The sequence below is a fragment of the Saccostrea cucullata genome, unplaced genomic scaffold (assembly GCF_032062105.1).
Source record: "Saccostrea cucullata isolate Sc308-1 unplaced genomic scaffold, CSIRO_AGI_Scuc_v1 ctg2309, whole genome shotgun sequence".
Classification (NCBI taxonomy): domain Eukaryota; kingdom Metazoa; phylum Mollusca; class Bivalvia; order Ostreida; family Ostreidae; genus Saccostrea; species Saccostrea cuccullata.
In genome coordinates this window covers 54,881-111,615 of record NW_026934064.1, presented here as the reverse complement: position 1 = coordinate 111,615, position 56,735 = coordinate 54,881, and the positions used below count along the sequence as shown (strand labels likewise).

The 56,735-nt window shown below is 32.2% G+C and overlaps 2 protein-coding genes across 2 annotated transcripts; both read right to left on the bottom strand.

Annotated features, from left to right (window-relative positions):
• Positions 1-23,847: 23,847 nt before the first annotated feature.
• On the bottom strand, positions 23,848-27,404 carry LOC134239872 (putative ankyrin repeat protein RF_0381). Its single transcript, XM_062722000.1, has one exon. It carries the CDS (start codon positions 27,244-27,246, stop codon positions 24,739-24,741), a length of 2,508 nt encoding a protein of 835 aa, XP_062577984.1. The 5' UTR covers positions 27,247-27,404; the 3' UTR covers positions 23,848-24,738.
• On the bottom strand, positions 27,381-55,008 carry LOC134239875 (uncharacterized). The gene is made up of 6 exons (XM_062722002.1): positions 54,762-55,008; positions 40,678-41,368; positions 40,520-40,558; positions 40,050-40,073; positions 27,541-28,508; positions 27,381-27,431 (listed from the first exon to the last, which is right to left on the bottom strand). Exons 2-6 carry the CDS (start codon positions 41,303-41,305, stop codon positions 27,381-27,383), a joined length of 1,710 nt encoding a protein of 569 aa, XP_062577986.1. The 5' UTR covers positions 41,306-41,368; positions 54,762-55,008.
• Positions 55,009-56,735: the final 1,727 nt, after the last annotated feature.

The window sequence follows — 56,735 nt, the reverse complement described above, 5'->3', positions numbered from 1 at the left end:
AGTTTCAACAGGTCAACAACAATATTAAAATCATTGTTGACAATACATCGACAGTTCAACATAATCTGCAAATATTAAAATAAAATGTTTACAATATAATCATTTTAGTTTTTAAATTAATGAAATAAACATTTTTATAAATGATAGTATACAAGAAGATGTAACTAAACAAATGACTTTATATTAATCTGATTGAATTATTTGATTTTAATTTTTATTTTTTACGAGTATCTATTGGGTATATTTGATGCAAACATTTCTATTAAATAAACATACTATGTATGTTTTAGATTTTGTGAGGTTTGACTACAGCATGCTCCTCTTTACCTTAAAATAAATAAGCCGCCATTTGGCTTTACGTTCTTTTGTGGATGCTTAGTGTCTTCTTTAATTTTCATTAATGTGAAAAATTGCTATACACAACATACAATTACTTTTAACTTTCACTTTCATAAAATTAGAAATAAGGTAAAAGATTTCCAAATTAATAAGATCGTCATAATGTTAAGTTTTTCAGTGGTTATACAAAGTGGCATAACGGTAAAATGGTCATAATCATATGTTTTTTTTTTTTTTTAGTGTTCAGATAAAATATAGTTAGCTGCTCCAAATAAAAAAAATCAATTGTTGAGAAATGAAATGCAGAAAATTAAAAAAAAAAAAAAAACATTATGACTATTTAGGACATTTATTTAATTATAGGCCTACTTATCATTCTGCGTGCATTGTATTACAAAAATCACGCATTTTCGGGTAGAAGGATTCATGTTGAACAATGCCTACATAGTTACAGATGCTATGTTTATATTTACTGAACACTTTGATGATTTTATATTTTGCTCATACATTGAATATTTTTCATTTAGTCTAAATATCAAAGGTAGTCAGTATATCCCAGAGAGAGAGAGAGAGAGAGAGAGGGCTTGTCCGTTCCCCTCTCTTCGTTGATTATGTGATTAATATATCAGTAAATAATTATAAATTATGTTATAAAAAGAGTGGTAAAAAAGTAAGTCAAACCTTTTATTTAGATTATTTGGAGCATAGATATTTTTGATTGAAAATGTTTTGCCATTTATCACAACATTTAGTAGAATTTTTCTTCCGTCAATTGCCCGTTTAAGATTAATAACATCGATATTTAGGTTTTCCCGAAATAAAAAAAAAGTTACACCTTTACTAAATACAGAATCGCTAAAACAATGATATGCTAAGAATGGTAGAAGTTGAATTAATACATGAACCCTGGTTGAATATATCATTCTGCAATTGAATATCATGCCCCCCCCCCTCCAAAACTTCAGGTTCATGGAGAGGGAGCAACATCAAATATTAAAATTTGTGTTAACAATATAATTATTATATTATCATTTATATAAATATATAATACAGCAATGAAATAAACACTTTGATATTGATATATGCATGTTGATGAACAGATATACTTTATATCAATCTTTTTGAAAAAAATATTTATCAAAACAAAATGTATATTATAGTATGTAACGAATATTCGAATAAAAAATTCATTCATTTATACGTATAAATGATGATTTTGAATATTCGGTGAAAAACTGTTTGCCTTTTTCGTTGACCAAAATAAGATTTTGTTTAAAACAAAATTAAAAGACAAATTGTGTTTTTGTGATATATATTAAAACTTGTGAATAGTGTGTCTATTAAATTTAATAATTCTTCATTACGATCATTTAATAAGAGGTATAACAGTGTATGTGAAGTACTATAAGAATTAATGTTTGTATTGTAAGAAAGTTACACATTTAAAGATATTATTGATGTTTCTATACATCCGTAACATCATTTAAAATTTCATTATCACCTCTTTAAGTTGACAAAAAATGGAATTGCTTTTAATGAGTTTAAAGCATAAAATAAAGGTATTTTTAAAATGTGTGGTAAAATGTTAGATGTTTTTGCATATTACAAATAATTGATAGTGTTTCTTTTTTTGTAAATGTCTTTATACTATGGGCATAAAAAGGTCAAAGCATTGAACTTATATAAAAATTATGCTCTTTTGAATAAAACCAGCGATGTTACGGAGGTTGGGTTTTTCTGCAAAAAGTGAATTTTTCTTTTACATTTCTGATATATTAAATAAGTTTTCTTAAAAAATCATGCAATGTGTGACCATGGTGACAGTTACTTCACAATGATTCAAAAATCACTTCATTATTACAAGAATTTCGTAATAGGTTAAAATTATTTGGGTGCATTTTTTTAAAAAATGTACCTAAAAAATGAAAAAAATTTTATTTCAAAATAATGTTTTCCAATTATTCTTATTTAAATTCACATAAAACGCATATATATTGCTTTTTGTAACAGGTTATAGAAGTTGAAATCTTCACTTTCACATTTGCAGTTAAAAAAGACAGTAACATATATACATATTACCCTTAGAATGCAGAGAGTTTAAGCTGATAGGAAGTCTAAAATTCGCAATATATTCATAATAATGGAAACACACTTTTTGGTAAATTGCTTTATTCGAAAGGCAGTTTATTTTACAATTGTGTTGATAATTTTCAAAGTGTGTTTGACCGTACAAGTATTTTTATTCTTATCATTTTTGTAACCTCATTGTATATTTGTTTATTTTTGAATTTACAAAAAGGTCTTATTAAAGATATATCCTTTCATTTTTCAAATCAAGTGAAAAGTCAGTAATGTATGTTTTGGATTTTGTGATGATTGAAAATAGTGTTTATTTTATTGTCTTTTTTTTTACACATAAAATAAAAAAAGAATTTTTTCTGCCTAATTTAGCTATATCCTTTTGTGGATGCTTTACAGATTTTTTTTAATCCGTTATTTTCATGTAGTTGGATGTGAAGGAAGATTTACGTGTAAAATTTCATTTTATTAACAAAGGATGTTTACTTTATCAATCAAACACAAAATTATATCATTACTCTTAAATTCGTTTTTCAATACTATGGACTTGGTAATTGTATGAATTATACGGGAATGACTAATATGTTAATATCTTTGCAAAAAATTGGGAAATGCGGAAGTATTTATTCAACGAAGTATATTTACTTCTCGAAATTCACAAGTGTTGAAAATGGTTAAAAATTTTGAAAAGCAGAAAGATGGTCTGGGGAAAAACTAAATTTTATTACCCTGTCTTGTGATTGTCATGCAATAAAGGCATTGTATAAAGTATGTAAAATGAATCATTTTATTATTTGATTTTCTTCTAAAAACTTTTAATTATTGGTCGTGAAAGCATTTTGCTAATACATGAAGATGATTACTATGAGAAAAATAATATCTTAACAAACCCGTGCGTCAAATATCACGCGATCTTTAGAGGTCTGAATCTCCCCATTTTTCGTCACAATAGGTTAACATGTATGGACAACTTCTTGATTGGAGAATATGATCAAAATCATACTGAAAGGCGTGTGTTTTTAATTATTTACTATGAAAAAAATTATAATTCAATCGGCAGCTTATACGTTGCTGGTTGGGTTCTCTTTCTAAAAACCATGCTGGACGCATCTTTCTGGCAAAGTGAAAGTGTACATGTAAATGCTTGTACATACCTGTGTGTTAACCGTAACTAAAACAATGCTATCATTTTCAGGTTTTATTCAGTTAAAGGCTTTATACAGGTTGATTAATATATCAAATGCTTAAAGTTTGTGTTAATTATTTATAAAATTATTATTATAAAACATTGATTAATCGTTATTTAATTATTTACGTGTACCACGATTTGCACGCTGAACGGACACGCTGTCATTGTCACTAGTACATGTACATAAGCTTGTTTATACCTGATGTTATAAGTTTAAAGTTATATATCTTTTATTCACAGAATATCGAAGTAACATCTGTTATATATTATACAGAGGCGTAGTCACAAACTTAAAAGTGGGGGGGCTCAAATCCAGAAATTCTTTGACAAGCAAAAAAAAAAAAAAAAAAAAGGTCATCAGACGGCTTTAATGAGGGGGCACCAGCATACAGTACCTAAGTTTTCTGTTGTATTCTACAGTGTATATATTGCCAACCCTCCAACCCCCCAATTCCAAAGTCTTAAGGCCATTTGTGTTAAATGAAGAAATATTGAGATGTACAACATGTAATATCCATGGGCGAATACAGGATATGTATGGCATGAAATAATATTAGTCATATCACACTTTGAATGATGGGGCCTAGGGGGCGAAGCCCCTGGAAGCTCCTGAGTTTTCGTGTAATTTAATAGTACAACCAGAAACAAAAATAGTGGCATTGGTTAGATATGTATCAAAGTATGGCATTAATAATATTAATCATATCATACTTTAAAAATTTTAAGGGTGTGTGTCCCTAACGCCCCCTTAAACCAGCTAGCCAAGGATTTCAAATAGTGTTTTTAAAGTTGATTGACATTCATCACAGGTATACCGAAATCAGAATCTCCATTACTGCAGCTATCTTGTAGAAATTACTTATTTTGATGAGATTTGGATTGACTAGAATTCTTTAGTACATATATGTAAAAATAAAAGAGTGCTAATGAATCAGCAAAATTAAATAACTAAAAACCCGCAGGTTTGACAAAACTTACTTTGTGACTATGTGTGATACAAGAAATGGGATACAGCAAATAAATAATGACTTTCAGATGTTCAACACAAAGGGTAGCTTGTGATCCTCATTTAATTTTGTTAGATAACAGATGCTGAGTGAAACAGAAACATCTAAACTTAAATTTATGACCCGCACTCCCTATCCCAAACTTGCGAACACAAGAGGTCTTGACAGATTTCATACTATATATTACATTACTATATTATACAACAATTACTTCAAGAGAAATAGTTACTCAGTTGTTGAAAATAAAAAAAATGCCATAAAATGAGGTTTAATATTATTTCAACATAGCTTTGATTTTGCTCATCATTAAAAAGTGGGGGGGGCACAGACATACTCTTGCCCCCCTCCCCCCCGATCTGAAAGTGGGGGGGGGGGAAAACTGTAGGCCCCCGCTGCCCCCCTATGACTACGCCTATGTTATAATATACATCTTTAGTGAAATACTCGATTAATAAATATTAATCACTTTATTTATGAGAACTCATTAGTGTTAAAATTCACAACGTCATTATGACGTTCCCGTAAAACGTACGAAAATCATCCATATACATTTGCTATTTTGAAGACCTCTTACAGAAAATATGTAAGAGATATTGAAAAAAGAAAGTTGGTCTGAAAAAATATATAGTCGGTAGATATATCCAGGGGCATACTTGTCCTTTTTTGAAATCCGGCCAATTTGTGAACGTTTTGACTTTTGCTCTTTAAAAGCACTTTGTAATATATTTTTAACCATTTCAGAGAAATTATTTTTGCCTAGGTGGTCCTTTTACATGATTTATATTTTTCAATTGTTAGGTTTATGTCTTTAACAAGAAATTGTACACGACTTACTGCGTCATGAAATTTAAGAAGTCTGCATTTCAATTTCTCTAGCTCTACATGAAAACCCAGACAACAAGTTAGGGCCTTCCATACAAACTCTATCAACTGGTAAGTCACCTACAGTACAAATTCAGAAAAGCAGTAAATTAAAAACCGATAATCTCCCTTCAGTATGAACTTAAATAACCGACTGAGGAACAGAGCAAACACTGACCTCCAAAACTTGAGCAATAAGATCAGGTGCCATAGAGAAGTGAACATTCCATGCCGACCGGTCACACCTGATTTGTGCTCCTTGTCATTATTTGGAAATAACGAAAAAAATCCGTTGTCAATTTAGTGTATAAATAACGGACTAGCAATAAGTATGAATGACGTCAGTCAGCATTTGACTCAATGATAATCTGTATTAAATGACAAGGTCATTATATCGACCTTAGAGCATACGAAATGATTCTTTAAACGAGACTGCTGATATGATATAAACAATGTGCCCTCCCTAACACACTCTTTCAACAATCCATTCATGACTCCATTAGATGTTTTAAAATCGTTGTCTTTAACAATGCCCATTTCTCTCTTTAGATCTGCCAATTTTCGGTTAATAGCTCCTCTCAAATTGTTCAATGTATTTTTATGATAAAGTTCCCCATCTTTTAAGGGCCTTGCCTAACAGTAAAATTTCTCCAGGAGACTATTAAGTAAAATTGGTGATATTGCTTCTAAATCTCCAGGCTCCCCTCTTCTCTCAATGCTCCAGTCTAATATTTAAGACAATATATCCTCAACTAATTATGCATTACATTTTCATAATTTGCTTATTTTAATTTTAAATTTTACATGGAATGTTTCTGTTATACTTCTATTGCATATGAGATTTAATTTGGACAGAAATATTGACATTACATATTACATTTGAATGCTGACATGGTGTATTGGCGCACACTCTCCTTTACAAAAAGGCATGTTTTTTTTAAAATTAGAAATGAAAAGTAATGCCAATTTTACCGTTTATAAAAAAAATAGAAATTGCTTTTTTGTGTAGTGCTTTAAACATTTATAGTTGGCAGTATTTTCATAACCCATCTTACGTGTAACGATATATTTACCTTGTAACATTTTGTATGCAATATACTTTTTTCTCATTGTCATGAATTTGAAATAGTTATACATGTATGTACAGATTTGATTCTTATTCCTTCACTGACACATTATCATCCAGAGGCCCCTCGATTTGGATGGAGTCATGCAGGGTACTTTTATTAAGTTAGTGAAATTTCTGCACAGCATATTCATATATTTACACCCATTAAAGTTTTCTTCCTTTATTTCTTATAAAACCACTGCTTTTGATCTCTACATAAACCAGTCACTATTCCTTACACAGACATTCGGGTCTCAAAGAAATATGCCCGCGTATTAATATACACATTCTTTGGACTACTTTTTAAAAGTAATCCAAATGTAAACATACGTATTTTTACCGTGCTTATTATTGTGTCAGTCGAAATTTTAATAAATTGTGAAAAATAAATCTTCAATTTGTTGCAATTTTTGTTTCATTTCATTTCAAACATAACTGTAAACACAATTGTCTGCAAATGTCATGTATATTTCCATACAATGGATAGTTTTCCTAAGAGCCAGCATCAGTTTGATCACTTTGATTTTGGTGAAAAAGAAATGGAGTTTGATGAATTGTATTTTCAGACAACTAATTTTCAACACTTAAACATGTTATGCAGTAGTCAATTAGACGATATCACAGAAAACCAGTATCTCTGCCTTATCTGACCTCCTCAAGCCTGAGACTCCTGCCACCCCTCTCAACGTGTTCAAAACAGGCAATAGATTTAAAGAAAGTACAGACAACGAAGTGAACAGGTTGTTTGAAGCTCGCCAAACTCCCGGGACCAAGAAAAACACTAACTGGGGATGTGTTCTATACCTCAGTGTGGTAATTAAATTCAATAACTATTTTATTAAACACAAGACTATAATTCATGAAACATTCGAATTTACATTTTGAAAAAAAGAAACATATTTTTACAAATTGAAAGTGTTTATATCAAAATTAGCAATACAAATAAATCAATAATGAAATATAGAATAGCATTTGTTACATAGCATTTTGTTACATTGCATACAGTAGGTTCCTTGTCTTGGTCAGGCTTAAGCTTGCTGGAGGTAACCTCAAGGTACATGTGCTACCCTCATGCGTTGTCAAAAAGATTTGTTAAAGGTTTACATCAAATCACTTCACCGTTTTCAAGCACCGACATTCAGAATAAGGGCATCTAGTGCGCCTAGACATAATTAGTTGTTTGCAAATGAAGAGGTAAAACCTGGTTGCTTATACCCAAGACATACTCGCGCATCTGAAATTTTGAAAGATTGAATAAAAAAGGAAGTATACTCGGCGCACTACTAGATTCAGTTTCAACAGTTCAACATATCTGCAAATATTAAAATCAATGTTGACAATATAATTAATGTAGTTTTTAAAGCAGTGAAATAAACACGTTTATAAATGATAGTATGCATGTGGATGTCTGTGAACAGATAACTTTATATTGATTTTATTGAATTATTTATCATAAATTATTATTTTTGTGTATATTTGGGTATATTTGATACAAATATTTTTATTGAATAAACATACTTTGTATGTTCTGAATTTTGTGAGGTTTGACTACAGCATGCTCCTCTTTCTTTACCTTAAAATAAATAAGCCGCCATTTGGTTATACCTGCTTTTGTGGATGCCATTATTTTCTTCTCTTAATGTGAAAAGTTGCTATATCCAACATATAATTGATCTTGTTTCACTTTCATAAAATTACAAATAAAGTCAAACTATTTTTCTCTAAAAATAAGAAAATATACATACAAAACATTATTTTTCACAAAATTCTATGCGTAAATAAAAAAAAATTACAAAAAAGTTTTGTCATATTAGTCTTCACTTAAGTAATTGCTAAAACATTGCAAAAGCTTTTTACATTTTCAGATTTTCAGTACAATTTTCTTTTGAAAACATACGAAAAGTCACAAATTATAAAAGTTTAGCAATATTTATCAAGATTTGCATTATATATTATGCACACACCCTGCCCGGGTTCGACAAAACAGTGAGCGGACCGTCCAGTTTTCTATGAATAGGAAAATAAGCACAGAAATTTTTGAGGTACTTTTTATTTTAACTTGCTGTTTGAAATTATACAATTCAAAAAATCTTAAAATGGTGGTCTTCCTTCACACTCCAAATAATTCTTTAATATTTAATTATATTATATATGTTTATTTTTGATTTAAAAAAAATATAACTTTTTAAAAAAAGCACACACAAAAATTTTTATTTTTTTTTATAAATTTTACTTTATTCACCGTATTCTTTGACAGCAAATCAATTATACAAGGCCTACACTGTTTTTAAAAAAATATCAAATTCTTTATCAAGAAGAGGAGGTGAAAATTTACTGAAGGAACACATCTATACAAATAAATATCTGATACTATCAATGATTTAACAGTTGTTATTTTTCCTGCGAATACCTTTTCTACATTAAGGAATAACATTTTATGGGTGGCATCACTGGAAACAAAAATGCTTTGGTTTCTCAAATTCATGCATTAACAAATAAAACAAATATCAAATGATACAAATCTCTCTACAAGCATAGTTGCACCCACAATAAGACGTTCGCTGGTCTAAAACAGTCATAGGGGGATCATTACCAATAGAAGTCAGTGCTAAACATTGAAAAAAAATCTGTGCATATCTATTGTGCACAAAACAGTGGTTTGCTTTTGTGGGTTTTTTTTCACCATATATATCAAAATATTAACTAACCTTGATTTTCTTACATATTCCAATTTTTACACCATTCACAACAGAACTGCATGTGCAAGTCATGCATCAACCAAATATTACAGTATACAGGGGGCGGATCCAGCCATTTTTTGAAAGGGGGTTCCAGGGTTGTGCCATGCCCCTCTAAACCCCCCCCAACACACACACACTTAAGGAAAGATTCACACACACGTTTAGAAAGATTTAAAGTTGTGGTAATAATAACTTTGTTTCAAAATAAAATTACTGTTAGCCATGTTTATTTAAAAAAAAAAAATTAAAACTACCGATGCATTAAAATTGAATGGATTTGCAGCATTTCCGAAAAGTACATAGAATTTTCTTTTTAGAATTTGAAAAACTTTTTTGGGATGGGGTATGGGGTTAAACATTACAAGTTAGTTCATCATGTTATATATGATAAAAAACGGTACATATTAGTCAACACAGCCACAGATCGTGAATCTATATCAAATTTAACCTCGCATGTCACATACCCAATATTATATCAGATATATAGAAATAAGTAGAATATTTTCTACCGTTCTCTCATAAAAAAATTGATTAATTAAAAGGTGAATGGACTAACTCAACATTAAATCGTGTCGGTATTTTCAATACATACATGTAAAGTTAGACTACAAATATTTATTCTCGGAGAACGCTGTACCCCCCTTCTCTCTCCATCTCCCTCTCTCCACTTGGCAATAAATTTACAAACTGTAAATCGTGTGACTTCTAGATCTACCATCAGTATATATATTAGAATCAATTTTCGATACTCAATATATCAAAGAGGGGCTATGTTAACAGTTAAATTTTTTGTTGTGGGCGTAGTAAACGTGCTAGGAGAAGTGAACATGGTTAGGAAATTGTTTAGGTGGTAGCATAATTTATATAACGGAGAAATACTAATAAATGGGAAAAAGGCGCTTTTGTGCACAATAAGCTTCCGGATTATCATTTTTTCCACTGTTCCAGCGAGCTACAAATCTGTAGCTAATATAAGATGTTGTTACATAGCATAATCGTATAAAGCAGAGACAGACAATTTGAAACGCAATAATTTTTGCGGGGAAAAAAGGCACAATTTATGTTCATCATGAAAAGATTTTTCGGACAAGTTTTTTTTTTTTTTACATGTGCAAGACAACCATTTGCGGTAATTACCAAGATCAGTTCTTCTGAATGCATATATATCTCGCTAGTAAATTAAACGTTTTTTTAGGAAATAAACAGTGAATTGAAAAGTTTCTGTGAAAATGTACACAATCATATATAATCTAATTCTAAAAAAATTTTCCAACCCAACAAAAGGGTCAGCTCATTTCTACATTAAATTGTATATAAGTATTTCTTATTTCTATTAATATTAAATTTCATTTTCCTGTGTTCATGATTACATTGTACTTTATTTTACGCTACATTTGTTTTTAAAACTGGGCTTATTATATATTTGATACACCATCTATCAACCGCTTTGTAATGTTTATGCATTGTTTTTGAACAATTAAAATCGTTTACTGTACTTTTCTTTACCATAACAAATTAGCCCGAGTTGCCACGGGCAGAAAACCCCTTCTCAATTAAGATTTGGAAAAAAATCTTATTTTATATAAAAGTTCTTGAATACGTAATTTGTAACCGGAACATGTTTATATTCATTATATACACACATGTCGCAAGCCGAAGGTTTCCGATCGCTACTTTACAAGTAGAATCAGCTTTCGGATTGGAAACCCTTTTATAATGGCTACGAAGATGACATGGGCTCAACCCAGGTTAGTCTTTTATGGAAAATTATTGTTTACCAACTGTATTGTTCTTTATATAAGCATTTAAAAAAAGTTCCCCCTTTTTCAGGAAAATATTGTTGGCGAAATTTATTGCAAACAAATAATACAACTGGATAACTTAGGCATACTAACCTGAATTTACAATTATAAAAAATGTATATGTTTAATTGCTCAAAGTTTAAAATTAGTGCTGATTCCATGTGTGTTTTATTATTGTGTTCCCTTTTCTGTCAAGGAAAAGTTTAATGTTTGCAAAGCCTTGGAATGAATCATGACATTCTGGATTATTTTCCCCCCCCCCAAAAAAAATGCAAATACAGAATATATATGGGGAATTATTTTTTTTAGCTTTTCAAATTTGTTACCAACTTTTTCAAAGCCAAATTACTTTCACTTCTAGTGATTCATACTGGTAAAAAGTGGGGGGGGGGGGACCATCCTTTCAATGAACATTTTCTATAGTAGAGGTAATGTTGGCCCCTGACCCCCTCTGTTGCTAGGTCCCTGAAAAAAAGATTTGGTCACAAAATATATTAACATTATAAAAGAATATATAATTCAAATGGATTCAATATATTCATAGATTTTCATCTGTAATATTTTCCCAAATAATGATCCCCGTTCAACGAGGTATGAAGAGATCGTTACTATTTTTAGAAAACTGGACTGGCCGGTTTTTACAGATAACTGTTGTTTTCATGTCGCAGGGCGTAACAGGATGTGTTGATGTTGGCGCTGAAAGAAAACGTGGGAAAGAATTTCAATACTTTTACTTTTATAACTCTTGTTTTTACTTATCGCATGATCCATGATCAATCTTGTACTGTCTGGCGTCTGATAAGCATTGTAATACGTTGTTTTATAAATGTATTTTTCATAAGCAAAAATTCACTTGCTTGTAAAATTGCAACATTTATTTTTTTATGAATTTATTATTTATTATTATAATTTTTAAAGTATTCAAAAAATTGTATTGTATAATATTAGTTTCTGAAACTTAGCGGAAGACAGTACAAGTTTGACTTATATTTTGGGGGGTTTAAACCTACACACTAGAAAGTGTATATGCAATAGCCCATGACCGCGATTGATCACATATATTTGGAATTGTAACTATCGCAGAGTAGAGAAAGATTTTTTTTTGCTCGTTGCGTATATATACAAATAGCTTTAAAATAAATAAGCCGCCATTTGGTTATACCTGCTTTTGTGGATGCCTAGTGTTTTTTTATTTGCTTTAATGTAAAAAATTGCTATACACAACATACAATTACTCCTAACATTCACTTTCACAAAATTAGAAATAAGGTAAAAAAAAACAGTCAATTAATAAGTTGGTCATAATTTTAAGTTTTTCAGTAGTTTTAAAAAAGTAGCATAATGACTAACGGTAAAATTTGGTATTATATCTTTTTTTCAGCCAAAGCTTGTCTTCGTGTAATCCATGTTTTAAACTGACAACTTCTGATTCTTTAAAACCCAAGAAATAAGTAGCAATGATTTATATTTAATTTATCCAAATGTATGATGTTTTTTTTTTTCACTGAATTTACAGAATACTATTTCATCTATATTATTCATATCAAAACCATAATATATCTGCATTTTCTTGATAATGAGTATCATTACATCAGATTGACATTTTCCTTCAAGACAACAGATGTTTTGTTTTTAACTTTGCTGGCTTTTAAATCCCCTTGATTTTATTCGGTAAAGAGAGTTCATATCCGTTTTTAGGGGTCTTAAAATATGATACACGTCCTTTTTTCTAGTGAGACTGATTTAATGATATTGCTTTTGTCGATCTTATCATAGACGTTTTTTTCATACACGGGCTGTCACAAATCTATTCATATAATGATGTGTTGTTATTTATTCATTTTAGGTTCTTCTAGTGGTAGTTCAGGTGGTGTTATCATCAATGTACTGACGTGGATTTGGTTATATCAGTGGCGGATCAGGGTTCAGTTCTGTCGGAGGTGGCGGATCCAGGGGAGGCGGTGGAAGGACACCTTATGGAATCAGTTGCGAACCAACTGTTTACAGCAACGGGCGCGTGGTTGGAATGATCGGCAGTGGAAGTGGTAAGATCTAGGAGGTTTTGACTGGCCTAATCAAATTCAATAAAAACAAGTGGACCCTATATCTACATCATATATATGATAATTAATTAACTTATTACACTGAATGCATAATTATCTTTGATTTCTTTTCACATTGCAGCGTATTGTCCTCTTTGTTTTACTTTGGTTTACATTGCAGCGTATTGTCCTCTTTGTTTTACTTTGTTTTTCATTGCAGCCTATTGTCCTCTTTGTTTTATTTTGTTTTACATTGTAACGTATTGTCCTCTTTGTTTTATTTGTTTTACATTGTAGCGTATTGTCCTTTTTATTTTATTTTGTTTTACATTGTAGCGTATTGTCCTCTTTGTTTTATTTGTTTTACATTGTAGCGCATTGTCGTCTTTGTTTAATTTGTTTCACATTGTAGCTTATTGTCCTCTTTGTTTTATTTTGTTTTACATTGTAACGTATTGTCCTCTTTGTTTTATTTGTTTTACATTGTAGCGTATTGTCCTTTTTATTTTATTTTGTTTTACATTGTAGCGTATTGTCCTCTTTGTTTTATTTGTTTTACATTGTAGCGCATTGTCGTCTTTGTTTAATTTGTTTCACATTGTAGCTTATTGTCCTCTTTGGTTTATTTTGCTTTACATTGTAGCGTACTGCCCTCCAATGAGACATGACTGTCATCCATCTTGTATCAAATATGACGATCCTCACTGTAGGCGGTGTTTATGTTAGAGGTAATCACATGTGTAGACGGTGTTTATGTTAAAGGTAATCACGTGTGTAGGCGGTGTTTATGTTAAAGGTGATCACGTGTGTAGGTGGTGTTTATGTTAAAGGTAATCACGTGTGTAGGCGGTGTTTATGTTAAAGGTGATCACGTGTGTAGGCGGTGTTTATGTTAAAGGTGATCACGTGTGTAGGTGGTGTTTATGTTAAAGGTAATCATGTGTGTAGGCGGTGTTTATGTAAAAGGTAATCACGTGTGTAGACGGTGTTTATGTTAAAGGTAATCACGTGTGTAGGTGGTGTTTATGTTAAAGGTAATCACGTGTGTAGGCGTTGTTTATGTTAAAGGTAATCACGTGCGTAGGTGGTGTTTATGTTAAAGGTAATCATGTTTGAGGCGGTGTTTATGTTAAAGGTAATCACGTGTGTAGACGGTGTTTATGGTAAAAGTAATCATGTGTGGAGGCGGTGTTTATGTTAAAGGTAATCACGTGTGTAGACGGTGTTTATGGTAAGAGTAATCATGTGTGGAGGCGGTGTTTATGTTAGAGGTACAGACCCTGAGACGTGCTACTACCCCACACGCTCGCTGCACGAACGGTACACGAACGCTACACAGTTTGCACGAAACGCTGCACGGTTTACACGAAACGCTACACGGTTTGCACGAAACGCTACACGGTTTACACGAAACGCTTTGCACGAAAGGCTGCACGGTTTAAACGAAAGGCTGCACGAAACGCTTTGTACACGTTTCTCACACGCTTTGTACACGATTTTCGTACGTTTTGGCCTCGGTTTGAATTTTCAACTCGGAATATTTCGGACATTATTACGGTTTTATCATTAATTTAATGGAAATTTTTCACAAAGCCACATTTAACAGATGTTTATATTAAATATCAGGACACTAGTATCATATAAAAAGATCCAATTATTTAATACTCTGACAGTTGTAATTAATTAATAAATAATTGTCAATGCGTATTTATCTATTTATCCAAATGTTTAAAAATAGAAAGAAATGCCGATATCATGAATGACAGTTTGATAAGAAACAATTCTTATATATTAGTCATTCATTACAAGGTATCTCTTGCATTTAAATATTTTTACGAGTATAGTTTTAAAAAATAAACAAAAATTCGACTTCTCATCGCAGGAATATGAACCCATTGACTTTAAATAATATTGATTATATTGTTTTTGATTTCCGTAAGCGGATTATTTTTCTTGATTTTGATTTAATAATAAATTTTGCCTAATGGATATACTTTACTAACGATTTTTGATTCATTTTAAAAGAATTTTTTTTATCTTACGTAAGCATAAACTATAAGCGACAAACCGGTAAGGGGGGGTTTAAATGTGATGTATTATTCTATTTTTATTCTTTCTCTTTTTACAGTTTATCAAATAACACCAGTATACCCATCATAATGTAAAATCCTTCAGTTCAAAACCCGACTAGACGTATGTATATATGTGTACATTAATTAGTAGCCGCGGCATTTGACTACAATGTAGATCGATCTTTACATGTACATGACATTCAGGTATATTACAAGAAAACTGAGATGAAGTAAAAAGTACGAGATTTATAAAACAAATAATATTCAATTATTCATAATTTACTCCTAAACTTTTCTTACATGATATTCATGAATAGACTACCAATTGAAATCAATACTGTTTATTTTACTTTTTACGTCTAGAAATTCGGATTTACAAATAAAAAATGAAATCCGCTGATATATAGGTTGTACACATGAAATATTTATAGAATCAGTTTATTTAAAAAAAATAATAAAACACGGTCGTAATTTCATTAAGCCGTGAACTAAACATGTATATGTAGCAAAACAGGTTTTGAGTTGCCACGCACTCGGAGTCCGTGATCGCTGTTGTAAATGACCTTGATCAAGACGGAAAGAAGATTCCAATATATTTTTATGGGGCGTTTCTGCGCACATATTTAGCAAAGGATTAAAAAAAGAATAGACAATTTGGCATTTATTCAAAGCAACATTAGATTGAAAGTTACAACAAAAAATGAAAGACTGTACTAGTAATTTAATTTAACCCCCCTCCCCCGTTTCTATACATGTGGTCGTCATGGCATGTGAATTAAAATGATAATCCATTTAATTGACAATAATGAGCAACAAATTTTATGTATTAAATGGTATTAAATTACACATCGTTTCAAAACTTTCATTCACGTACTTTAAGTGTAAAGACAAGATCGGAGTCCTAATATTATTGCTTTACATAAAAAAAATTACCGGTATTTCTTTCTTTCTGTAATTTCTTTGTGAAAAAAAAATATTTAAGAAGCCATAATCGCGTTGATAGTAAATTGAATTCAATGCCCTTTCGGGCTTAGAATTATTGTAAATAGTTGATTAATTTACACATATTTTCTATGGAAGGAAAAGAAAACAAACAAATATATATTATACATTACCGTGTAATTTCGTTTTGTTGTTCCATTTTTTTTTTGTTTTTACTCCAAAAATATCACAAGCATAACTAATTCAATAATAAAAAACAAATACAATTTGACATCCTGACCCATCAAAAGCCATATTTAAAATGAAATGACTTCCGAATGAATCTTACACGATTCTTGCACGAAAGTCACACGTTCCACATACGATTCTTACCCGAAAGTCGCACGTTTCTCACACGCTTCTCGCACGCTCGCTACACGGTTTGCACGAAACCCTTTGGAGCTTACACGAAACGCTGCACGGTTTACACGAAACGCTACACGGTTTGCACGAAACGCTGCACGGTTTACACGAAACGCTACACGGTTTGCACGAAACGGAAAGCGCACGAAAGTCACACGCTTTTTTGGGGTAGTAGCACGTCTCAGGGTCTGTAATCACGTGTGTAGGCGGTGCTTATGTAGGTAGGCTGCAGATCTGACATACAGTCGCCTATATTGTTAATGACTGATCCCACTTCTGATGTTTCGGAGGTCCTTGTTTGCTCTGCTCCTTTTTTGTATTTTTTTATGGATATCGATATCCTTCATACAAAAAACATATATTTGTTTGAAAACAGAAATGTACTTAACTCTGTCACTGAAAAAAGCAAAAATTTACAAAATTATTAACAAGTTTATACCGTATAAACATATTTTTAGCGAAGATTTTATTTGTACATTATAAGCGAGGGTGCCAGGATCGCCAAAATTTAATATTGCTAAAATTAACTGCACTTTTTTGAAATTGCTTCATTATAAAGCTTTTTAAAATCGCTAAAAGTACATTTCGCTAAAAATAAAATACCAAATTTTAAGGACAAATCGCTAAATTTGAATCTCGCTAAAATTTCAATATATACGATACATATGTATATATTTTGAATCTTTAATTCCTTTAACTTTTCATCTAACTTTTCATTAAATTTTCAAAATATCGATGCTCCTTGATTATTACTTTTTTCTGTCAAGAAATTGGAATGACTTTTCGGTCATCGATGTTCCTTACGTTAAAAGAAACTATAGCTTATGGGATAAAACTTTTTTTCAATCCGTAATTTGAAGTTTCATATGACATAATATTATAAGACCTTTCATAATGTCAATGAGTCCTGTATACTGTGGGTTTACTATTTCATAATGCTAAGTTTTGTAGCAAAATTAATGATGTAGTAACACAATGCATTTTTCGGTGATTTTTTCAGAGAAAGAAGAAGACAATGAACAACAAATTTAATGGTTCCAAAGATTTAAAATCTGTTTTTTTTTTTCCCTGAATAAATCCACCGTATATTCTCCAATTCATCTTATTATATGTTTTTATGTTCTGAGTTAGTTAATCAAATATATGCTTCAAATATTTTTTAATAAACTTATTCAAAGTGTAATGGTCATTATGATTTACATTTTACCACTATATGCTGAGTAGAACATCATTGATAGGATTACTGACTTATATTCACTTATAAACAATTGTAAAGTTTTAAGTTGATTTTTATCAAATTTTGCATGAAAATTATGCCTAACGTTTAAAATTGACATTTAGACTTTTTACAGCATTATCAAACTTATTAAAAGTCGAAATTCAATACTCGTGAAAAAGAAAAAAAATACTCTGAAGAGATTTACACAGAGTGGATACGTTTGCTCTAATATGGTAGGTAAACTAAATAGGCTTCACTTGATTGTTTGAAATCTAATGCCAAAAAACTAGTCAAACTGTTTTAAATGAATAATATACCCAACCCAAAAAACCAAAGAATTTTACAAAGAGGTTTTCATATTACAAAATTATCGTTCATCAAACACAGTTGACAAGAAATGTGGTTTCGCTTTGCGATTAGGAATCCAGTGTTCGAATGCTGCACCGTGTCCTAACATAAATTATAAGCAAATATAGTGATTGTTCCTTTGCCAAGCGCCCGGCATTTTGACTTCAGGAAATGGGTCAGTCGGACCTCAAAAACCGATTACCTGAGTCGCGTCAGGTGGTGACAAGATAACCATCCCTCACAGCTCAAGAGCTCTGTGTGCAGAAAATTAGTCCAAAATATCTTACGTTTTTCAGGTGTTTTTTCTAGATTTTGATATTTGAGATGCAACAAAAACTTCAAATTATAAACTGAAGCAATTATGAAGTTGTGGAAATTCACCTCTCCCAACCTGAGACGCCTTTGTTGTTCCTTATTTATATAAAGTTTCTGGTAAAAACAAAATGTCGAGGAATGTTTTGATTTCGTGTAACTAGAATTTTGAGATTTGTAACGAAAAATTGAGTGATATTTTCTTTAAAGCAATAATTGTGGGAACTAGTAGTTTGAATTGTGCTTTTTAAAAGTTTTGAATTTTTCAATTAATCTGACTTGCAAATCTCCAGCAAAGTTAAGGGCGGCGAAAGTTTCATTTCTCATAATGACACCGGTTCTCTAGAGATGTGCAATGTGGTACCGTGAGCTTAAGAAAAAATGAGTCTGACACATCTGTTTTCTATTTACGTAATTTACTTAAAAAAAAAAACGTTAATGGTAATCCGACAACCAAAATCTATGATAACATGCTGGCTTTCTCTTTACAATTGTCAACTTTCTTTACTTATACAGCAATATACCTTCATCACCTGCATACGGAGGGTATATTTCCCAGTTTATTGGATATGCAAGCGCATGCTCTATGCATAAATAGTTTCTAAAACGAGGTATATTGTTGACAAACAAGTTGATGAAACAAGAATATCAAGAGTCTCGTTTATTAAAGTCATTGTTCACTGTTATATGTATTTGTTTAAAACATTCAGTATACATGTAATGCGCCTCGCGATCGGCTTACAATGGTTTTCTTGGGGTGAAAATTTTCAATTTTACACTCAACTTTATGTTATATTTATATTAAAGTCTTTAATGAGATAAACTTTTCCTTATATATTCTCTTCTAAATTAAACACATAAATACTGTAGACGTACTTTTTTCCGCGTGGTATTAATTTACGCTATGTACGCGGTCACAAATTTTCCGTGGAAATTTGTCCAAGCGAACTTAATATAAATGTAAGATATATAGTGACAATTTAAGAAATCCGCGTAATTTTCTACCAGCGAATTAAACAGAAATTGAGATTCCGCGGAATTATGACCCCGTGGAAAAAAGTACGTCTACAGTATTAATAAAGTATAATGTTTTAACTGTAAATCGTTTTTAAATTGAAAACAAAAAAATGTTTGTCATTTTTTGTCTATAAACTTATTCCCCTAATGCCCCATCCCTCTCCGTGAAACACAATGCATTTCAGCATGAGTTTGTGAATTGGCAGTCTATATAACCTAAATAAAGGGTTTTTTGTTTCCCAAGGGTTATTTTTTTATCGCGTTTTCCATTGACTTCTAAAGTGAAAACGCAAGTTTTACCAAAACCATGCATTTATCTCTCTTTGTTTTCATAAATAAGTGATGTTTTCAATAAAAATCCATAAAAATATCGATATAAATATTAAGAATAATTGGTATCTGTTAACTTTTGAAAATTTCCCTGGAGGTAGGCGGCGGGAGAACATTCACAGTTCTTTCTCATATTTATATAAAGGCAAAATACGACATGAAATCAATAAAAATATTCAGACGATACCAAAAGTTAAACATTAAAAACATTAATACGATGTAAGTAGTGCGCCGCGTGAATGGCCGCACATTTTTGCTCTCTGATATTATCAATTATTTTTGTGTTATTCTGTGTGCAATTCTGTGGATTTTTATATCAGCATGTCGGTAAAGACTTCAAGAACAAGATTCACTTGTTCGTTTGCGGATGTTTTAGCATTCTTGTGCATATTTTATGGATTTATATTCAAACTTTTGTCGGTGAACCAGGGTGAGTTGAAATCATGCAAAGTGCTGACCGTGACTCCTATTGTGTACACCCCTGCCGAGTTAAAGTCGCTCAGGTATAACAATACCATGTCGTCTGTCAGGCTTAATGAAAATGTAATGCATAAAATAAAACTATTTGGAATTAAACGGCGCTACCGTGGTCACAGATCAAGACGAAGGAAACCGAAACAAAAAGACTGGAATAAGGGAGTTCATTTAGATTTGTTAAGACCTCTTAACAGAAGGCTAATTGATTACTCAATATACAGAAATCTCTCATTCGCGGTTGTAAACACGCAATCAATATGTAATAAGGTCGAAGAATTCATTCATCACATTATAGAAAACAAACTAGATATTTGTTGTGTTACTGAAACTTGGTTAAACGACAGTAATCCGAAACACAGAATTGTGAGATCCGATCTAAATATAACTGGATATACTTTTATTGATGTACCCCGAAAATCCCGATCTGGTGGCGGAACTGGAATTCTATTTATAGACACACTTCAAATCAAAGTAATTGACTCTTGTCAAAAAGATTCATTCGAACACTCTTTGTTTGAACTAGTTTTTAATTCCACGACTATACATATTTTGGTTGTATATCGTCCCCCATACTCGAAGGCCCATCCAGTGTCTACGGCAAAATTCTTTGACGAATTTACACCCTTTCTTGAAGAAATATTATCAACCCATCGCACGGTTATAATTACAGGAGACTTTAACATTCATTATAATAAAACTAATGACTTAGACACGATCGCTCTAAATGAAATGTGCAATGACATGGGTTTAGTGCAACTTGTCAACTGCCAAACGCATCGATCTGGAAACATACTTGATCTGATCATGATCCGAAACAACGACAAAATAGTGTTGTCCGAACCGACCGAAAATTTTCAGATAAGTGACCACTGTTTCATTCATACATATGTATCTCTTCCTAAGCCTAAGATAACAAGGGAAATCAGAAAAGTTAGAAAACTAAAGGACATAGACGAAACGCAATTTCAGGCAGATCTAATCCAATTCAACGAAAGTGCCATAAAATACGAAAATTTAGAAGATACAGCAAAGTTTTACAATTCAGAACTCAGAAATATTTTAGATAAACACGCTCCGGAAAAAGAGAAAATTGTTACTATTCGACCTTCCCTACCATGGTTTACAGAAGATTCGCGTCTCCTTAAAACACGTTGCAGGTCAGCGGAACGAAAATGGAGAGGAAACAAAACCCCGGATAATGACCACGCCTTCCGATGTGCTAAACGAGCCTACAGGAAAAATCTTTAATACAATAGGTATCAGCATATTAACTCAAACATAGCCGAATGTGGAAATGATTCTTCAAAAATGTATAAATTAATATTTGGATTGATTGGCAGAAAAAACTGCAATCCTATGCCGCCTAACGCCAGCGATGCATCACTGGCGGAGGAATTCAGTTCCTTCTTTATTGATAAAATTTTAGCCATTCGCAAAAGTTTAGACGATTTTGAAAAATTTGACCCAAACTTCGGACTTAAATGTACACAAGAGTTTAATACCTTTGATCCTGTTTCAGATGAGGATGTTTTACGTGTGATTAAAAGTTCTAAGCCCACTACCTGCCCAACTGACCCAATCCCGTCTAAATTAATAAAACAATTTTCTGATGTGATATTGCCAACAATTGTTTTCATAGTTAATAAATCACTAACATCTGGTTTATTCGCTAATGAATGGAAAACTGCTATAGTTCGACCCCTGTTGAAAAAAAAAGCGGTTTAGATGTGATTTTGAAAAACTACCGTCCTGTAAGTAATTTAAGTTTTATATCAAAAATTGTGGAAAAATGTGCTCTGAACCAATTTATGAAATATCTGGAATCAAACAGATTATTACCTAGCTATCAAAGTGCATATAGAAGAGGGTTCAGTACCGAAACAGCTCTCCTGAAACTGTCATCAGACATTCTGTGGAAAATGGAAAAACAGGAAGTTACTGCCTTAGTCGCATTGGATCTCTCTGCTGCATTCGACACAGTCGACCATGCCATACTTAGCAACGTGTTAGAAACTACTATCGGAGTATCTGAAGTGGCTCTTCATTGGTTTCAATCATACCTTTCGTTCAGGAAAGCCGAAGTGCATATCAACGCGTCTAAATCACAGACTAGATGTCTGAACTTCTCGGTACCGCAAGGCAGCATATGCGGACCTGTGTTATATACCGTGTACGCGAGTACGCTACAACATTACATCAAAGATTCGGGTGTGTCATTATTAGGTTACGCAGATGACCACTCTGCATACGATTTCAATCAAAAGAGTTTCGCTGATGAGAAACGTGTAACAACAAATTTAGAAAAAGTGTTGGTTACCATCAATGACTGGATGAATTTGAACAAACTAAAACTTAACCCTAGTAAAACTGAATTCGTACTATTTGGCAGTCAACAAATGTTATCTCTATCATCTTCCATTTCCCTTAATGTAGTGGATACGGTTGTTAATTCATCTCCTTGTATCAAATATCTTGGATGTTATCTGGACGAAAATTTAACTTTCAAAAAATTTGTCAGTGAAAAATGCAAAAAATTTCATTGAATTTGTTCTTGATTAAACAAATTCGCCAATATCTTAGTGATGATTCGTGTAAACAAATTTTACAGTCCCTTGTCACTAGCCATTTAGATTATGCAAATAGTGTCTTGTATGGATTGCCAGAGTGTACCATTAAAAGACTACACTTGTTGCAAAATCGTGCTGCAAAGCTTGTGTTGAAGCTGAGGTCTACGGATAGTTCTACTGAAGCACTCAAACGACTACACTGGCTACCGGTACACTACCGCATTAAATTCAAACTTGCATGCATTGTCTTCAAGTGCATTAACGACAGTGACAGCCCACAGTCTCTTAAAGAAATGCTCAGTTTACGAACATCATCATATGACATTCAATCCGTAAATCCTGCAGCGAAAACATTGAACGTCCCGTCCGTAAGACGCAAAACTTTTGCCTCTAGGTCTTTCGCGGTAGCTGGACCTTCGATTTGGAATGAGTTGCCAACGAACGTTCGAATGTTAACTGATTACTATATTTTTAAACGACATCTCAAGGCGTTCTACTACACCTGTGCTTTTAAATAACATTTATTGTGAACACTAGTATATTTTATTTAAACAGCCAGTGAACATTTAGACTTTATTTGATATTTTAACATATGCATTGTTTTTTTATTATATGTATATATGCTATTGTATGTACAGCGCCATTGATTGCATACTATATGTAAAATTGAGCGCTTTAACAAATTTTAATAATAATAATAATAATAATAATAATAAACTACACATTCAATCGTTCAAAGAATATCTTGAGAAAAAAATTAAAACCATATATATATGCAAAATCAACATATTTTTCCATTACTCTGATGAAAATGTCATATTTTCACAAAGAAAACAATTGCAACGTTAACACAACTATGAATAAAAACATATTGGGCAATTAATTCATAAAACATAACCTAATCCTTTTCATGCATATATCACTTCAAATAACAACGAAATAAAATTATATAAATTAAATATATAAATATATATGTATATATAAGAACTTGCACACTCTTCACATTCTATCTTCTAAATAAAGTATTTGAATATACAACAATAATTTAGCTCTAAATGATTTTGACATATCTTTTGAGATATAAATGTAAAATCAATTTATTTTAACTTTCTTGTTTATATAAACAAATGAAATCTTAGTTAATAGCATTCAAAAACTGTAGGGCAAAATAAGTAAAAGAATATTTGCAAGAATATGTTTTTTTACAGATAATTTTTCAATCATTTGTTACAAAACATTTTTTTAAAGCAGGGGAACTTTATTTTCATAACATTTTTCAAGTCTGCATAATTTTGAATTCTCTTAAAAAGCATAATGATGACAGATCTGGTACTGAATCATTTGAAGAACCTGCGAACATTTTACAATTCCAGTCCCATACATATTTGCATAAAAAAGATCTATGTTGTACATAAAACAGAGTAATATATGAAAAGGTAAAGATAATAAACGTTGATCAAATGAAACTTCGTGAAAAATCTAATAAGGCTCTTTGGATCTAAAGTAGTACAGTTTTGCATGAAAAAAAAATGCAAGCGTTCCTTGAGTGTAAAGATAAAACTACATAAAAATTTTCAATATTTGAAACTGTTCATTTACCTAGACATTTGATCTTACCTTTGGATATTTCGGGTATTTTTGTTCCTGAAATGTTCTCTATTTTAGTTTAATGGATTCTAAGGTAAATCACTGTTCGCTTTCTTCGTTTATGATTTTCTTCTTTCTTTTCATGCATGGATACTAGGGGAAAATCACATTTCAATGTAAGTGTAAGTAATTTAAACCGTTTTTATCTATCACATTTTAGGGAAGACTTTCTATATGAATGTTTCTCAGCATTTCTGCCATACAAATACAGAACTGATGAAGAATTAAGAAGGTCCCTTAATGGCGGCGTTCTCTCAGAATATGAATCAGGTCTATGTCACCTTGTTCAGACGCAATATCTATCACTGATTTACCTTGATCATCTCTTACTGCTAATAAGGCTGGGTGATTTGTTGATAAATACCCACAAACATCATAATTACTATCCAGACAAGCAATGTGTAATATACTTTCACCAACATTTGACAAGGCATTGGTGTCCATTCTTTTTCCTATAAGAAAAGAAACAATTTCAACACTTCCTCCCTTGCAAGCTGAATGTAACGCTGTCCATCCGTCATTGTCCCTTATCTCCAATAACTCTGGAAAATGATTGACCAAATGTTCACACATCTCCATTTTACCAGAACGACAGCACTGATGTAAAATTGTTTCACCATCTTCCTGTTTGCTATTTATGTCCATGTTTTTCTCAATCAGTAGTTTTACTATTTGAACATTGCCTCCACAGGCTGCGTCATGCAATACTGTGTTTCTAAATTTGTCTTTGACGTCTAATAGATGGGGATAATTCTCAATTAAATACTCACAAACTTCAAATTTGCCATTCAGACAGGCTATCTGCAGGATACTTTCACCATCATTTGACAAAGTATTTATGTCCATTCCATTTTCTATAAGAAAAGAAACAATTTCTAGACTTCTCCCACTGCTAGCTGAATGTAACACTGTCAATCCGTCATTGTCCCTTATCTCCAATAAATCTGAGAAATGTTCAACCAAATACTCACACATCTCCATTTTACCAGAACGACAGCATTGATGTAAAATTGTTTCACCGTCTCCCTGTAGGGCATTGATGTCCATCTTTTTCTCAATCAATAGTTTTACTATTTGAACATTACCTCCCCGGGCTGCGTCATGCAACACTGTGTTGCTAGATTTGTCTTTGACATCCAATAGCTGGGGGTAATTCTCAATTAAGTACTCACAAACTTCAACCTTCCCATTAAGACAAGCTATATGCAAGATAGTTTGACCATTATTTGACAAGGTATTAATATTCATTCCTTTTTCTATCAGAAAAATCACAATTTCTACATTTCCACCATAGCAAGCTGAATGAAACACTGTCCACCCTTTAGTGTTCTTTATCTTCAATAAATCTGAAAAATGATTGATCAAATACTCACACACCTCTAATTTACCAGAACGACAGCACAGATGTAAAATTGTTTCACCATCTTCCCGTAGGGCATTGATGTCCATGTTTTTCTCAATCAATAGTTTTACTATTTGAACATTGCCTCCCCAGGCTGCAGCATGCAACACTGTATTACCAGACTTGTCTTTGACGTTTAAAAGATGGGGATGATTCTCAACTAAGTACACACAAACTTCAAACTTCCCATTGAGACATGCTATATGCAGAATACTTTTACCATCATTTGACAAGGTATTAATGTCCATTCCTTTTTCTTTAAGAAAAGACACAATTTCTACACTCCCTCCTCTGCAAGCTGAATGTAATACTGTCAATCCCTTATTGTTTCTAACAGATATTAAACTTGGATACATATTTACCAGATACCTACACATTTCCTCTCTACCCCCAGCACAACTCACGTGTAACACAGTCTTCCCGGTATTTGTTGTACAGTTAACATTTAATCCTTTACTTGAGAGAAACTTCAAAAGATCTACGTTCCCTCCTCGAGCTGTGTAGTGGAAAGCATTTTCACCGTCATTGTCTGTAGCATTCAGTAATTCTGGGTATCTTTTCAAGAGATACCCACACATATCAAAATGACCATTGCTACATGCAGCATGCAACATAGATTGACCTGAATTATCTTTTGCAGATACCATATGTTTTATGTCACTTGAAAGATGTATATTTTCATTCTGAAGGAGATGAAGCATGTATTCAAACATATCTATTTTTCCACTGAAAGCTGCCCAATACAAAAGACTTTTACCATGAACATCTGTGTGCTCCTTGAGTAATGCAGGATATTTATCAACAAGATATTTCACCATGTCTATCCTACCATCCTGACAAGCACAAGTAAGAACCGTGTGGCCATTGTCTTGATCTTTTTCATATGGATCACAACCATACTTTAACAGATGAATAAATGCATTTTTATCTCCAGAACTTGCTGCATATTGTAATGCATTGGCGCCTTGGTTGTTTTTAATATGTACAAGGAATGGATATTTTGCCACAACCTGTCCAATTAATTGTGTTTGTTGCATAAGACAGATTTCCTGAAGTAAGCTATGGTTTAAACAACTCCAGATAGGATGCAAAGAATATGAAGTTTGATGAAGATTAACAAACTCGCACACACGTAGCAATAACTCTATATTGCCACTTTGTACAGCATAAAAACTAGTTTGAAGATCACATTCCACACCTGATGATAAAATGAGATTTACAATGTCGGGTTGATTTTTAGAGCAAGCGGCATTAAGTGATCTGTATCTTTGTCTTTTTTCTGAATTCGGAAGTAAATATTCGACCCATTGCTTTTTCCCTGCCTTTGAAAAATGCACAATCATTGAATCCCCCTTGATATCACAATATGTTTTTAATATCGAAGTGCATTGTTCAGTTTGTAATATGTACTCATGGAAGTTTGAATCTTCCCATAATTCCAGTGATGATATGGATGAATACCCATTTACAGACCTTTCTACAATGATATTTGCAATGCGGCGGGCAACATTTTGAAATAATCTTTGTTCTATGCAAACATGTGTGGTTTTTAGCTTTTTTTTACTTGTCGTCAGTGTCAGAAGTAAGGAAGGATGACACATTTGGATCATTTTGTCAGGATCAAAATTAAAGAAGACCCTGAAAAGAGATTGCTGCACTGAACTATGTGTAAATTTATAGGTATTTTCTATCGTGTCATGAGTTATTAAAAACCCTTCAAAACAATGAATATTGTCCTGAAAATCGTTGATATATGAGTTATGTAGACCTACAAATTCTAAAGAGTCGCGTTTCATCTCTAAATCAAGATGAAGGTTATCAATCAATTTGAATTCTACTTTTCCTCCTCTCAGAAGTAGATATACTAAAACAGCGATTTTTACAGTTCGATTTTTCATTAGAGTTTTGAAGTAGTCTTTCAAAAAGATCAATGTATTTGGTAAAAAGGCAGATATATTTTCCTTAAAAGTTTCATTACCACTTGCCAATTTACAACATTGTGGAAACCCTATAGCTAATGGCATTTCATAGACCTTATCGATAAGTTCTCTGTCTTCTATGTATTTAGACAATTCATATTTTTCTGATAAATGTATTATTTCTTCCTTTAGCAATGCATCTTTCTTGCTTGATAGATCAACCAAGGACGACATAAAAAAATCGTCCTCGTCTTTGCATTCGTTTTGTACATATTCCTGATATATATCATTTCTTAGAGCAAATATCAATCTGTTTGATTTACTATCTATCTGACTCTCAATCAACACTTTAATTGTCTCTTCTATTGCTTTAAAGTCTTTAACAGTTTCGCTGGACAAACATATCTCTCCAAATAAATTGTCAATGAATACCACTATACCATCACCTGGTAAAATGCTTCCATACAAATCTGTCAACCTGTAAAGCTGAAGTGGAGATTTTCCATCCTCCATCAATTCTTTCATCAACATCTTAGCGATTGTGGTTTTTCCAGTTCCAGGGTTCCCCTTGATGACGACATACCCGTTTTCGTCCAACAGTTCCTTCACTTTATCAAACGCACGGGTTTTTACAAATAGATGACCTACGACTTCATAATGTTTTTGTATCATTTGTGTCGTTGTTTCTGAAAATAGAAAGGGAAAAATTAATATCTTTAAAGTACAAGGAACAAATGTTAATAGGTTTTAAGAATCTCTTTCTTATTTATTCATAAGTATATACCCTGTAGAAAAGGTGAATTGGTTATTTTGCCTGATCTTCAAGGTTTTTGAGCTTCAAATAGAAGTTTATCACTTTCTGCCGATGATAATTTTTGTTCATCGGACCCTCGCGCTCGTATTTAAACAAAATTTTACAAATAATATTAATTGAAAATTCCCACACCATGGAAATTCTGTGCTATTTTCTGTTCCATTCCCAATCTATTTATCGTATTTTTAATCTGCTTACTCTGCAAATCAGTAAAAATATAATTGTCTCATTTTTTTTGTAACCCCGCCTAAAACTGTTCCTACAAAATAGTAATAAAATTATTTTTTATCACTGGCCCGCTCTTATTTTTTTCATCGAATTAAAATATTTTAATTGAATTTCAACCTGGTTTTAAAAGTATGTACTCCAATGAAACTTTTTCTTACATTTATTTTATTTTATTAGAGACTGCAAAGGAATTATATACTGGAATGGTTTTGCATAATCTGCAAAAGGCATTTGACACTGTAGACCATGACGTACTTTTGTAAAAAAAAACTGAAGGAAATTCGTGTTCAATATGTTGATAGGTTTTTATCTTATTTGTCTGAAAGAAAAGTTTTTTTTTACAGCAATGGAATTTCATCAGATGATGGTATTATCAAATGTGGTGTACCTCAGGGCAGCATTCTAGGCTCTTTATAATTTTTAAATTACGTTAATGACATGGTAGCAAGTGTTGACTCAGATTGTAATCTTATTTTAAACGCTGATGACAGTGCTATTTTATTGGCATATAAAGATCAAGATTTTATATCAGAAAAGCTTAGTAAAGTTTTAGATCAGACTTCTCATTGGCTTGTAGATGATAAATTTTCATTACATTTAGGAAAACAACTGAATGAATTATGGTTCCCAAAGAAAGCTTCAAAATGATCAAAATTTCCAGGCTGTATTTAATGACCATAACTTTGAATATAAAGAAAAAGTTTATTATCTTGGAGTTGAGATGGACTAATGTTTAAGTTGAGAATGCATTTGTTGAATCGATTGTTCAGAAAATAAATATGAGACTGCGTTTTCTCAGTGATGTAGCATTGTTTTTGACAGGGGGTGGGGCAGCCAGAGAAATTTCTTACTTACCCGAGAAAGGTTGACAAGCAGAAAAAAAAAAGAAAAATTGCCCAAACTCGAAATTCCTATTTCATGGGTGGGGGGGGGGGGGGACGCCAACTTTTCCTGTAACGACACCAATTTTTTTTTAATCCAATACTACCTTTTCCTTATTTCCCTTTTCTGTAGCGAAACGGAGGGGGTGCAACCTGCTTTTCAATGAATAGTAACAGATATATTTTGAAAAAAAGTGGGGAGGGGGCAGCCCTCCTCCCACACAACCCCTTTTCCGTTGCTACGAGCCTGTTACCGACAGGCCCGTTTTTTAGATACTTTTTGTAAAATGACTTTGTGTTCAGCATTCATACAATGTCATATTGATTACGCCTGCAGTGCTTGGTATGCAGGGCTATGCAATACCTTAAAAAATACAAATTTGTCAAAACATGGTGGTTGATTTGTTTTTAATTAAGGTCAACAGGCATCTGTGAATTACAGTGCTGCTATCCCACAAGTTGACACTGGTGGGGATCGGATAGGATTCGGGATTGAGGGTTCCAGATTTAAACAAATAGTAGTTAATCGAACTGCATCCTATTCTGCATCCTACTGCTAATCAGAAACTTTTCAACATTTTATTTTATTATGTTTACGTATCTACTGTCATTTTCCACTATAGCTCATAGTGAATCAATTGCATTTATATTTCTATAAATGCATATTTCTATAAATGCAATTGCTATATTTGTATCCGCAACTGCATCTCAGACATTCACGTAGAATCACCTTTCCAATTATGACAGAATCTGAACTTGTTTATTTCGGTAATATTTACGAAAATATATTAAAAAAGTCTCCAACTAATGCCACTTCTCTCTTCAATCAATATGACAAAGCAGCCCTTTCAAATCCTGAAAAAAAATTTAGTTCATCTCGAATGTCTTATCAAAACGTACTTTTCAAACAAACTTTTGTGCCCGATATTTGTAAAAATGCTGGTGTTGGAAAAAAAAATACACACCCCACTGCATCCTTGCCATCATCCAGCATCTGAACGACTCAGGGTGGGAAGCACGTCATATTATATTTTCATCAGGCCACAGAAATGAATCATCTTTAAGATCTTACAGCAGGACCGTATCTACTTCACAAAAAAGGGCCCTTTGCACGAAATTGTCGTCACGTAAATCACAAACCTTGGCAGCAACAACGTGCGATGTCAAAAATTGCATTAGTGCCTCTCCCACCGGTCTAAAATGAACTACTTTCTATTGAAACCTCCACCACCGCATCTGCAGCCTTACTATCATATCAGCTGTCAAATAATTCAGTCACACAAACGCCTGGTTTCTTCGCAAATTCCACATTTAACAATTGTAACTTTCATTGCAAATGTGCAGATAACAGCGTATAGAAATATAGTTCTCTATTTGAGATTTATTCTCATTTGAAATGTTTAATAAGTGGAAGTCCAGATATTCTAGATTTCAATTTTGACCTGTCTGTTTGGTTTATGGTCTAATCAAATCTTCTTATTTAGACTTACATACAAAATAAAATGTTATTTAGACACAGATAGACTATACATGTTATTTTCATGGTACTCAGTTTATGAGAAAATAAAGTTTTACATGAAACATATAATTGTTAAAAAAGTTAAACGTATACTTCTTTTGTCATTACACTGTATTGACAGTGAGGCTGTGTCCGAATTTTCATATTTCGTTAAAGTTTGAAACTTATTCGAATTAAAAATTAAATCCATTAAGTGTTTCGTATCGTAATCTGCAATTACAATTTCTCAGCGACACTACGTTTCTAAATTATCGTAATACAGACAATGATTATTATTTTAATAGCACATAGGCAGCATAAGATTTATTATCAATCAATTATCACCTTCAAGAATAAGTGTCACCTGATAAAAATCCCTTTTACGAGACCCATGTCTTCTGCCTGGGGTCATTAAATGTCCAGGTAAAGTTGCTTATTATGTAACATATGTATACACATAGCCACGTATACATAGCAACTTCGAGGTATAAAGGATAAATTTCAATAGAATATGCACAGCGGGACTGCATTTTGGCTTCGAGGGATCAAGGGTTTCCAGAGATCAAGAGTTCGAGAAATCAAGAGTAAATTTGCTTAGTTATATAGGGGAAAATTCGGAACAGGAGACTCAGTTCGAGAGATCGAAGTTCGAGCCATCAAGAGTTACCTGTATTTAATACGTGTAGATATGTTAGAGCAATTGTGTCTTCAGTGGGTACGGCTATTATACAGTGTACCTTCCCCGCATGAAGGTGTTGGCATTCGTGGTCTGATTCTTATGAAGAGTTTTACATGTAATCATAACATAAGAAAAGTACCTGAAATCTTTTTGTTATTACTTACTCCCTTTTCTATATCTAATTTTAACCCCAATTATTTTTCCTTACGTAGAGAACAAATTACAAAAGAAATCACAAATACCGCCACAACACAGGGGTTATAATTATTTATGCGAAAAAAAAAGTCACTACACCTGTTGTATTATTACCGTATTAGCCTTTTGTAGTGGACAGTATATAGGGAACTGATACTGCCTCGCTAGTAGTGGAGTGACAATCCTAGAAAAAGATGCTTAGTTTTCGAGTTTAATGGTCCGGCATACCCTACGGCTGAAAGTTGTATTTTATAAAAGAGACATCCCTCCTCATACATTTTCGCCCGGTCGTAGAGTTTTCTCTAGTCAATTTTTTTTTAACTTGCGATGATAGTCGAAAGAGGGGGGGGGGAGGGGTATTTAATTTATTTATTTTTCTAGCTTATATTTTGTTTTCAAAGATTAATTATTGATTTTAAAAGAATACCAATTTGTGTGTGATAGGATAGCTACAGGTATCTAAATTTACAATGCAAAATTAATCAAGAATATTATTTGCCCCCCCCCCTTTTTTTTTAAAAATCTTATGTTTTGTTATAGAAACGGCGTTAATTTCAATAAAATATATTCAGTATAATTATTTATGATTAATATTGCGATGTTAATAACAATGTTTACTTAAGCCTTAGAAAGATTTATAAGACAATGATTTCTGATCAAATAAACCGCACTTTTTTAAAAGACATCCTTTTACTCTCTTTGATCAAAATATTGTTAAATATATTAAATTGGCTTCTATTATTAAAACGATAACGCTAATATTCCGTTTGAATTTAAATTAATGAGCATTTTATAGTAACTTTCATTTTTTCAATTATTCAAAATAAGTGATACATATTTTGTTTACGCATTTCCCCATTTACATGTACATACTGCCAAAAATTGAACTCTGTTACTATAATTCTTCATAAGGGTGTCATATTTGTTCAGATAAGTCCTTACGGTACTTAATCTTTTCTTTTGAAAAAACGTGTCAGAGAGGAAGATATGAATCAAACGGAACCGTAATAGCAATCCATTGAAGTTTTTGCTTGGAAAACTCATGGTTTGTTCTGTCTTAAGAAATCTTTTCGATATTTTTTATTTTGAGAAAGAATTAATTAAATTGACAGTTTTGCTTCAAGAATTAATTGTACAAATTGCAATGGAGACAGAAATCTAAGACGCTATCTTTAAGCATCGCAGCACAGTTAAGGTTAAAAATGGAAATATCGGCAATTTTAAAGATAAAAAAATACATACTTTATTAAGATTAGCGATTCTTTTTAGCAATTCACTGATATAAAAAAAATGTAATGTGGTTTAAATCTACATGTTGAAACATTTAGATTTTTAATTTAGACTTGTCATGTAATGTCGACGTCACATGACTTTGGCAATTATACTTGCAGTTTAGAGATCATCTATAAATTTCAATATTGCAAGGACATATCCAAGTTAAAAATCTTAGTTTATTTTATAATCCTTTTCAACACTATATGTAGTTTGTGAAAAGTGCTGCGAACCTATATAGATTCCCTTTTTAAATTGGTAAAATTTAATTTGTTGGATGGCAGGTTGAATATTTTGCTGGTCAACTACATTAAATATAGTATAATTAATTTATTTGCAAGATTTCAAGAGGTTCGCAGCACTTTTCAAATATCTTAATGCTTCTTGAGTTTATGTGTAAAATTTTGACAAAATACATTAAGGGTATGCCCTTGCAATAAATCGATTTATTAGGGCCCTTCCATTACTTTCTCAATGAATCTGCATACAAACACACGACCTTATCGCTTGTCTGGAGAATGCATGTACAGTTTATAAATAAAATACTAAAATAGACATGGCATCCAAGTTAACGGCTTTTTATTTTACTGCAAATAATATTTTATTTGAGAACAAAAGACATTTTTCATTGTACAAAATGTGACTTGATCAGCCTCTCACTGTGTACAAACTGCGTCATTTTTGCAAAATGACGTCACATTGACAAGTGCATTGCGATCGATGCATCCTTTATATACTGTTGTGTGGGATTTAACAAATGACAAAACTGCATGTAATAGTAAGTTTGTATGTAGTATACAGCTATCCAGCTGTTTGTAATAGCAAATAATTTCATTTGTGGTATTTTGAAGACCTTACATTATGTGTGACGTCATAGTAAACATTTCCCGTACAAATTAGGCCCCGCCTCCTTACTGTAACCTTAACTGTGCTGCGATCCACAGAAACAACAAGGGGTTTCAAACATTCTTTTTAGGGCTTCTAAATGAAATGACAAAGTACTTAGGCAATCAGCCTTTTTTCAAAATTCAAAGAAATAAAGTTTCCAGTCAACAGATGAAAAAAAAAATCCACGCACGACATGCATTTAATGTGATTATTACCATGTGATCAACATTTTGCACCGTTTTAAGTACTTTTACAGTGTATCTCTTTTACAAAGTCTCTATTCTTGAAAAGTTAACAATAAAGATATACATGAAAACCAATGAATAGAAATTACAGCACTTGCAAATGTATTACGTCATTAATTTAACTCTTACCCCTTTTCAAAGAAATGCAACTTTAACATCCATACGTGTTGAAAATCTTTCAAAACCCTAAAACTCTACCATGTAACCTGCTTAATTTATGAGTAAACGCTTATTCATCAAATTAAACGTAAATTCAAATCATAGACAATATCTATTGATAAAAATTGGGCTATTTAAACAGAAAATTGAATAAAATTTAGACTTTAAATATTCTGTTGTCTGTCCTTTGGATGAGACCAGAATACTGAAATTCAGTGTGAAAGCAAAGATGACCTCTAGAAGAATATTTATTTTAAAAGCTTTTAAACAGGCGTCGAATAATTTCTTTAAAAAAATAAAGAATCAGATATAAAAGGTTAAAAAGTGCGAAATTTATGGTCATATTCCGGGGGGTGGGGGGGTGGGGTGGTAGGGGTGTTGGGTGTTGTTGTTCTTGTTTTTTTTTTTACTTTGTTTACTAAATATTACGTGACTGTACGTAAAGAATAAGGTGCATTAGGGTACATTAGCATTATCTCTTTCAAATTTAAATAAGATACTATAAGACTAACCTTTCATTTTACAGACAGACAAATGGGCATTCTTATTCAAATTTTCGCTCCTTTTCCATGAAATCAATATGTTCACTGAATAAATAAAATTCCTACACAAATATACATTATTTTCACGAATTTCTTGAACTTTTCCTTGCATGTACAATATCACGGTCAGATTTCATTAATTGATCTTTGATCTCCTTTTATTTTAAAAATTTGACCATAGAATTTTCTACGACCGGGCAAAAATTATTGCTTGACAATATATCTGACCAAAAAAGTACAAATCAGCCGTAGGGTAGGGTGGTACATTAAATTCAAATTTCTGATGGTCTTGTCACTCCACTATAGTGAGCTAGATTTTCTAGCGATGCGGTAAAATCTCCCTCTATATCAGGCAAATTAAGCAATGGCGAGCCTGTTTAACCCTTTGATGGGTGACCGCTTCACGTTACAAAATTGACCGCTTCACGTTACACTATGATTTTTCAAAATAAATTGTTTTATTATATGATTGAATAATTTAGGTCTCTCTGATTGGCTGAGATCCAACTATGTTGAAAAATACTGCGTTATATTGACCTGCACGTGACTTTCCAGGTGAATTTATTTCGCAGCACTGTTAAGGCCTACAATGAGAAATCAACGGAAAATAGACGTGCAAAAAAGGGGAATGTTTCAAAAACTGAATTTATTTTAATTAAGCTTTATTATTATAACAGAACTTAAATACTTATGAAAATAGCATAGTATAACCCACTCTGTACTATATTAAGTTTGGTCCCATCGATGGACAGTCAGGTGATGAATGCATAGTTCATGTGCTGAATGTAGGTCATGAACAAATTTCAAAATCGCAAGTTGAAATTAAAAATGTAAGCTATTAATTGTTTCTGCATACTTTGTAGTTTCTGAAAAATTCTGCTGCTTTGAATAGATTTTGCGTTTTAATAGTTAAATTATTAGATAAATTTAGATAAATAAGCCAATGTCGAAATATGTTTGACTTTTACCAAATATTTTGTGTACTTATAAAATCCCGCCCTGGATTTAAAGAAAGCAGCAGCACTTTTCAAGTTAAGAAAAATATCCTTTGTCTATATTCAAAAAATGGCTAAAATCTATTCAGTGTATGCCCTTACGAAAATACGATTTTATGAGACATCTCGATGTAAAATACAGTGGTCGGAACGTTATTGTTGACAAACCAATCGTGTATCGTTTGTGTATCAGATTCAATCGTGTGAGTTTTTAATCGTGCGAGATCGTGCGTTTAGAATCGTGTAAATTTCGTTTTGTAAGTTTTTATCGGAATGTTATTTGTAATATAAGCATTTCCTTTGTTTGTTTTTCTAAATTATTAACTAAAATCCAAATAAAATGAAAAAGCGCAATTTACATAAAAGAATGCAGAACGAACTAATTATCGCCCGTAAACAAGCAAACTTCTTATTGTGGTCAAGATAATCTTGAAATCAAATTATTGAAAATAAATATATTTTTTTACAAAGAAATAAACATTTTTCAATGCTTACATAAATAGTTAGTCGACAAATATACATGGACACGGCATGATTTTCGGGAGTTTTGATTATCTGTGTTTATCTCTTGAGCCTATTTGTAATTAATTAATCTTAAATTTCTGCAAATAAAAAAGTTGAATAATTGGCAAGTTTATCAGACATTGAATCATTGGAAACATAAGGATAAAATTTGCAATTATAATTTAAGTCATTCCATCCTGCCTTTTTGTTCAATCGTATCTCCCTTTTTGCATATCATGATATCCAATTCAATCAAATAATGCCACCCACAAACATGTACATCGTCTTATAGAAGGAACAAAATTCTTTTTTTTTATCGGAGAATTACCTTAGAAATTATCATTCTTAATCTTAAATATTAAGTCTTGCATATATTTAGTAACAGAAATTTCATTTTCCGTTTTTTTCTAAATTTCTTCAAAGTCTTTGAAATAATATTGATAATTCTTTGAAATCTTAAATAAGTATTAAGCCGTATTTCGTTTTGAAAATATCAGATTCCTAAATATTTTGAACTAGAATCGTGCGTTTGCGTAAACATTCGTGTAAGATCGTGTAACGTGTAGAATCGTGAACGTGAAAGATCGTTCGTGTATCAAGTTTAATCGTGCGTTAATCGTGCGGAATCGTTCATGTAACGTGATCGTTCGTGTAAGTTGTCAACAATGACGTTCCAGTCACTGTATACGTAACCTGTACATAAAATCACGACATAATTGATAACTACATTATCTTTATAATTAATGAATAATTGCAATAAACAAAGGATATACATTAGTATTAATCGAATATTTCAAACCTGTAAATATTATTCCATTTAATGATAACACGCATTTCTCATTGTTAAAAAATTCCTCAGTCTGCCTTTCACAGTACATGAAATACGTCATATTTACCAAAATGACGTCATGTTTACAAATTCATCGCGATCACTGCTTTGTTTATAACCAGCTACATTGGATTTAACTAGCAAGTTTTTTTTAATGCATTGATAAGTTTTATTGTTGTTTATTGAGTTAATATAGTTAAAAGTTGCAATTTTTTTCATTTTCAGGTATTATGAGAAATACATAAAAGTCATATTTTTGTATGACGTCAAAGTAAACTTTTCCTGTATTAATAAGCCCCGCCCCCTTTTTCAAGCCTTAAAAATGCTTCGAAATTCTCGAATGGGACGTTAAACTCGTAAAATTAATTCCTAAATATTATAAAACAGAGAGTTGTAGAACAGGATAATATAGAATTAGACTAAAATCACAGGATAGGATTGTGGATGCAGGATTTACGATAGGATAGGATAGAATAGGCTTGTCAACTTATAGGATAGCAGCCCTGTATGAAGTACTTTAAATTACATTTACAAGTTAGAGTCCCTCAGCTTAGACTCAACCATGTTTTTACTATTTACCAAGGAAAATCCCCTTCGTATCTATATCTATCTATCTATATATATATATATATATATATATATATATATATATATATATATATATATATATATATATATATATATAACACTTATATTTAAGGATCTCTGTGTTGTCAACTTGATCCCACATCTTACCTATAGTAATATTTTTTTTACTTAAAATTATCTTGTCAAAATGCATTGTAACAACGTATATGTACGAGGGTTGATCCAAAAGTAATGTCACTGTGTCCATATCTTTTATATTTGGCGTCATTTTATCAAATACAATATACGAAGAGATGCACAAATACAAATCTAATAAACATTGAGATTTTCATTTAACACTTTACAACTTACTGAACTGTTATGCAACACACACTTAATGTTCACGTCATAAAAATAGAAATTTACCATTTGCCCCGCAAGCAGCTTTTAGAGTGGTACACGTTTCTATAAAGTTTAGCTTAAATAATATTATGACGCTATATTTCAATACAAAAATAACTTTTCTTATTTGATGAGCTTTTTGCAAGTATAAAATAGAAGGAAATGGTCATTAAAGTAAGGATTAAATGAACTTTTTAAAGTGCGTGAAAATGCGTGATTGCGGGGGAACGTCACATTTTAAAGTGATTCATTTTAGAATGAAATATACAAGCACATTTAAAAGACTAAAAAAAAGCATCAAATATCTCATTTTTTTCAAAAAGACAGAATTCAAGTCATTTTCTAGTCTTTAATTAAAATTAAATGACGGCATTGGTATTTGTGATCATAAACATTGTTGTTTTACTCTCTTGAATTGAACAAAGGGAGTATCGATATGGGAAAACAAACGGCTCAACGAATTGTGATGCATTTAGTGTTTTAAAATATTGAAATTATCACTATCGACAATTACGTTAATTAATTAGATTCACAGAATAAAGAATGTTAATAAGAGAATTCTTCATAGCAAATTTCATTTCAGTAAATTTTGGGCGGATTATGGGTCATTGAATGATCAGCAGAGGACAAGAAGCCCGAAAGTTGGGAGATCGGACGGAAACGTTCAGTGGTGTCTGAAGTCAAAAAGCACAAACGGATAGAGTGACATGTGAATTTTTTAAAGTTTGCCTTATGCTACTGTTCAAAAAAAAAATTGACAGACGGCTTAATTATGAAAAGAGTGAGTGTATAATGGTACTGAGAATTCTTAAAAAAAGTGAAGTTGGTGAAAGTGTTTGCGAATCACAAATATTTTGTAATGAAATGAAGGGGAAACGTTTTAAAGTGTGACGGCGCGTATTCGCAACATGACGTTATATTTAGGTGCGGCGAGTACCATAAATGCACATAGTTTAAAATCCAATAGTTTAAAATGTATACATCATATTCCTTTGAATTTTTTAGGTCTGATTTGAAATAAAGAAAGCTTTTATCATGTATTATTTTGTTGTTTTATGTCGATTCATAGCAATTTCATCAAAGTTGTGACATTACTTTTGGATCAACCCTCGTATCTATCTACATTGTATCTTAGTATGGCGATGGACCTTGCATGTTATCCAGTTATTCGAGTAAATTTCCTTCGATGCATGCATAGCTTTAATATAAGAATAAGCTGAGTAAAAGTTTGCAAAACCAAAAAATGAAAGAATGTTCACCTGCGTTCGGGAGTTGCTATCACAAAATCAAATACGAGCGTGGGTGAAATGTAATAATATCACATTTATATATTTTTATGAAAAGCTTAAGCTCTAAAATTTATTTTCACCGATAAATTCCCGCTAAAATATATATATGCGCCAAAAGTTCTTATTTTACAGTATTGATTCGTTATCTCTATTTTTACCAGTAGATATCCTGGAATATTTCTTTTAAAAGAAATACCAAGGTATATATTTTTCTTCTATTATGTTTGAGCATTATCATACCGATCTTTCTTGCAACTCGTAGATCTACAAAATAAAACAATGAAGTCTGTAAGTCAGGGTTAAAAGAAATCGAATTCAAAATAAAAAAAATTCCTTTTATCCAAGTTACTCATTATAAAAGAATGATGATTCCTTTGTTGCACAAACCCCTGCATCATTTAGTTTAGTACATCTGTTGCATTTTTTCTTTGTCTTATTATTTAGTTTATGATGGACAACAACAAGAAATTGGTTTATCAAAACATGTATTCTGCAACCGGAATGCTTAAACGCGTTTTAAAACTTTTTTGCGAAGTTGTCCCATTTCTCTATTTCATGACATCTCATGTACCACAGATTATTTATGTGCCATTTAGTATCAATAATACAATTCATTGTTTAATAATTGACACTGTGGCATATTGTATTTCTTGTTTCAATGGTGCGATTCAAACGCCCATAATGGCATTCGACTGATATGTGATATTTACCATGAAGCACCAAATCCCTTTGGATAATCTTCATATTATCTGAAAAAAATCATTATGTTCTTAAAGAGTTTATAAGATTGATCATTGTTCACTGTTTTTATTTTTCTTTTTCTTTCAAAACTTGCAATATGCTATACAAGACGTAAATGCTTACTTACCCGATAGATCATTCACAGTTGTATGAAGTTCTCTGAAATCTCCAAGTAAGTCTATGTATTTTTTCTCTTGTTCTGGGTCCATGGAGCAGGTTTTTATTGTGTTGACTGCATCCTGGTATATCGTAGTGGTTCCTAGGTGTCGCTCTAGCTCCACTACAATGTCCCGGATGTTTCGCCATTCCTGTTTAAATTCTGAATCGGATAGAGACAGGTCAGCTGAATGTCCGTAATACTGGTTTCTAATGAGGCGAATTCTTTCAATGTTAGCTGCCACCCTTCTATCTCCTGGGTCCGGAATCTCTCCCCAACCTTTATAATGCGCTGGTATTGTACTTACATTGCGTATAAGCATATACAATAAAGATATGTCTAAGTCTGAATAATCACCACTGTATTGTTTTGTTGGTTTGGGGAATATTATCTCTGATTGTGATTTGTTGAGGGGATTTCTTTGTCCACGTGGGACTTTATCTGTAAATTCTTTAACCTTTTTTGACAAATCAGATGGTAACACTTCTGTCTTTAGGATGTCACGTAACACATCAGTACAAGGACCCAGTATAAGCCTCGCCAGTCGAGCAGTGTTTGTTGTTTCTGGTGTAGAGGTATAGCACTTGGATAAAGACATACTGTGGCTGGTTTAACAATGTTTGATAAATGATAGTATTCTATCCTCGTCATAGAAAGAAACCTTAAAAAAAAAGATTTTCTTATAAAAATTGTAATGATTGGAAACAAATTACATCCTTAATCTTAAACCTAACATCAAAACACATTTTGTATAGTCAAATCGATTAAAATCCATAACCTTTAAGAACATACATTGTGATGTGTGTTTTTATATAATTTGATTTTAATTGCATCGTATAATTTAATTAGAGAACACTACCATAATATATTATATAACCAGGGTGGTGTATACCACGATGATGTACAAAAAACCTTTCAATCACCTAGACGTGGCACCTGATCCTACCTCTGATTTCTTAGATGTTCTTGTATACTCAACTTTTATTTTGTTATGATTGGTGGACTTTTGAGCTCGAGTACTGTTCATTATCCTCTTAAATTCCTTATAAAATTGGTACACTCTGAATGCAGTTCGGAAGGAGCAATTGTCTAATGTCTGTACATCATGATGGAAAATTTTATTATTAAGTTTCATTGCTACCCAAGTTTCCCCGGCATAACCTAGGTTGGAACAGGTAAAACATTTTTATAAACTCTTATATTGCAGACGATTCAGTTTCAAACCATTATAAACAAAATTGTCATCTGCCTTATGAAAATCTACAAAACAGGCATAAAGTTTTTCTTCATTATCATCCGTGGGAATCCGAAGATGTAGATATCACAGTTTCTTGGAAATCACTGTACCGTACCCCAGTGTGATTTTTTTTGACAAAAAGAAATATTTTTCTATGACATATTCATAAAGTATTACAACCGAAAAACCAAAATTTAAGCTTCCTCATTCCGGGAAGAAGACTAGTTTAAGCCAGTTACAAATTCATACCTTCTGATACTAAAACAGAAACAGATAGTGACATCTCTAATGTAAAGGGCCAATCTCTACAACTTGACAAAAGCAGAAAACATAGAATTTCGAAGAATTGGTATGACAGACAAGGAATTCATGTATAATTTCCTTAATTTTATTTTCAGTAGAGGGGTAGGGGCAAAGTACATGAACTTGCTTTTGATCTTTTTTGAGTACTGTGACACAAATTCAAAAAAAACTTCTGAACAGTTTTGCAGCTTAAAATACCTAAACGGACAAATTGAAAATTGTAATTTAATTTTTTAAAATAAAACCAAGGAATTCATGAGACATTTTCACAATTAATTAAACTGCAGTCTAAACTGGTCTTTGTGAAATGTCGCTTATAGTGTTTCCTGTTATTTGGACTCAAAACCATCTCTTTTCAAATTGAATGTCCATATTTCTCTCAATTTCAGGTGCGTAAGAATTTCAATATATACTCATGTCTTGTTCCGAATTATTGGTAGAGATAAAAACGCACACGGCAACATCTCGCAAACAATATTATTACCTAACCTACTATATAAATTATAATTAGGCATTTTGAACTGTTCCACGCCTTACTATATGTTTTTGCGTGATCATGAAACAGTGAACTGTTGACCGGGCCACAGAATGAACTGTTGCCTGTTTAAAGCGTCATCGTGATATTCAAGCGTTTTGATGATCACAACATCACTAAACACAGCTAATTGAGCCACGTACGTGTTACATATGGTTGCACATAATACATGTATCACGTATGTGAAATGTACGCATCACATACGTGTATTACATTTCACGTAGGTGGTACAACGTACGTATAACATACGTGTGACTACATAAGTTTCACATAACGTACGTTCAACGTATGTTTGGAATACACGTATGTGTTACATACGTGAAACGTACGTGTAACATACGTTATGTGCAACCATACGTTACACGTATGTAAATAGACGTCCGGTTTACATGTGTAATGTCAACCACATGCTACACGTATGTTAATGAACACATGGTTTACATGCGTATTATAAACCAAATGTTACACATACGTTAATTATTTCATGGTTTACATGTGTTATATAAAACACTAATGTCATGTATAGTTTATGTGTATTATAAACCTCACATTAAATATACTAATGTACATAAATAAATTATGGTTAACTTGAATTTTAAAGCTCTTGTAACTTGAAGCAGTCACCCATCCAAGGGTTAAACAGGCTCGCTGTTCCTTCACTTGCCTGAAATAGAGGGAGACTATACCGCATCACCAGAAAAGGTAGCACACTTGCGAGGCAGTATAAGTTCCCTATATACTGTTCGCTACCCTCTCATTACATATATGTTGATGAATATAGTAACTGTATGTGTATTATCAGGCACATGTTACATTTACATTTACCGGTAAAAGGGTGTTTTACATGTGTGTGAAAAGCTATATTTGAGAATGAGAAGGCTGTATATATTGTAAATTTATACTACTACATACATGTATGATAAATGTAGGTTGACTATAAATCTAATCCTTTTTATTTTATTTCAAATTTTATTTATTAATCAAATTATCATTTAGTTTTTGCTTAAAAGAGAGAAAAAAACAATGCGTTAAACATTTATTGTTGCTAGGGACTACATAATTTCGTTTAAAATACAGGAACTTTTTGTATAAAAGTATGACTGACTTCCACAACTAACTATTTTTCCTTAATAGTCTAAGTGATTTTGGAGAACTATAAACAAGATATTATTTAACATAACAATTAATAGGCACTTTGGGCTTAACCTGTTACTCAGGAAGAAGAGCAATCATAGTGATATGACCATCCATAAAATCCTTCTTATAGCATGTATAACGGGTCCTTAGATCAGAAGCTGCATTTATTTGAATAATTATAATATTTAAAATCTAAAATATCTTTTTTTGACATAAACATTATTATGATATTTGGTTAAACCTAGGGCTGGGCAATAATATCGATATTTCAATATATTGCAATACAATGACAAAAAATATCGTATCGCAATACGATTTTGTAATTCAGATATATTGGCAATCTGCTTACATTAAAGAATTTTGTCATTAAATATAAAAATAAACTTATGAAAGATTGTTATTAAGCCAAACAGTAAGTCAGAAGTTGTTTTGTGGGAACATTTCAGAGCATAACTTAAATGAAATCATCAAGATTTTTTTTCCGTGTTGGTTACTTATCATGTTATGTACATTCTGCATGTTAATTAAAGTAAATTTAGTAAGAAAATGTCATTTTTATGACATTGAAAATATTGCAATACATATCGCAATACAGTTAAAAATATCGCAATATATCGCAATACGAAATCTCGGGCCAATACCCAGCCCAAGTTAAACCCAATCACAACTGAAGCTCACATGTGTGTGCGTTGTTGACTTGCCGTGTGTGTTTTGCGTATTTAATGTTTCAATTTATTTCACATTGTTTACCTTACGTCCACTTTCATGTCTGGCATAATGTTATCAGTTTGCATTGGTTTAAAATTTACTCTAAAAACAACCAACAAAGTTTACATAATCAAAGTACTGAAAGTACTGGGAAGCGCTAAGCATATTGATTTGAAATTCGTCAGAATTATTTTAATATAAAATGTCCTGTTGTATTGAATTTTAAGCGATATTTTGACAGTGCGAAAGCGCTAGGTCGAACACAGTTGTCAAAATGTATGCGGGTCCTGAATATGTGAACCCCGTTGGGATATGAAATTCAACATTGTCTCATGCCTTTTTTTCAAGCATTATACATTATCTTCGTACATGTATGTTAAAATATTAATTAATTTATCTTACAGTACTGTACACGTAATTGCCAGAAAATATTTGTGCGTGTAAAAATATTTTCCTTCCCCATCGCCTTGTAGGAATCTATAATTAAGAGGTCGTATTTGCGTATAAATTGCAATTTATTGGAAGGGATATGGTAATCGAGTTTTCCGATGAAATTTCAACTCTAAATGTACATGTTGCTATACTTTTGCTGGAAAATGTATACATTGTATTTTAAAAAAAAATGTGAACACTTGAAAATGTCGCTAAAATTCCTCTCAATTACATGCAACACTGAAAGATAATATCTTCTGGTGATCATATTCAATAACAAATTCATTCTGCGTTTAACTTTACAATTTTTTTTTTTTTCAAATTAAATATTGACATCATGTTTGTAACAACGTCATACGACAAAACTATATGTAAATGAAATGAACATCCATAGAATTAACGCCCTTTATGTCAGAGATAATATATGTAAATATACAATTTAGTATAAAGATATTACAGCAAAACTCGTTTAGTACGAACACGGATATTGCAAATGTACGGATATAGCGAAGTCATCTTGGATCCCCAGCTATATTAATCTAATGAATTTCTTATACGGTTATAACGAATTACGGATATAGCGAAGTAATTTCATATGTCCATGTAACTTCGTTATAACCGAGTTTTGCTGTATATTTATCTTTTGATGCTATCCTGTAATCTCTGATTTTCAAATATATGATTTAAAGCGCACATGTATTTGCAGTAACATTTGTGTTGATATAAACGTTGCAATAAAAATTTTACACGTTTTTATCTTTGGATTAAAAATACATCATTAAACCCCAAAAGTATTTTTGACTATTGTTGAAATAATTTAAAATGCTTCAGTATTTTTTTGCGGACGCTTGGTGCTTTTCACCATTGTTTACTTGTGTATTTATGATCTTCACTACCATGCAAAACATGTTGAGAGGAAAAACATATCTACGGCATTGTAGTGCTAATTAAAAAGGAATATTGAAAATAATTGCTCATAATATTTCTGCTCTTTCAATGATTTTAAAATAATTCAAGAGTCCAAGAAGGAAAATACAGTATTAATCTCAAGTATTAATAAATCTTCATGAAGGTATACAACATTAGTTTATTCTAATTTTATTTAGTCTTCATTAAGAATCGGCAACATATATGAGACACATCTTTACATAAACTATTTCTAGTTCCCTACTTCAAGTATTACACGGTTTGCTTAACATTTCATCAGTCGTATTTCTGTCCATTGCTAAGAACGTTATTTAAGGTTTTAGCATTTTTCGCCATATCCTGCACACTACACGCACAATTTTAGAGCACAATGCATGTATTCCGAGAAATAAGTTTTACTATTTGAGTGGATTCGTTGAAAACACACCCACCACATGCTCTACATGTCTGTACAACCCAAACTGCCCTTCCTTTCGAATTATGTAAACACAAGTATAGGTCTATATTAAAAAAGACCATCCTTGAATGCATTCCAGTCTGTTACTAATTGATACTTAGATGCGAAAATCAACTTTACTGATAAATCTCAGCATGGTGCAAGATGTTAGTAGAAAGGCTTGTTTTAGTTACATTGTCTGAAATAATTGTCTAGAAGAAAAAAATAATTATAGTTTATATGGATATATAGAACGTACCATATTATGTTAGTAGTACATTGTAAATCAATTTTATGTGATTTCTTTTACTGAATAACTCACTTCAAGTGTGAAATTTAAAACCTTATCAAAATCCCATCTGAGTTTTAAACCATGTAAAGGGTACGTATTGTATATTCACTCACTATATTGCATGTACATGATAGCTAATATACTTTTTAATTAAGTATTTGCGCCATAGAGGCAGCAATTGTAAGCTACGTGGTACCAAATTAATGTGTGCCGACATTGTTTAAATGAACTACAATGTATAGAGAAGAGCATGAAAAGAACTGCTCTTATCTACTAACTGTGGAACATCCTTAAACCCTACTAATTGCCTTCTATTATCAGAAATGCACGTAACGCAGCATCACACTAAAATAGCAGAAAGAGAGTCAGGGATTTCCAGTTGCATATTTTTAGAATAACAAGGGAGTTATCTATCTTGCTTATAGTGGCGCTGGATCCGGGACGGAAGTAGATTTACGCTGAAAGCGCTTTGCGCTGCGCTTAGCGCTTAAAAAGTTCTCCAATCTCGTCATGTGTATCGGATATCGGTAGAGGCACATAAAATTGAACTTGGTCATCGGTAGATATAATCAATCCGAATTCAAGAGCAAAACTAAATTAAAACTAGAGGTACTGTGAGCAATGGGCTCACCAAATGATACCCCCGCCTCCCATATGAGTATAAATCGCAGTGTCCATGATTTGCTATGGGAAACCCAAAATATGCGTCGGATCAAAAAGTAAAATAGGAGGTGCACAATGGCAATATGTAATAAAGATTCTGTGAAAGTTGCATCAAATTTCATTCAGTGGTATGAGAGGAGTTGCGGATAAGAGATGGGTACCCCAAAGCGTAACAGACGGACGGACGGAATTAACGATTACTATATACCCTTCCGCTTTTCAAGCGGGGGTATAAAAAAGAAAGAAATTCGCGATAATTTCACAACAAATCTCAAAAGGCAATAAATGATTCACCTAGATAATTATCAAATATAAAGTGCGTACCGTCCGTATAAAACTGCATATGTAAACTAAGGGGGTGGATTTTTTTTAGTTTATTACATAATGGAGACTTTGGTTACCAAAAACAGAAAATATTGACCTAACCCTAACCCTAACCCTAACCCTAACCCTAACCCTAACCCTGGCAGTGAGCTGTCCTCGTCAGCACCCAGGTCTATTCATCAACACGGGCACGTTTTATCAAAATGCAGGTGAAATTTAAAAATACTGTAATAACAATTAAGTATTTATTTAAAATGTTTTTCAACCTAACAAATATGATGCAAAAAAAGAAACGACAACAATTTGATGTAAAGTTCCACTCACTGAATTTATTTCTTTTTACAGAATTTAAAACATCACATTACATATGGTAAAGGAAATTATTATCTTTGAGGGCAATAATGGTGTAACAGTTTTGTTTTAAATATCTGCCCTTTTCCTTTCTTATGAAATAAATTGTGTTTGAGATTGTGATTTTTTATGTGATTTTAGATATGCTTTCCAGGATGGTGACTGAAGCTAATCTTTGTAAACACCTAAATGCCTAGAATGGACTTCAAAACAGATTCTGAAAGTTTAACCAGTATAATCTTTAATATGGTAATACTTTTAAAAAGGAATAAGATTTTCTGATCATATTGCTTTTAGAATTGCAAATACTACATGTAACTTGAAGCTTTTCATGTAAAATTTGAAATGCAATTGAGTTTGACAAATTTCACACTACTAAGAGTTATCTCCCCTTGTCGGCGTAACTCTCGTTTTTCCCACTTTGTCCTTTGTAAGTTACCTGTTATTATTTTCAATCTTCAACGGTTATTGGACAATTTAGATTTGTTCCTGTATTGCCAAAGTTTGGGCAACATGAAAATCTTAATGAACATATTCATTACAGATTTTATTTTTAAGATACTGACCAATAAATTTGGTAAGGTTACAGAGGGAAAACAAGGCTTTACACCGGTATGACCCTGCAAAGGGGAATAACTTTTATAAAATTTAATGTGAAAGTCGTCTATTTTTTTTAACATATATTTTTTTTAACCTCAAGGACAAAAAGTATACACATGGAACACACACAAGAACAGATGGGTCCATGCCAAGCTAAAGATTAATGCAGAAGGTAAGTTCAATTTTTCATTTCGCAACTCTTGGTTTTATCCAGACTGGACCTTACATATAGGTTAAGTCGGCTTCAGTATAATAGAAGGATATGGAGATAACGAACAGCAAACACGGACCCCTGAAACATCAGAGGTAGGATCAGGTGCCATAATAAAACACCAATGCACTTACTATTCGGAAAATAGCTTGTTAATCATCTCCCTCGACAGCAAACTATTTCCCTTGGTTGCATCTTGAGGAATAGTTGCTGTCTTGGGGATGATAAACTAGCTATTGTCCTCATAGCCAGTAAATAGGTGTACATGTATACTGTTTTTAGCTCTTCTGAGCAATAGGCTCAAAGAGCTAATGCTATGGCCATTTGTGTGGTGTGCATAATTTTTTTAGAATGTGGGTCATAACTCGAGATCCCCTTGGACAATCATTGTCAAATTTGTCAGAGGGCATCCTTGGCCCAAGGGGTACCATTTATACTAAAACTAGGGTTTGGACCATTATACAAGGGGAGATAATCAGGAAAATAAGACCAAGAGAACTTTATATTGGCCAAGAATTGTTAAACTTTGTCAGTTGAGGCATCTTGGGTTTTTGGAGAATGTCAACCAAAAAGTAGGTCACCATGACCTACTTATGGTTTTTTTTATAGCTCTATTGAAATATCTTTAGTCCTAACTGGCTAAGAATCATCAATTTTCTCGGTTGATGTATTTTGGGTCTTATAAACTTAGAGGCTTCTAGTCCTAGTGATAGATTGTACAATTGATCAGAAGAGCGATTCAAGGCCGTTGGGTTTCTTGTTGTCCATCGTCATACACTGTGCTCTGTCTGGTAAAATTTTAGCATTTATAGTCTCCTCCCCCCTCACCAACACCCAACCTAAGGGGGTGGGGGGGTTAACCCATCAAAAGTATTCAAAATTGTATTTTTTTAATTGGACATCAAGCAAACTGTTAGCAAGATTTTAATAAGCATTGAATCCTACTAAAATTATGAAATTCATAAAGGATAGGTGGATCAGATGTAAAGGCACAGCTTTATTAATTAATCATAAACTGAAAATGCATTGATTCATTGAAAATTTATATATTGCTCCTAAATTGAAAGCAAAATGACTAAGTTCATGACAATGAGGAACAAGTTTTATACCCCTATAATCAAAGATTCTGGGGTACATCTATATAGCTTTTGCCTGTCTGTCTGTCTGCAAAATCTTTTCACAGTGGCCATATCATTTTATTGGGTGAAAGTATGGCCTTCATATTTCACAGACCTGGGTATTCATTGTGACAATACTTTTGTACTGGTACACAAAATTAACCTTTTGAATTGAACTTGGAGTATGACTCAATTTTAAGAAAGTTTCATAACTTGAATCTTGGCCTTACCTTTTGAACAGCTGGTGCAAGGGCTTTCATACTTCACTTGTATATTTACTGTTACAAGACCTTTCAATGGGTATAAATTAAAACATTTGACCTCAACGTCTAGTTTAACCCACTTTTAAAAAACTTTAACTTTGATCATAACTTTTGAGCTGATAGTAGTACGGCTTTCATATTTCACAGATTTATTCTTTGTGACAAGTCCTTCCTTTGATGTCAACAATTTTGACCTTTGACCTTGACTTTGGAGTTTGACTTGCAATCTGGAAACTTAAACCTTAAGCTGGCATATGGGGTATCAGTATGTTATAACAAACACATTTTTTTTTCCAAGTCACCCACAAATAAATGCCATTTAATGAATTTTAGATAAGAGAATTACAAGGTAGATATTTGAGGATATAGAGAAAAAAAAAATAAAAAGATCATGGTTATGAATACTAAAAAAATAATAATAGTTATTTAGTATTTATATTTATACCCCCCGCAAACGAAGTTTGGGGGGTATATAGGAATCACCTTGTCCGTTTTTTTTGTCTATCCGTCTGTCTGTCTGTCTGTCCGGTCCATATCTTTCTTACAGAGGGACATTAGTATCTACTACTCCACACTAAGATTGCTCATGACCTAAGGGTGTGTCATGACCTTGACTCAAGGTCATTTGGGGAAGTTCAAGGTCACTGGAAGAAAAATTTCATAATTCATGTTTGATACATATCTTTTATGGATAATCTTGGTAGGTTTTCATTTCACACAAAGATTGCCCATGACCCAAGGGTGTGTCATGATCTTGACCTTAGGTCATTTGGGGAAGTTCAAGATCATTGGAAGAAAAATTTCATAATTCATCTCCAGTCCATATCTTTCTTATGGATAATCTTAGAAGCTTTTTATTTCACACAAAGATTGTCCATGACCCAATGGTGTGTCATGACTTTGACCCAAGGTCATTTTGGGAAGTTCAAGGTCACTGGAAGAAAAATTTCATAAATCGTGTCCGGTCCATATCTTTCTTATGGATAACTTTGTAGGTTCTCATTTCACACAAAGATTGCCCATGACCCAATGGTGTGTCATGACCTTGACCCAAGGTCATTTGGGGAAGTTCAATGTCACTGGAAGAAAAATTTCATAATTCGTGTCCGGTCCATATCTTTCTTATGGATAAACTTGGTAGGTTCTCATTTCACACAAAGATTGCCCATGACCCAAGGGTGTGTCTTGACCTTGCCCAAGGTCATTTAGGGGAAGTTTAAGGTCACTGGAAGAAAAATTTCATAATTTGTGTCAGGTCCATATCTTTCTTATGGATAAACTTGGTAGGTTCTCATTTCACACAAAGATTGCCCATGACCTAAGGGTGTGTCATGACCTTGACCCAAGGTTATTTGGAGAAGTTCAAGGTCACTGGTAGAAAAATTTCATAATTCGTGTTTGATACATATCTTTATTATGGAAAAACTTACTTCTGAAAAACCCAGCGGGGGGTATTTTGTTCCGTTTGGACAGTTCTAGTTAAGTTCTACAGGGAATTAACCAGGATTAATGTGTGGATAATAATAATGTTCAGGGGGAAAAATGGGTTTTCCCTTATTCCATGCATTTAACATATTCTTTTTCTTTACAGATAAAAGAGAACTGGAGAAGAATGAATTGATGTTAACATACTCAACATTAAATTTGGCTTAAATCTATATATGTCTTTTGTTGTGATTGCTTCAAGAGCAATTAGGTTCAGGAAATTTAATGTGAGGGATAACCAGAAAGTGGATCATTCAACAGATGAAAAGAAAATAAGCCTTTGAGAGAAATTATGTCAAATGCATGAATTGAATATTTAAATTGCACGTAATTTTTGTTTCACCGTTTACAATATGTGAAAAAAAATGTTCAAAACATGTGTTTAACCAAGGTTTGACACATTTTTGTATGGTATTTATACATTTACAATATGAGCAGTGAAAATAATAAACCCATTAAACATGTTATGAGAAACATATGTTACACACATGTTGCACGTATGTTATTCATATGTGAAACGTTTGAGTAACGTACGTGTGCAAAATGTGTAACGTATGGTAGGCAAAACGTATGTTTAACATACGTGACACGCATGCTATTCACATGTGTGAAAACGTACATATAACGTACGTGGTGCTTTTTTCATGGAAAACGTACGTGAAGTCACGTACGTGTCACATACGTTTAACGTACGTGGCACAATTAGCTGTGTATTTACCTGCTCTATAATTAATCAAATTTAATTAAAACACACAAACAATCAATTTATTAAGTATTACTTTAAATTAAAAATATTAATTTAATCTTTATATTATGTGTTCAGCTAATTAAAAGACAAGTATGTGAATAAACAGTTGTGAAAAAATTTTATTGATTGTTTGTGTGTTTTTATTCCAATTTAATTAATTATATACTGTATAGGGGATTAATTTCACAGGTTGTAATTTTCACGGTTTTCTCTCATCGGACATGATCGCGGTTTCTTGAATTCGCGGAATTCTTATGTCATAGAAGTTACCTCCCGTGTCTATATCCGTTTAATCCATACCAAAGCTACATGTAGTAAACGACATTTTTTATGGTATGTCTTTATTTCACCAACAACAGGGTAAGTTAAAATGGAATAGTTAGACTTAATAAATAATTGAAAATTAATTAATTCAGATGCTATTATCAAAAGTCCTTGACTATAAACGTCAAATGAATTGTCTGTATGCTAGTGCATGTGCACCTCAAGATCTTCAAAACAACGCGGCGAAAAACCACTGGACGGTAATAAATGTGTTAATGAAGGCCGACGAAAGAATATCCTTCCACATCGTCAATAAGTCCGATAGTTATTTGACAATTTTTAAAAATCAAAATGTCGATAAAAACTATAATATGCATGATAATGCAGGTAACAAATACACCGTGCGTGGTAATATTAATTACGCACGGGTAATCAAAACTCAAGGCCCACGTGTTTTGATTGATGAAACATGTAGCGTTGGCTATTATAAAGCCTTTTAACAAATACAGGTTATTATCTGTCAATTTGAATTAAAGTAAAGCGCGATAATTAAAATAATTGAATGACAAGTACTACTCGTAATTAGTAAAATGACCATTTACTGTCAGTGGTACATGCATTTAAACATATCGTAGTCTACCGGTATTCTCAAATTTCAAAATAAAACATGGAGATTACTGAAAAATTATTCACTGTTTCTTGAATTCACGGATTTATTATCACCGTGAATATAGCGAATATTAACACCGCGAGTTTTTTTTCCCCCTATACAGTAGTAGGTTAGGTAATAAAACACTTATTCAATATATTTACAATAATTGTCACCGAGGTAACATTTTGACTGTTTACCTCGTAGTCATTAAATAAGTTTATATTTACAATAATTGTCACATAAGTAACATTAAAAGATGATTATTGATGAAAATTAGCTAAAAAAAATATACCTCAGAATGTCATTCATATGGTTCTAGAGGCTGACAATAATGAATATTATGAATTTTCACAAAAATATTATACTTGACCTTTAATTGTCCCTAAATTTTACAGATGGTGTTTTACACAGCATACGTTTTTGTCATTTCTTATGCAATGCTACATGAACTTGAAGATGCAACTCAGACTAAGGAACATACCGTTTAAAATAAGGTTAGCATAATATCAAATATGACTTAAACTTTAAAGCATCCAATGTATTTAATGTAAAAAACTGGGGAAAGTTTCATATTAAACGGCGACGTTATATTTCTTTTAAATGGAAATTTTAGCATAAAAACAATTGATGTGGACAAACAGAACAAATTAAGAATACAGTCTCAGCAAAAACAAAATAATGAGCACATTTTTCTCTGAAATTGGTGAATTGAAAAAAGTTTCAATGCAACCTTAACAACAAAAATCTTCCATTCATATGTCGAATCGATGAATTCCAGTGACATTGAAAGAAAAGAAACCACAAATTCTGACATATCGGTTTCATATTTTGATATTTACTAGAAAAAAAAATAATAGTCGGAAGGATATGGAGATAACGAACAGTATTCGATATCAAAGTCCATAAAACAATACAAAATAGGAGCAGAGCAGAAAGGGAGCTGTAGCTCCGAAACATCATAGGTGGGATCAGGTGCCATGGTGGAGTGAGCATCCCTTGCTGACCGGTCAAATCCCCCGTGTTCTCCTCAACATGATCGTGAAATAACGGATAATATTCATGAAAATCATAAAAATTTTAAATGACATTTTTTTTACATAATGCAGATATGATTGATCATATCAGTACATCAAAAATGTTCCTATACAAAATACTTCCGAATATTAAGACCCTCTGTAAACACATATACTATTGTGTGTATAAGTATCAGGATCCTATAAATAATTAGGATGTGTGCATAATGTTTAATGAAATTGTTGGTTTAAATTTTTAAAAAGTAATATGCATCAAAACAAAGAAAATTTGTGAAAGGAAAGGCAAACACCGTTTTTTTCTATGATGTATATATTGCAGAATGATTCTACTTACCACTCCTACGGATGCCCAGAATCTAAACTTATTTATATATGTAGTGATCAAATTTATGAATCTTCGAAAACTTCCTTATATAAACCTAATAGTGCGTGGATCAAATCAAAATATCATTTATATTGGAAACTGTCTGTATATTGAACACCGAAGCCTATCTATTGATATTTATCTCTACTCATCTTTTTTTAACACCTTGTTGTAAAAAAGTATATATATGTGAACAGCCATTTATTTCTAATTTAAGTGGTTTGAACAGTTGACAAGCAATGTCTTGTATGTATAACATCAACAATCCTTCCTTGATATTCAAACACTTCAACAAACTTCAAGCTACAGTTTGAAAGCTGAAGCCTCGTTTCCTGTTTTTAGCTGAAGGGTGTGAGGAGATCCTGATACCAAAGGAAATTATGATTTTTTTTAAAAAGTAGTTGTTTATGAAGGTGACTCAAATAAGAAAATAATATCCAGTCGTATTTTATTTGTTTTCTGTTGGATTATAATAACACAGAAATTTTTTTTCTCGCCTCTCCTAATATAATATTATCTTTATGTTCTTATATTCTTCTAAATCTATTTTTTCAAATATTTATATCTGTCTCTGTGAGTATTCACTTCTAACTAGTATAAATGTACATTTATAAATGACAGATAATACAAACTTCTACTTTTCAAATGTTCACCTGAACTCACCATTCACTAAAATTTAAAATACAATTAACAGCAGTAACAGTTTTTTAAACGTTCCCATTGCTTTGGTTCAATACGGATTCGTATATTTTTCTTCAAAAAAGAATAATCACATTTAGACTGATGACAGACTTCCTGATACGAGTTTAACATTATAAAATATTTGACATGAATGGATACATTGTATGAATTGTGAACAATGTCTCTCAATACTAACGAAAGGACGATAACTCATCACGGTCTACAGTATATACCTATTTATATGAAGAGGACATGCAATGGTTAAAGTTGAACACGACTGGTAAATTTTCGATATCATTATCTACGACATTTCAACACTAGGATATACATTTAAAATAGTTTTTAAATTATCAAATGAAACCTATTTTCGATATCATTATCTACGACATTTCAACACTAGGATATACATTTAAAATAGTTTTTAAATTATCAAATGAAACCTATCCCCAGAAATTTGCTCATTAGAATCCTTTTTTCTAAATGGCCGTGCTTTAATTAGAAAATCCATAAAAATTAAAAAAAAAAAAAAAAACACGAATAATTTCCCTTTTCAACTTGCTCTCATCTCTTTTTATCTTAGCATATATTTGCTTTTGGTGCAATAAAGCCTGGCTTGTTTGAGGATACGAGGACCAGTAATGAATGTACATATGTATTTGAACATGCTGTGCAGAAATTTTTCAACTATTTAACAAAAGTAGGTTGCATGACTCAGTCCTCAAGAGTCCCCTGAAACATAATGAGTCAGTTAACGAATAAGAATCAAATAACTATTTCAGTTTCATGACAATAAAAAATCAGTACATTGCATATGCTCCATACTTCAGTTTGCAAAAAAAGAATTCAATGACTACTTTATTAAACTCAAGACTATAATTCATGATACATTCAAATTTACAGTTTGAAAAAAAAAATTATACCAATTGGAAGTGTTTATACCAAATGAGAAATACGAGTAAAATTAATAATGAAATATAGAATAGGATTTTGTTACATTGCATACAGAGGTCCCTTGTCTGGTCAGACTTAAGCTTGCTGGAGGTAACCTCAAGGTGCATGTGCTACCCTCATGCGTTGTAAACAAGATTTGTTAACGTTTTACATCAAATCTCTTCACCGTTTTTAAGCACCCACATTCAGAATAAGGGCATTTAGTGCGCCTAGACATAATTAGTTGTTTGCAAATAAAGAGGTAGAACCTGGTTGCTTATACCCAAGACATACTCGCACATCTGAAATTTTGAAAAATTGAATAAAAAAGCA

Excerpts from the sequence above, each read along its gene's own strand:
- LOC134239872 (XM_062722000.1), bottom strand. The coding sequence starts at position 27,246 with ATGATTGTGCATTTTTCAAAGGCAGGGAAAAAGCAATGGGTCGAATAT.
- LOC134239875 (XM_062722002.1), bottom strand. The coding sequence starts at position 41,305 with ATGTCTTTATCCAAGTGCTATACCTCTACACCAGAAACAACAAACACT. Across the intron at positions 40,559-40,677 it reads AACTGTGAATGATCTATCGG|ATAATATGAAGATTATCCAA; the intron begins GTAAGTAAGCAT and ends GATTTTTTTCAG. Across the intron at positions 40,074-40,519 it reads AAGGGATTTGGTGCTTCATG|ATCTACGAGTTGCAAGAAAG; the intron begins GTAAATATCACA and ends TTTATTTTGTAG.